At 36.6% G+C, this 72,089-nt stretch overlaps 1 protein-coding gene, 1 long non-coding RNA gene and 1 other non-coding gene across 3 annotated transcripts in view; 1 reads left to right on the forward strand and 2 right to left on the reverse strand.

The window, feature by feature from the left end:
• Positions 1–26,115: 26,115 nt before the first annotated feature.
• On the forward strand, positions 26,116–39,961 carry LOC145669520 (uncharacterized). The gene is made up of 3 exons (XR_014128209.1): positions 26,116–26,275; positions 34,746–34,829; positions 39,577–39,961. It is a non-coding gene; the product is annotated as an uncharacterized LOC145669520 (long non-coding RNA).
• A 10,688-nt stretch (positions 39,962–50,649) lies between these two features.
• LOC145669521 (uncharacterized) overlaps positions 50,650–72,089 on the reverse strand; it is a 307,844-nt gene continuing 286,404 nt past the window's right edge. The window contains exons 11-15 of the mRNA XM_081737700.1: positions 69,170–70,567; positions 64,262–64,502; positions 62,524–62,737; positions 60,161–60,287; positions 50,650–53,168 (exon numbers count right to left, since the gene is read on the reverse strand). Coding sequence (XP_081593826.1) covers positions 52,980–53,168; positions 60,161–60,287; positions 62,524–62,737; positions 64,262–64,502; positions 69,170–70,567 — 2,169 coding nt within the window. The 3' untranslated portion in view covers positions 50,650–52,979. The remainder of the gene's footprint in view (positions 53,169–60,160; positions 60,288–62,523; positions 62,738–64,261; positions 64,503–69,169; positions 70,568–72,089) is intronic.
• TRNAS-GCU (transfer RNA serine (anticodon GCU)) lies at positions 54,672–54,743 on the reverse strand. The gene has a single exon. It is a non-coding gene; the product is annotated as a tRNA-Ser (tRNA).

The raw sequence follows: 72,089 nt of genomic DNA on the forward strand, positions 1-72,089 counted from the left end.
TTTTTGTACGTATTGACACCTGATTGGTCAATTATCTCAAGACACTGGTAATTGAAAATTAAAGTGATATGATAAAAACCATCTAGGGTCCAAATCCTAACAACCCCCCAAAAATGAAAGAAATCGGTTCAGCCGTATTAGCGTGATGAGCGGACAAAGGATTTTGTGCGTTCTCTTTTATATATATAGATTATGAAACATACTATTTTACTTGCGTAAGGACATTAAGGCAGCATATAATTAATTTATCCAAAAATCGGAAGAAAATATTAACAATGATCTTAAAGAACTTTGGAAATATTTTAAAAAATAGAATTAATATTTCCCTGGGTGCACATTGAAGTTTGAAGAGCGGGATCTCCATCATAGCGACGAAATAGCTAATACCGTTGCTCAATATTTAACCTCCTTATTTGTGGCCTCTTCATCGGACCTGAGGGTTATTATGGCTAGTATCTTATCAATGAAATCCTAGAAACGTGTTAATGAAATTTATGTATACGAAATGGAAATAGCAATAAAAAAGAACTGAAAGTCCAGAACAGCTGTAGGATCTGATGGGATACCTTCATATATAATCAAAGGCTGTATTGATATATTTAAATACCCTTTATGGATTGCTTCAACCTCTCCATTAAAGTTTGCACCTTCCCTGATAAATGAAAACCCTTGTTAGCCTGCCCGATACGTAAATTTAATAATAAATGTGAAATTATTAATTTTAGACCGATATCAGTTTTACATACTTTTGCGAAAGTATTTTAACAGATATTGTATAAACGGATTATTGATGGTGTTAAACAAGCAATTTCAAACCTATCATCATGGCTATGTTAATCGTAAATCAACAACTAATCTAGCAATAATCACCGCTTGGTAAACTCGTTAGATGAAGGATGCCAAGTTGACATAATATATATTGACTTTGAGAAGGCTTTCGACTGGCGAAGGATGAAAAAAATGTCAAGACCATTATCATTTTTCCTCAGCCCTCATCAGTTTTTTCATCATCCATGAATGGAAGCACACAGTTATCTATAAAGAATTTATAGGCCTATTAGACAAATATGTTGCATTATCAGGAGTTCCGCAGGGCTCCAACCTAGGTCCCTTACTATTTCTATTATTTATCAACGATCTTCCAGATCAGATACCTAACAGTGAAAAATTATTGTTCGTTGATAATCTCAAAATATACGCCAAGATAAAATCTGTGCACGAAGTATTGTGAACTGGTGTTCAGTAAATAAACTTGGAGTAAACATAGGCAAATGTAATGTATTATCATTTAACAGAAACAAAAGTACTCTTAAATATGATTATAAGCTTAATAATACTGCTATAAGCAGACCTAATACGGTTAAAGATGTAGATGGTACATTTGACCAGAAATTAACGTTCATTAAACACATCGAAAATGTTAATCATGATGCTTTTAAATTATTACGATTCATAGAAATGGTAAGGATTCAGTAATATTGAAACGCTTTTGAAAATGTGTTATTTATATGTTTGCTCTAAGTTAGAATATGTTGTAATTAGGAACCCGCCGCAACAAAAGTATTGCCAACAAGTTAAGAAACTTTTATGAATTTTTTTTTTTTTTTTTTAGGTATTTGATACACAAAGTAACTGTATTTATCCCTCACTTGAGAACTATAGTGCACTGGTGGACAATTACTCATTAGAACAAAGGCGTAATATTGCCGATTTGGTATTCCTCCAAAAAATAGTTCAAAATGAATTCGATTGCTCTAACTCCATATCATATTAAACTTCCATGTTTCTTCAGTTAGAACCAGAACTAATAATGCAGGTCTCTTCTATTGCAAAAAAAAAAAAAAAGTCTAGGACCAACATAATGATGAAGTTACCAATTCGGAGAATATGTTCTGTCTACTACAAATTATTGTATGCCAAAAACATGGTAAAATTGATATATGCACAGTGTCCTGTAAGGGACTAAACTGTTGTAAAAATATATCGTAATATTTCAACACTCTAATTGGGCATCTGCCTGTTGTGATAAATAAATAAATAGGTAGTGATTTCAAATGCTTCATTATGATTCTAATATTTTGGCTTTAAATAAAAATCTCAACTGGCCAATGATAATGAACTTTTTGATTTAATTTGAACTCTGGGTTAGAGTACAGGAATTTTCAAACAGAGGTGGATTTAAAAAAAATATATATAGTACCTCTCTGATTTAATCTTGAGACTAATATGAAGTTCGTTTTTCGGAGCATTAAAATATAGGGGACAGGACTCTGTGATTGAACACTCGTTCTGAGCTGAATCAAACGTCCTGGTTGAATCAAATCCATTTTTGAATCGAATTGAATTGAATTGAATTGAAAAATGCTTTATTCAAGTGGGCGAGGCTCAGCATATTGCTGCTCTACCACCTAACCCTTGTCAAGGAAGTACATTGAGTTATACAAAAAAACATACAATCAATTGATTCAAAAGATACGGTTATATACAACAAAAATACAGATATACATTAAGATGATAAAAAAAAGAAAAGAAAAAAGTGGTACTTTTAACAAAACACACACACATACACAAGTACTACAAGTGCAGAAACAAAAAAAAAAAAAAAAAGCATACAAATACAAACATGAAAACAAACACAAACCGATCAATAACATAGAGACAAAATAAGTTATGGTTGTGATTCACAATATAGGAGGGAGGGTGATGAAGTATTTTTACAATGCATGATTATTTAATAAAGAATATGTACCAAGTCAAGTCTGATTTCATTTACGTGGTTCAAGTGATAGAATACAAATCATGGCTACCTGAACTTAAATTTTGTTGGCTGAGTAAATAAATTTTTAACATTTTCTTGAAAGAATTAAATGTTTTAGCTTCTTTTACTACATTTGGTAGAGCATTCCATGACCTTGGTGCTAATACTGAAAATGCCGCAGTGTTTTGCTTGAGTCTATGGTGTGGAATATCAAACATTTCTTTTGCGTGTTAAGTAAGTGTGAATACTATCAGGGACGGCGCTAGGTAATTTGTCACCTCGTGCGATTGCATCATTTGACGCCTCCTTCTACAGAAAGAACAAATCTTAAAAGCCACGATTGATGTACGCTATTCTATCATGAACACCGAAGGGGAGGTAAAGGCACTCGCACTCAGAAAGGCCTAAACGCTACAATATAATCTCGTACTGTCTGTTTTTTTTCTTTAAATAATAATCTATTATGTTAGTGAAAGATAAAGCAAAGATACCTGCAAAGGAGAAATGGTAATCCTTTCTATGGAATTCAATATCGAGTTTCAATTTCAATATATCAGTTTGCAATTCCAGTGCAACTAGCTCTTTTATCTTTATTTCTTGATTTTCCTTCTACACCTGTTTTTTTTTTTAATGATAAGGAACTTGTTTGTGACCAACACAAGACTAGTTTTCATATCAAAACTATGATAACTAACTAAATGCAACAGATGTTCGCTACTGTTCGAAAATTGAGTTTTTGTATTTGACAACAATCAAGCAATTCATGCATGCTGGGATTTGGGATTTGTTTAACCATTTGCTTTAGCACTGTCCATGTGACCTTAAACTAATGCGACCTAAACATGATTTATGAATATTGTATTCAAATAGAAAGCCTGCTTAGTAAATTTAACTACCATCATCATGAAGTTTGTTTCCCATAATACCTACCTATGATTATTTTTAATGGAAATTATTTTTAAATATTATTTTGAATTTTTTTCTTGCAGACATTTTTATTTTTGTGCATACTGTTAAGAATAACAAAATATAGGTCTATTAAACATTTTCAACAGATGCAGATTTGTTTAAAAAAAAATGAAATGAAATCTTTGAGTTTTATGTCCCACGGTTAGGCTAAAGGAGACGGTGATGATGAGTAATGAATGAAATGGTGGAATGAAGAAAGTGGGAGAACCCCGAGAAAACCCACGCACACGGTGTTTGTCCACCACAAAGTCCACTTGGCGGGGCTGGGATCGAACTCGGGACCCCAAGCACCAGAGATGAACGACCTTCCACTGAGCCACCGCGGCTCCATTTAAAAATCAATTTAAAGGAAAGATACGATATGAAACTAATGAGAACTGCATATTGAAATACCAGAAAAAAAAAACAAATGCAACAAAAATTGCATATTGAAATACAATTAAAATTGAAAGCTAATGAGATATGATTGTGTGTGAGCGAATATTTTTTTTTTCAGCAATCTGGCCACAATGAAGGTAGATTGTTAGTATGGGATTTTATTTGTTTCCTGAATTTTAATTAAGTAAGCAACTTGCTTTTAACAATTTTGGGTGATAATGAACACATACAGAACAGTGTACCAAATTTACAACAATGTGAGGTAACTCCAAAATAAAAGTACTCAATAACTTTTTTCACAATTGTCCAAGCTTTAAAAAAATATAAAATACTTATTTTTTTTATCATATGACCCAAAGTTAAAGGAGTTATTAAGTTTTAAAAATTTCAGACGGCCTCCATTTTGAAACAACATGGTGGATCGGATTCGATATTTGAATGAACTGACCAAATTTGGTTTTAATTCACTCGCTTTTAGGAAGGAACTCTATCCACTAGATACGAGAAATTGATTCTATTATTATAGAAATAGATGGATCTCGTGAGATCTCCATCTATCATGTGGTATATTAAAAATTACAAACCAGAAATTATAAGCGGGGTCACTGGCAAGAGGATGTGATTAAATAGGGGGTCGTGTGATAGAAATTAGGTTGAGAACCACTGTATTAAATAGTATTTGCTTTGGTCAGAATTCGTTTTTTTACTTTATAGCCTATTTACTTTGTTTGTCCGTTCGGAAGATAAAACATATCTGAAGTACTACTTGATGGATAACCATCAATTTTGGCCAGGATGAACAGGAACGAAAGTAAGAAACCAAGTTTGTTGACGTAAATGATTCACTCAGTTGATCTCAGGGTATGGATAATCAAAAATTGGTTCCCCATATACTGCTATGGGAGTAATTATATCATCCTTCATTGATAGACAACCACGCAGTGCTGTTCAGATTAGCGGGTTAGTATAATGTTCAGGATAAAAATACCAATTTGTCCATAGAATACAGCGCTAAAATGAAACTAAATGAAATTTTACTCGACAAATCAAAAGGCTTAAATTTCTTCTACTTTCAAAATATTCATTCAACTTACTAAAGATTTTGGGTCAGGCCCGTAGCCAGCAAGATTTGTTAGGTGGGCAGAACTGAAGACCAAGGGGGCAATAATAAATACATCAAAGAACACTATAAAATTGTATATTTATTTTATTATTTACACAAATTGGGCCTTATGCACAGTCATTCTGATGAGTAATTAGTGTCATACTAAAGTATTCGATTAACATATGCTTCTTGCACTAGTCATGCCTTTAGTATGACGCTAATCATACGTCAAAACGACTCTGCATAAGGCGGTATATGTTTTATTTTTTAATTATCGAAACCGTAAATTTTTGTTTCATTTTCGTATGCTTAATACAGACTCTTTGCGAGGTACTTTGTTTCGTATTAATAATTAAAATTGAAGTATTTATTTTTTAAAAATGAGAACAAAATCATATTACAGCAATTTTAGATTATATCAATACAAAATAGAAGTGTATGTTTTATTCAACGTTTGCAGTCAATTTTCTACCTTCTAAAATAAGCGAGACATTACAGTTTATTAATATTCACAACTAACGTTGTGAACTATGATACTGTTGTTTGGAAGTGCACCTGGTATCATTGGATGCTTCTCATAGTTGCAGTAGTAGTGTACGGTTTGAAATTCTTGAAATGGGTAGAGATAATAGAAAATGTTTGGTGCATCTAGCAAGAAACATACAATTTTACACAGAAATGAGTAGAATTTGCAAAGTTAAATTTAATGTGATAAATGTAATTGCAAGAATTTCACTGGTTTTGAGTTTAGTTTGAAAAATCTCTTTAGCGTAATTTTTTAGAGGGGAAAAAAGATAATTTAGGGGCAGTGTTCCCTTTAACCCCTCCCTGGCTACGAGCCTGTTTTGAGTGAAGAATGGAAGGTGATGGGAAAATGCCAAAATTCAAACTTCAATTTCACGAACCAAATTTCTTTACGTGATGTACACTATGAGACTGATACATGTTTTCAAGTATTTTTCAAGTTATTAACTAAACTCTTAAAAAGGGGGGGAGTAAATTTAGCAAAGAGCCATGACATTCAATTACTGGCGTTCATTTTGTGGTTGTAGATTTTTACTTCACCGACAAAGTAAAAATAATTTTGTCCATGCACTCTGATAAGAATCTTATCTTAGGATAAAGCTTTAATCTAGATTTTACCAAAACAAGTTTTTCCACTTCTTGAATATTTCTTAATAAGGAAAACTCACAGAAATTAGCCGATAACTGTGACTGCGAAAGCAGGCGACAATTTGTCGCGTCGCAGTAAAACAATGGACAAGGTCTAACGTGTAGTATAAACAAGATTTCCTTACAAGTAGACTGTTGTTCTTGAATAATGTTTATCGGGAAGATATTTAACTAGTAAACAACAGAAGAATTTGTACCATGCAATGCAACTAAAACGTATATACTGTGCTTTGTGCATGAGAGAAAACATATAGGAAACGGATGGTGTTGTTCCAGACTTACTAAATAGCTATAGAATGGTCACAGATAGCATTTGTTTACTGATCTCACGTTCATCACCAAGAGATTCTCATGCATTTTGATGACAATACTCATCTTAGACAGATCTTCTAGAACCGTGGTAAAAGTGCTTAGGGTTGCCACCTGTCCCGAATTTGTTGGGACATTTCGATTTTTAAGAAAATTTTCAGCGTCCCAAATTATGCCCAAGAGGGACGCATTCTTTGGTGGAATACCAAATTATCCAAAACTCTTACAAAATATGCAACAGAAATTCTTGAGGGCATTCGTAACTGTGGACCCACGATGTACATCAATGGTTATCGAAATACCGATGGTTCTATCGCTACTTTTTTTTCGGGGGGGGGGGGGAACCAGTGGAATTACCGTTAATGTTATTCCTTGAGCGATTGGTGAAAAAAAAGGGGGGAATATACCGTGAAGACGTCGATAATCCGAACGTCAAAAATCCGAACGCGGTCCCTAGAAGCTAGTGACAGTCAGAGGCGCCCATCAGGGAGAGCAAGGTGGGGCGCTTGCCCCCTTCCCTTGAGGATATTGTACTTCAGAATATCGAAAATCCAATAGAATTTTTACATTAGTTACAGCAAAATTTGGAACTATTTTTGAAACGTCACTTATACTTGCCCCCCTTGGAAACCACAACATGGGAGCCCTTGGTGACAGTACACTAATTCAATTTTCTTCGTGTGAAGTCAGTTTTTACAAAAACTTATTCATATGTAATTATTTGTCATACACATTTTTATTTTCCCTTAGGCCTACCTATACAAGTTAAGTTTTAATTGTGAGTTACAAGATCAGTGTAATTTAGTGTACGAGCAAGTTCTTCAGAAACATTAAAAGTAAGTAGTCTTACGTACGGTATTGTAATTACTGTAGTACTGTATAACCACTGTATCGATAAAAGAGCATACCGTACAGTATATTTAAGCCTAAAATGTCATTTTCTTGGTCATTTTCGAAAATCCGAACTATTTCTGGACCCAATTAGTTCGGATTTTCGACTTCCTACTGTACATTGACCTTTCGTGTGCATTCATGGATCTTTCGTGTGCATTCATGGACCTTTCGTGTGTATTCATGGATCTTTCGTGTGCATTCATGGACCTTTCGTGACGCGGAATGATTCTGATGCATTCTAGACGAAATTAAAAAGAAAATCAGGGAAAAAATATACATAAATTTAAGGGACGATAAAAGCTTTCTCGAGGATCAATGCGCGACTTGTACAAAATTTACAAAGCGAGACAAGAAAACCTTATTTTTAGTCTCAACTCGCCTCTTGGTAACACTACCGGTGGTAGATCACATGGTCTGGATCTCACATTAAGCTGTAGATCCACACAGGTCCATGTCTTGTAGTGTTGCCTCGAGACGAGACAGAACCCTTTGAAGCGAGACACAAGACGAGACAGACTCATCTCGTGTCTCGAAAATGCAAACACAGTTTTCGAATTTGTTTAAAAATTTATTTAGTCGGAATAAATTATTTCCCATCGAAATGTATACCAGCGTTTATTATTTCAAACGAGAACTATCCTACGAAGAACAAGGAATACTTCAAGTTATTTTTATTTTTATTTTTTTTTTTTTAAATCTTACAAAGAACTTTCATTTCCATTTTTCAATCGATTCAAGTTTAGTTATTTCGAGATAGATTCACATACAGTATTAAAACATTCATCGAGATCAGTGTTTCAGAAGATTTCATTCCGGGGACTAGTTAGACTTGCCAACTGGTCGGTTTTTCACCGGCCTGGCCGGAAATATCGCTGTTATTTTGATTAAAGCCGGTGACCGGTGCAAACTTCTTACCAGCCCATTTATGACCGATTTTTTTTAAAAACTTGTATCTAGTTTGAAGTATAGACTTAAAAAGTAGCTTTCATTCTGTAAACACAAACCTGTGACATTTCACCATCTATGAACGATTAATATATTTTGTTCATCTGTTTATATAATTTTAAAGAGTTGACAGGGACTGTCCAAGAAAATTTGAAATTTACTTGTAAGGAATTTTACACATTTATTGAGAGTAAAAAAGGGCTTCTTCAAGCAATTTTCCGTAGTTGAAGTATAAACTTAAAGAATAAATTTCATTTTTCAAGTTCAAAATTGTCACTTAAAGATTATTATTATTATTTTTTTTTTGGATAATTTTAAAGAGGTGGTGATAAATACAATAAAATGATCAATGCCGATTTCAGTTCTTATTTATAGTAGGGATGGCCAATTCCGGAAAGTGAAATTTCCGGAATCTGGATTCCGGAAAATTTTGGCCATCCCTAATTTATAGCATATTGTTTCTATTAAGCTTATTAGTGAATGTACTAAGGATATGCAGAATACAGGTGCTAATGCACTTTTGTTCACGATAGTATTTTCCTTCCCTGGGGGGGGGGGGCGAACAGAGATACTTCACACTTAGACCTATATCTTAGGGAATATTGAGGGGGCGCCGGTTTTTCTATTTTCCATAGTTGGCAACCCTAGGACTAGTGAGGATATCTACGTATAAAAATCCTGTTATAGAAGTACAAGTTCTCTTAATGGCAGTTTTATCAGCAACTAACCATTGTTTCATGGTCTTTTTCGCTTCCAAGACAGAAACGTGTCAGCCTTTTTCGGTATTGAGTTTTAAAAGGATGATAGCTTGACAATAAAATTTATTTTTTTTATTGTTCATGAAGTTATTCGAACCTAAGTCATTTTTAAAATTAGAAAGTCATATAGGCCTCCTTGTTTGTTGAAGTGCCGCCAGAGGTTCTAAAAAAAAAATGGATTTTAGAATAAGTGGGGAAGGCTTGCATTTCGACTGTACCGACAGTATTGACAAATATTCCTGTCGTATTAATTCATTACTGGTTCAGTCGAAACTAAACGGCGTGACAAACATCTTGGCATTTGAAGGAGGCGCACAAAAGTTCCCTTTAAATGCTGCTAGCAAATCAGAGGGCTGCGGCATTGCCACGTTGTATATATTCACTTCAGTCTATTCCCTGCTACCTGATCGCGCTGTAGTTTGTCTGCTTAGCCAAATCATAGCCACACCCCTTTACTACTTGGCAACGTCGAGTCAGAGCTTGCGTTTTATTCGTTTAGCTGAAATGCCAAGATGTTTGTCACAGACAATAAGCAGTCATTGTTGGAAGATTGTAGTCGTGTTGTGTGTTGTGCACTGTTAATCAAACCAAACTTGGTTAAAAGTTGTAATTTAACCACTTGGCATAACAACTCTTTTCTGTGGGCCTCAGCCGCTCTAGTGTTGCCACGAGACGAGACAAGTACGTCTTTTCGAGACAACACATGAGACGAAACATACTTTGCACGAGACGAGACAAGACAACCTGAAATCTCGTCTAGTATCGTCTCGTAGCAACACGATGTAGTGTCTTGTGTAATCCCAGTATTGAAAACAAATTTTTAAGTTCCAAATTAATCTAGCCAGGATTACATAATGTACGCTATACATGTATATGCAAATACACTACATACAAAATTGATTTTTCTGTGATTCTTATGAAGGACGGTGAAATAAACAGAAAACAGTAACAAACACGTGATTCCACTTTTAAACTTCACATTCCAGAAGACGAATGTAGGTCATCCGATGTAAATAGGTGTTTTATAAATACATACTTAAAAAAAATAAGCATAGCAAACACGCCATGCGAGGATGTGTATTTAAAGTTAAACGTAATAGATATATATATTACGCAATCACTCTGCATGACAAAGAAATATGCATTACTCATCCAACCATATACGTGTAAAAGAAGAAGAATAAAAAAGCATGTGAATTATTATATTTAAAAAAAATCATTTACGCTATGCAACACAGGCTTGCCAACCATACGATAATTTTCCGTCATATTCAATAATTTTAAAACTGTTGTGCAGTTTTTGAATGTGTAGATTCAAGTTGTAGGTGTATATTAAAACAATTTTAAAAAACACACACTGGGGTTTTTAATAGTCATTTCCGCTAAAATAAATCAATAACAATTTGAGAATTGAGAAATTGCAATCTTGCATTTATTCTTTAAAGTAATTATGTTCCTATGAGGGGGTGGAAACATTGTAGTTGTTCAAACTAGTGTTAATAAGATTTTTTTTTTTAATGGTGAGGACAGTGATTTTGAGTTCGAAACTGAATATTACTAGTTAAGTTTATTATATATTGCTATTATTAATAGCAGTATACCCTTTTCTACAATTTTTACGTGTGTAACGAATATACAATAAATTTTAGAGCTCCTCCGTGGCTAAGCGGTTAGCGTACGCGCCTTTGGCGCGGGAGACCCGGGTTCGATTCCCGGCGGGAACTCATGTGGTTCGGATTCCACGTTAATCAGTAGGTCCACGTCTCATATAGCCTCGCTGCTGAACGGGACGTTAAACTCAAAATCAACTCAACAATAAATTTTAGAGAAGGCCACAAAGTTCCGATTCCGGCGGAACCGGTTCTTGGAGATCCGGTTTTCAGAACAGGTTCCAAACCTGGATCCTAAAAAACCCGGTTCCGGAACAGATCTTAGGAATCGGTTACAGACCTGGATCCGTAACCCCCCTCCAAAGACCGGTAAATGAGGCAGAAAGTTGACCTTCAAACCGGTGCAAAGAGGACCACGTGCTTGTGCCTTCCCCGCCCAGACCCCCTTGTGCCCTCCAGAAAAAAATTTTTTGGTCCACCAGTGAGTGTTTAGCCAAATAAGTTTGCCAATTTAGAAAATGAATTTTGCCAGTTACCCAGTTTATTTAGCCAAATGAAACAAGCGGCCGCCGACTGCCTGTCGCTTCCACCATTTCATATAGCACACTGTTCACAGCTGCCAGCAGCTCGGATTTAGCGGATAAATCTTCAGAAAGTAACTAGCGATGGCCACGAAGTTCCGGTTCCTCTAGAAACCGGTTCTTGGACATTCGGTTTTCAGAACCGGTTCCAGACCTGAATTCGAAAACCTGGATCTTCTAGAAACGGGTCCATTCAGAGCCAAAAACCGGTTCGGGCCATCCCTAATAATTTTAGGTAATATACGATAATTTTAAAGACGAAAAGCGATAATTTCGTTGTCTGAGGTTGACAACTCTGATGCAACACAAAAATACTCAGAAGATGGCTGCAACTTGAATGAACGTACAATGTCGTTTGATGGCACTGCGTGTGCATGTTTTATAATTTACAAGACATCTTAGATGATCTTATCAACAAATGGTATGTTAACGTTCTTTAACGCACGAAATATTTTTTTTCTTTCATGCAAAAGAAAAAAAGGAATAAAAATATTGTTTAAATATCTGCATATAAATAGATAACGGTATAATTCCACGGTACTTTTACTTTCGAAGTTTTACAGTTGATTTTTCGATTCTTCTTATCTAAGTAAGGAGTCCCCAGCATTATACGGTAGGGAGGTAGAGGGGCGCACCAAGAAATTTTTCTTGGGAGAGAACAAAGTTTGGGAGGTCCCATAGAAGTCACCTACGTCAATGCAGTATCGAAATGATGTTAATCTACACACGAAGAGATGACCCGTAAACATTAAGTACTACCATCTGTATTCTCATAATAATAATAATAATAATATATATGTACATAGAACTGGACTGTTTTCATAAGTCAAGGAAGTTAGAAAAATCAAAAATGGATCAAAAAATTGCAATCTTGGCCAATAATTAGTTTTCAGATCAGGGGCGACAAAATTTTTGAACGACTCTAAATCGACTTTTCGTATTTGTTACGGAATAAGCACATCATACTGAGTTAGGTAGACCTAATAGTTTGGGTTTGAATGGGCTTCTCCAGACATAAGGCCTACAAGAAAATTTTTGCCTGAAATATATTGGAGCTTTTGAAAACGAAATGAAATCTTTGAGTTTTACGTCCCACGATTATGCCGGTTAGGCTAAAGAAGACGGTGATTGAACGAGTTCGATGTGGAAAAAGTTTGCACAAATGTTTGAGCAAACAGTTCATACAGCACCATACACGGTCAAATTGTTTGCACAAACAGCCTTGTTTGCACAAACCGTGGACCGTGTATGGGCCCTATAGGTAGGAGACCTTATGTAGAAACGATTATTTCTCGCGCTGTGGCGTTAATGAATAGGATTCAAGAATTCTGGCAAGAATTTATTGAACTTTATCGAAATTTACCTGAACTGTGGAAGGTAAAGAGTGAAGATTATAAAAACAGGAATCTGAAAAATGCGGCCTCACACGTTTCTATAATAATTTGTCCAAGCGTCTGAGATGCAATGGCTGTTTCAAATTTAAGTCCTCGTACGTGTTTCCGCACGCAAGATAATGCAAAGTGTCAAAGAACCTCTGCTCGCGAGATACTGCATCTTTCATATTTGTATCCTGTTCTCGAATAAGAGGAGTACCCATTTCCAATATTTCACCAAATATAGTTGAATCCATTCGTAAATAAGACCACAGTCGAACTTATCTCAAGCTCGGCAACAACCATGTAGCCAAGGGGGTTTTAGGGGGGTCAGGATCCCTCCTTTGAGTCCAGAAATGAAAAAAAGGGAAGATTAAACAAAATGAAATGAAAAAAAAAAAAGGATCAGCGTTAAAAATAAACTACAGGAAGCTTTTGGTTACTCTTTCTCATGAGGAAATTTGTATTACTTGCAATACATGGTTGCGAGGTGAGCGAGATATCCTGGAAGAGTCAGGGAATTTGAAATTTCTAGAAAAGTTGCGGAATTCCCAGAATTTCTGCCACTAGTCAGGGAGATTTCAAGGTTCCGAAAGCATAGTGCCGTTGTGTAACAGCGTGGACATTTTTTATCATAATATTTCGTCATTGCATCCTTGCAATATCAAACATATTATTTCAAAAACAATTTTCTACTGCTCCTTTAACCTGTCATTTGAAACAGACAGTAGTTGACGGAATAATAAAACCAAAAATATATGTGGAAAGAAAATTCTGTTAACATCTGATTCAACAGAGAAAGAAAAACAGATATTGTAAAATTATTTACAAGACATTATAGAGTATGTACTTTTTATAATAGTGAATATGTACTTTTTATAATAGTTGAGGTCATAATGAAAGGAAAATTGTTATATTTAAATAAACAGAGGAAGGATGTAAATATTGTATAATCTTTTTCAATACTTTTTTTTTTTTTTTTTAATTTTACTCGAGATTTCCTCATAGTTTATTAAAATACTTACCAACATATCCTCACAAACCAATATATGTTGATAGTAAAGTAATTTAGATTGATCGAGCTCCTGGACCTTCAGAATTTCATGTCACTCCGCCTCCGCCCCCCCCCCGTTACTAAATCCTGGCTAAACGAACCAATATATGTTCCAGTAAAATTGTTTAGAATGATCGAGTCCCTGGTGTGATGACCACAGTATTTCATGACACGGATCCCCTTCACGAAATTCTGGCTACGTGCCTGCTAGCAGGCATTAAAAAAAGACTATGGGCAGCACCTCTTCTATAGGCAGGCCACGCCTGTATTTAGGTAAGTGCTATTCTGTGTTCAAAGAAAAAATGAAAAATGAAATCTTTGGGTTTCACGTCTCACGCGTATGCCGGCTAGGCTAAAGGAGACGGTGATGATGAAAAATGAATAAAATGGTGGAATGAAGAAAGTGGAAGGAAACGGGAGAATCCCGAGGAATCCCACGCACACGGTGTTTGTCTACCACAAAGTTCACTTGGCGAAAGCTGGGATTTAACCCGGATCCCCATGCACCAGAGGTAAACGCTCTACCACTGAGCCACCGCGACCTCTATTCTGTGTTCGAACACAGGGCGGCAGAATTTAGGGGGCGCCAAAATTTTGGATTTTTTTAAAAGATTCACAGTAAACTAACAACCCGCAGAGTCCGCGCAAGCGCGAGATAATAATATTGTGTTTAATTCACTCTAATTACAATAGTTACTAATTAGCTTGCTTGTTTGATTATTTTTTTAAAAAAAGTCATCCTCTCCCACCCGACCCCACCCCAAGGGGTGAGGATGAACTTTAACATCATGAAAACTGATACCGTTAAACTCAGCGATCTCCAAAACTGCAACACTAATATCTGTCGTTTTCGATTACTTTTAAAATCTCGCCCCACTTCCCTGGAGAGTGGAGTATGATCTTAAAGTTGAATTGGATTAAAACTGTCACTATTCATCTCAGCGACCCCAAAAACTGTGAATTCAACTCTAATATTGGTCGTTTTCGCAGGGAGGGGCGACAAATTGTTTAGAGCAGAGGGGCGCACAATATATAAATACGGGCCTGCCTAAGGTAACGAAAATGATCCGGGAATCGAACCGGGGCCACCTGTTCCGGAAGCAGAATGCCAATTACTCTCTGAAACCACGTGTAGCTCTTCATTTGAGGAAAACGAATTAATAAATGTTTTCCCCTTGTAATTCCTTGAGCCAATGGAAACTTTTTCGAAAATGTTGTTGTTTAGGCGTACTCTGTTACTGAAACATTTGTGAAGATTTATGTGCATAAAGAGAAATAGAATATCGGACACACACTCATTTCCCTCTTTTTCCTTATTATTATTGTTCATGTCCTGTTAAGGCGGGAAAAAAAGCTGATACGACAGGCAGAAAGCGGAACACGTCAAACAGAGGGACAAAAAGTATTGCAATCACAGTTGACGCACGACCATAAAAACAGGACAGCTTATAATTATTTCTACGGATGTCAACGGTGACCTCGAATTTTCATACAAGTGGACGCTCTGACTTCTTCTTCTTTCCTTTAATATTACTCCAAAAATCTTTACTTCTTAGTTATACTTTCTATATTCTTTCTTTCTAACAGTGGCGGCTCATGAGAAAAGTGGGGAAAAAAGCATACCCAATGTACTAATTTTTGTATTATTATTATTATTATTATTATTATTATTATTATTATTATTATTATTATTATTATTATTATTATATTAATAGCGGTGTCTGTGAACAAAAAACTTCAGATCCAATTTGAAAGTGACTAGGTTTGTGACTCTTAATCTCTTAATTAAGAGATGGATTTTACTATTTCACTTTGACGGAATAACGTAGGGAATGGGAGGAGGGGGAGATATACAAAAATCAATAAATATAAAAATAAAAGTAACCATGTTCGTGAGTTAATAACTCTTGAACACTCGGTCGATCTCAATCAGATTTTCAATATAGATGAGGTTCGAACCTGGGAAGTTTTTTTTATTATTTCATTTTGGTGGTAGAACTTAGGCGAGGGGAGGGAAGGAGGGTAAATTTATGAAAATAAATAAAACTTAATAACTCTCGAACCACCTGGCCGATCTCGATCAAACTTTCAACATAGATAAGGTTCGGATCTGGGATGTTTTCATAATTTTACTTCGACTGTACAATGTAGGGAAGGGGAAGGGAGATATATGTAAAAAAAATAAATAAATAAATAAATAAAAAAATAAAAGTGATTGTCTGTGACTTAATCACGCTTAAACCACCGAACCGATCTTACAACAAATTATCAACATACGTAGATGAGGTTCGGACCTGGGGTGGTTTTTATCATATCCCTTTGATGGTAGAACTTAGGGTAGGAGGAGGGGAGGGGGAGAGATATATAAAAATAAATAAAACTTAATAATTCTTGAACCATCTGACCGATCTCGATCAAATTTTCATCATACATGATATACGGGCCTGGGATATTTTTTTTTTTATCATGCCATGCCCTGGAACATGGGGAGGGGACAAGGATACTTATATAAAAATCATCGAAAATGACCAATAGCAAAGAGCGCTTTAATAATAGTAAAAACAGAACATATTACTAGTTTCCCTTAATTTAACTCAGCAAAATCGGGGGGGCGTCTTAGATCGAGGACGTCTTAAATTCGAGTAATTATCGAGAAATTCTTAATTAAAGATATTATTAACGTGTTATTAACACTAGTTTGCTAGCCATAAATATTTTTAATTTTGTATCATAATCATTCAAATAACAATAGTGTCCTGCGCTTGCACAGGACCTGTGGGTTTACTAGTTATTATTATTATTATTATTATTATTATTATTATTATTAATAATAATAATAATAATAATAATAATAATAATAATAATAATAATAATAATAATAATAAGTATTCTTCCTTTTGCAAGACCCTGGGGCTAATAAGGTTTGTTTCCTTTCTTCTTAATGTTTAGCGTGGATCTGGAAATCTTTTTTTCATGTATCTCGATTTTCAGCTTCCTCTTTTAACTCCAAATATGTTCTTCTCTTTCTCAAATCATCGATCCGTTGTGTTCTTCTTCTTCCTATTCCTCGCTTCCCTTCCATCTTTCCTTCTATGGCGGTATGAAGAAGACAATTTCTTCGGAAGACGTGTCCAATCCAATTGCCCTTCTTACGAAAAATGCTGGCTAGAAGCGTTCTCTTCTCTCCTATCCGTTTTAAAACATCTTCGTTTGTTAATCTCTCTGTCCATTTTATCTTCCCCATCTTCCTCCAACACTACATTTCGAATCACTCTAAATATTTTTTTGTAACTTCCGTAATGTCCAAGTCTCTGAACCATAAAGTCAAATATTCCTTATATACAGGGGTAAAAGTGGATCTGAAAAGGTGGAGGGACGGTAGGTAGCGGCATGACCTCAACCTCACGCCCTTCCGCTGCCTATCTTAGCCCATTGTATTTTTTTTTTAGAAACTGGGGTGACGTCGTAGGGTGTGGGGGTGGCGTCCCGCTGCGTTCCACCTCACTTTTACCGCTGCTTATATAGCAACACTGTCAGGGGTGATAAATAACAACTTTTAAACATTGAAAAAATAAATCTTTAAGCTTTACATCCTACGGTTATGGCAGCTAGGCTAAAGGAGACAGTAATGATGAGAAATGAATGAAAATGATGGAATGAAGAAAGTAGGAGGAAACGAGAGAACCCCGAGAAAACCTACGCATACAGTGTTTATCCACCACAAACCGCACTGCCGGCCAGCTGGGATCGAACCAGGGACCCTACGTACTATAGGTGAATCTCTACCACTGAGCTACCTTGGCTTCTTCTGTGATTCGTATAGAGCCAAGGCTTCATGAGTCTAGCAGGACGCAAATAAATAAATACAATATAGTAAAAACAATGCTCGTAATATACAGGGTGGCCCAAAAGTAGATATACAGTAGTGTACTGATCAACTCGTTGCATTTTATATAGTTTCTTATTGTTATCCATCAGGTAAACTTTTTTTTTGTTCTTAATACCTTTTTACTCATACCTTAAGCTCGGAACAGCTAAAGCAAATAAACCCATAAACTAGAATGTTATACTTGACCAATGTAGGGGTGTACACTTAATTTTGGGCCACCCTATACGTATATAAGAAGTTTCAGTGAGAGCTTACATTTGCTGAGAAAATCCTGTCGGGACGCTTATTACGGTCAATTTGACTCACCTCATGCATTATAGGCTTATAGAAATACATTCTGCCAATAAAAATACATTTTATAGCATATACTGTAGCCTATATAGACTTTGCAGTACGGATTGAAGGTCTCAAAGGCTTTTTTTTTTTTTTTTTTTTTTTTTTTTTGCAAACTACCACTTTTCAAAGAATACTTCCCATTTTCCTACCCTTTTAAGCCTCTGAACATAATCGTTCAACACGAGCAATTAAAAAAAAAAAAAATAGAAAAAATCATGGCCATATTTCTCGAGTGACTCGACGGTATTAGATCACTAGAGCAGTAACAGATTGGCGTCTGTGTGTGCTAACATGGTGATGACGGTTAAAGAAGCTTCGAAATTAAGCACGGATGAAACAAATGAATGTAGTAGTAGTTCTTTAGAAATTCAAGTCACAAGTTCATTGCGTTGGTATTCCATTACTCATCTTTCCACCCGCTAATTGAAGCTTCCAATTTAAGACGATGTGCCTCCAGTCAGACAGACGGTGAATGGAACATTGTGACAAAAAAAAAAAAAAAAAATCACTGGAATCATTTTTAGAATGTGATTTCCCGTGATATCACTTCCAGCGAGAACAGTGATTGGCAGGAGAAAATTTCCAGACAAGAGAAGAGCAATTTTATCTGGAAATATTATTAAAGGGGAAATCACGCTATCTCAGTTTATTGATTACAAATCCTGGAATGACACGTATGATTAATTATTTAAAAATTACGCATATCTTTACATAGCTTTCACTGATTCTTTTAACAGATTTTTTTTTTAATAAGCTACTAGCGTGCTTCATAGGATTGGAATTCAATGTCTTTTTTCAACGTCGAGGTTGTTACAAGACATGCACCTATGGCTTAAGGTTTTTCGCTAATCTCTCCCCAGTAGTGTACGCAGGAATTTATTTCGGGGGGTCCAGATTCAATATGAGAGTATTTTATATTAAAATTCCGAAAATTGTCCTTAAAAATAGGCTAAATTTACACAAAAGTCAAAATTTCGGGGAAGGGGGGGGGGTTCGGACCCCCAGGACCCACCCGCTTGCGTACGTTTCCTGTCTCTCTCCCCTCACTTCTGTAGAAAATGAGTCAAAGTAGTATCTGCAAAATGCTTTTATGTCAACTAAACTAATTGTTTCCGACAATAAAACTGAGTGCTTCCAGGTTTAAAAATGAAATGAAATGAAGTATTTCGGTTTGACGTCATACGATTACGCCTTTTTAGGCTAAGAGAGACGAATGAATAAAGCAAGTGTATGATGATGGAAGAATTGGTGGAATGAGGATGTGGGAGGAAATGAGATTATCCCGAGAACACCGACGGATACGATGTTGTCCACCAGAAACTTCCTTGGACGGGGATTGAACCAGGTACCCCACGCAACATAAGTAAGCACTCTGCAACTGAGCCACTCTGCTCCCTGAGCCTATAAAAGATATAAGTACACGCAAGTTATATGCGAAAAGATGCCTAGAAATATAGCCTACAATGAGTTATTGGCAGGTCCGTATGTATAGGCCTATATTGTGCGCCCCGGTGCTCTAAATAATTTGCTGCCTTCCCCCCCCCCTACACACAAACTTATGTCTCAAACGGTATACGGACAAAATCTCGCGGCCGAAACATCGCCGTCCAAAATCTCGCCGGCTAAAACCTCGCGTGGCCAAAACCTCGCCGCCTAAAACCTCGCGGGACAAAATCTCGCCGGGCCAAAACCTCGCCGCCCAAAACCTCGCGTGGCCAAAACCTCGCCGCCCAAAACCTCGCGGGCCAAAACCTCGCCGCGAATGAAACTTTTCTTTAAAATTTACCCAATGTGTTTCCTAATATGCAATTCCACATTACAAATAATAATAATAATAATAATAATAATAATAATAATAATAATAATAATAATAATAATAATAATAATAATATACAAAACATCGTGTGCGTGAGCTTTCTCGGGTTATTCCCGTTTCCTCCCACTTTCTTTATTCGATCATTTCCTTCATCCTGGTCATCTACGTCTCCTTTAACCTATAGGACATAAGCAAGGGACGTCGTAAAAACTCATATATTGTTTCATATTTTCATAAATATTATTAGATTTTTGTTAAAATTTTAAGTTTTTGGATGTTCCAAACTTCACGAAACTAACCTCGTTAGTTGTCATTACTTTCCTTATGCAGACTTTCTTTCCCTATAACCAGTTTAAAAACATCCTGTCGTCCTACCTTCACATTGAAATCCTCTAATACAGAAGTAGAATTTTCATATGGTATCGCGGGACTTGGTCAAATACCCGTGATACTTCTTCTGAAACAGCGTGTTTTATACCGTCATCCTTATCATCTGTTGAAACATTTACATTTTGGTCAGGCGAGGTTTTGGCCCGGCCAGATTTTGGCAGGCGAGGTTTTGGGTGGCGAGGTTTTGGCCAGGCGAGGTTTTGGCCCCGCGAGATTTTGGCCCGCGACATTTTGGGCGGCGAGGTTTTGGCCAGGCGGGGTTTTGGCCCGGCGAGATTTTGTCCCGCGAGGTTTTGGGCGGCGAGGTTTTGGCCAGGCGAGGTTTCGGCCTGGCGAGATTTTGGGCCGCGAGGTTTTCGGAGGCGAGGTTTTGGCCAGGCGAGGTTTTGGTCCGCGAGGTTCTGGCCGCGAGGTTTTGTACCCAAACCATTCTTATAGGAACTTTGCACCTCCATATCTCAGCTCAGGTGTGACCTAGGGACCTGGAACATGTTATTTTTACCATTTCTCTGAGTGCTTTAAAACATATTAAAATTTCATATTTCTATCTATTATGGTTCATCTATCACCAAACCATAATCATCATTGAGATAATTAGGTCATTTAAAATTACGCTGTAACTTTTGTAACCTGTAATACCTAAACTGGTATTTAATAAAAAAAAAAAAAAAAATGAAATGAAATTTTTGAGTTTTACATCCCACGATTATGCCGGCAAGGCTAAAGGAGACGGTGATGATGACTAATGAATGAAGAAGTGGGAGGGAACGGAAGAACTTCTAGGAAGCACACACGCACACGAAGTTTATCCACCACAAAGTTCACCTTGCGGGAGCAGGGTTTGAACCCAGGACGCCATGTAGCAGAGGTGAACGCTCTACCACTGAGCCACGGCGGCCCCTGCTACTCAATAAGAGCTGGTATGTTTGCAAAATCACTGCTTGTTTCCTTGTTTGAGACGGTTTGGGGCATTTTAAAAATAATCGAAAACGACCAACATTAGAGTTGAATTCATAGTTTTTGGGGTCGCTGATATGAATAGTGACAGTTTTAATCCAATTTAACTTCAAGGTCATATTCCACTCGCCAGGAAGGGGTCCAGATTTTAAAAGTAATCGAAAACGATAGATATTAGTGTTCAATTCATACTTTTTGAGGTCGCTGAGTTTAACGGTATCAGTTTTCATGATGTTCAAGTTCATCCTCACCCCTTGGGGTGGAAGAGGATCTTTTAAAAATAGTCAGATAAGCAAGCTAATTAGTAACTACTATAATTACAACGAATTAAACACATCAACACATTTTTTCGTGCTTGCACGAGACTCTGCAGGCTGCTAGTGTTTTTTTTTAAATATTACTTTATTGTAAATCTTTTTTGAGAAATCCAAAATTTTGCCGCCCCCTAAATTCTGCCGCCCTGTGCTCGAGCACAGAATAGCACTTACCTAAATAGGGCCTGCTTAGTGGTAGCAAAAAGACGCTGATTCAACCACGTCTGAAAGTCTCTCACCCAAACGTTCAATTTGAGGCATCAATTTGTCTCTCAGCATAGCATAAACCTTAGCCAAGAACAGCCTATTTCGTTTTGTCTGAAGTCTTTTGGTTGTCCGGAACGGGGTTTGTCCAATACACTGCCCGTTTCTTTAAACTTGGTGATTAATTTCCCGACGGCAGTAAAACAAATAGGTTGACGATGAGGGTGTCAAAGGTTAAATTCTTCTTCCGCAATTTTACGATACGACCATCCTTCTCGTCCATTTAAGAGTACCAACTCAACTCGTTCTTTAGACAGAGCCAGCATTCAATCTGGAAAAACAAAAGCAAATTATTAGAAATCCCTATGTACCCAGACTTTAATGGACACACTTACAAAAGAACATGTCTGTATGCGTGTCTATTAATCAGATTTTTTTTTTTTTACATAGAAAGGAGTCACTAAATTTTGTATACAGATAGCTCTTCACCAGATCTAATCGTTTACGAAGCTTTTTAAAAAAAAAAACTCCTCGAGAGGAGATTTGGACGGGTCATACGTTTTGGGAGTATAGAGAAGCTCAGAAGCCCCTAAAGTTAGACAACCCAAAACTACTCTACGATGTTACAGGTTGCATACTATTCGGTCATTTACCAAGAACGATTATTCCTGCTAGTGAACGAATGTAAAAATCGCAGGTTTTCTAGCCAAGTAGGACTTGTATTCCGACTCTCGAAAGCATTAGGAAGATTATTAGTGCATATTATTATTATTACTAATACTATTATTAGACCTCCAGATGATGCTTTACATAAGTAAGGGAAATCTAGAACAATTATATCCGATGTCCGACCGTCCATCTGTCGACAGATATTACTGCAAAAACTGGTACACATAGAAAAGAGTTTTTTTTTACGAAATCGATTCATCGTTTCAAGAGTAGGTTATATTTTCCTGTATTCAAACCGGAAGTGGGAGAAATAAACCATTTCCGGTTTCAACGTTCATCGCCATAGAACAAAAACGGTAATAGACAGCGATAGATGGTTTTCTGGAATGGACAGAGCATCCTAAGCAAAAATTCCGTCTCAATGATTCTATGTTTACTCAAACCGGAAGTAGTACAAATTTACTATTGTATATTGTTTTAATATTGATCTTCATATAGCAAAAACGCAAAGGGATATTTATATGCGGATTTTTCCCACGGATTCAGTGTACATAAAATAAGTGTTATATGCACTCATAGCCCTTAATTCATACTGGGAATAGTAGACATTTACGATTTTCGGCTTCAATGCTACTCACCGAAAAAAAAATCTTTAATAGATACCGCGAAGCAGTCTTGCGATATGATCTCGGGGATCTTCTCTCTCAGCGCTCTATTCAAGCCGGAAGTGATAGAAATCAACCATTTCCGGTTTCAACGTTTTTGACAACATAACAAGAACGGTAATAGTAAAAACCGGTGTCTTAAAATTAACTTAGCGTTCCAAAATTAGGTTCCAGTTCTTATTTTATCCTACATTAAAACCGGAAGTGGTAGAAATATACTATTTCCGGTTTTAGTATTCATCCACTTATATCAAAAATGGCGAAAGATTACGAGATAGGGTACTTAAGAAAGTGGATTCACCGTCCCAAGATTAAGTTTTATCTTCAGTTCTTTCCCCCTATTCATACCGGAAGTGGTAGAAATCTACTATTTCCGGTTTTAGTATTCATCCACTTATATCAAAAATGGCGAAAGATTACGAGATAGGGTACTTAAGGGAGTGGATTCACCGTCCCAAGATTAAGTTTTATCTTCAGTTCTTTCCCCCTATTCATACCGGAAGTGGTAGAAATCTACTATTTCCGGTTTTAGTATTCATCCACTTATATCAAAAATGGCGAAAGATTACGAGATAGGGTACTTAAGGGAGTGGATTCACCGTCCCAAGATTAAGTTTTATCTTTAGTTCTTTCCCCCTATTCATACCGGAAGTGGTAGAAATCTACTATTTCCGGTTTTAGTATTCATCCACTTATATCAAAAATGGCGAAAGATTACGAGATAGGGTACTTAAGGGAGTGAATTCACCGTCCCAAGATTAAGTTTTATCTTCAGTTCTTTCCCCCTATTCATACCGGAAGTGGTAGAAATCTACTATTTCCGGTTTTAGTATTCATCCACTTATATCAAAAATGGCGAAAGATTACGAGATACGGTACTTAAGGGAGTGGATTTACCGTCCCAAGATTAAGTTTTATCTTCAGTTCTTTCCCCCTATTCATACCGGAAGTGGCAGATATCGACTATTTCCAGTTTCAATACTAATCGTCATAGTGGAAAAACGGCAATAGATAGCGAGAAGCTATTGGATATATTGTATGGATGCAGTGGCACCGTCTGAAGAGCATGTTGCAACTTGAATTTTACCTCTCGATTGCAGCCGGAAGTGACGGATCTACCACTTAATACCCTAATTGATGGAATGAGACTGTAGGAGGAAACGGAAGAGCACCGAGAAAATTCATAGAGACAATGACGTCCACTAGAATCTCACATGACCTTGTAATCCAAGGATTCTTCACATCAACTGTGAGCGCTCTACCACTGTGTTCTAGTGCCTCTATTTTTATTTCTGAATATTTAGACCCAGAGTAGCCCCGCGAATCGTAGTCGCTAGCGCTCTTGTCTTCAGTACGAGCAGTCTTGGGTTCGATTCTCGGACACTCGGTCGAAAAGATATAACAGCTTTCTCAGGTCAACATCCTGACTGAGATTTACCCTGAATTTTCCTCATTTATACCAGGCAAATGTCGGGATACTACCGGTACCTAACATCCAAGTTGTTTCCTTCCTTCCCCATCCTCTACGTAGTGTGTTCACCGAGGGATGTTATCTCCTATAAGGGCATAGATGCCAGTTATGCCCAGAAATGTATATAAATAAATGAAAGATAAGTTTAGATCTGAAAGTCTCGAGTTTGAGCAATGAAACCCTAATTGTCTTACGATGCTGAGTCAATACCAAATCTTTTTATTCTCCCCGGGGCCGCGGTGGCGCAGTGGTAGCCGGTGGATGTAGCCGAGTGGTCTGAGGCGTTAGGCTGATGATCTTGAGGGGAAGCCCATTGGGAGTTTGAGTCCCGCTGTAGTAGCAAGGGTGAAATTTTAACTGTCCTCGATGTTTCTGTGTTCGTATTCCTGTCGAGTCTAGTAGTCCTGAGAAGTGGTTAAAATAGAAAAAAATAGTCAGGAAGTTTAAAAAAAGTGGTACCCCAAGCGTTCACCTCTGGTGCTTGGGGTCCCGAGTTTGATCCCAGACCCCGCCAAGTGAACTTTGTGGTGGACAAACACCGTGGTTCTCCCGTTTCCTTCCACTTTCTTCATTCCACCATTTTCAATCATTCCTCATCATCACCGTCTCCTTTAGCCAAACCGGCATAACCATGGGACGTAAAACTCAAAAATTTCATTTCATTTTATGCTCCCACTGAGTATCGAATCCTTGAAGATGTGTACAAAACGAACGCATGCTAACCTTGCTGGTACATATAAGCTCAATAATAATAATAATAATAATAATAATAATAATAATAATAATAATAATAATAATAATAATAATAATAATAATAATAATAATAATAATATACAAATTGGAGATAGTTAAAAACGTTTGCAATACACTATACATACAAACAAAAATATCTATGGGAAGTTTCCAATGACTCATTTGTGACAAGTTTTATTTTCTGAACAAAAGTGAAAATGAAATTCAGAGAATTTGATTAAATGTGATCTAATTTTCGAAATGAGAAATCGAAACGTAAATTCTGTTTAAGAAAATGAACCTTATGATTATTAACTGCAGTGTATTGAATGTTCTCTTGTCCTGTCACTGATTCTGAAATCACTGGAACGGTTTTTTCCTCTTGTCATGGAACACGTGATTTGGTAATTACCACATTCCACCGCTAGGAAACACCGCCGGTTACACAACAGTGCACACGACCCTAAACTGAAAAAGAAAGAAGAAAAAGAAATTGTAATGTTTTGCACGCGGAGTAAGGTTTTGCGTACTCTATACACTACCAGTAAGAGTGTGGGTGTAGTCTGGAGTTCTGCATCCGGATTGGCTACTCCGTTCGCGCCTTAGATTTTTAGTGGCTGAGATAGATTCAATGTCGCAACCTGATTGGCTAACGGAGGTTCATTCAATGGATCGATTGTTAAAGTGGATGTTTGACGTTGTACCCCGATTTCACACGAAACGCTATGCCCTGATCTTGCGCAGGAGAAAGCTGGAGCCCGATAAATAGAAGGTTCCACGGAATTGACAGCGTAGTTCAGTGCTTGAATCTCCAAGTGTTGTATCAGCAAGAAACTCAGCGTTTTCTGCAGTTTTGATTGTTTCTGTTTGTCAAAACAAAACCGACAGACCATCATGCCTTCTCCATGCTGTGAAACCTGCAAAGGTATGTTTTATGTTGTTACTTAAAGGCAAAAAGTGTTATCGTACAACGAAAACAGGATCGAAATCGAGTGCTTTAACTAAGTGTGAGTTTTGTTCAATGGGTGTGTTTGCACTTTGCATACGCCGGTACCGGTAAAAAAGAAAGGAAAGACATGTAAATATACATGTTATATGTGAGTAAGGACGTAATAACGTGAGTGCATCGTCGACGAGAATAATTTCTGTAAAGTTTCATATAGGGCCTACTGGAATTTGGACTTTGGTTTTTTAATTAGCTATTCTATTGACAGGTTAAAATCAATATTTCTACTTAAAATTTCGCATTTATCACCAGTAGCCAAATAGAAAAGCTTGAACGTTGTTTTAAGCTAAATTTCATTCAACGCTTTTTAAAAAGCAAAATCATTTGGACGAACTTGAGCTTCGAAAAGGAAAATTTATTTGACGCGCAGATTGAGAATACACGATACCATATTATTGGTACAAATATAACATTTTATCGCAGAAAATCGGTTCCTAAATGTCTTAAAATCCAGTATTATATTAGTGTCTATTCGTTTATTTTCTGATTTTTCCGTACACATTGACTGTAGTTAGGGATAATATTATGACTAAATATCGGTATAATTAATATCCCTACTACAAATATATGTTTATTTTTGAGTTTAGTTTTTTTTTTTTTTAAATGGGGAATTTTAAACTCGAAAACGATTTATTCAAGTAAATGTTTTGCGTTTATAGTGAAGAAACAAAATATTGAGCGTACTTCTCTAAAAATGTTTATTATATTGTTGATATTGGAAATTATTGAATTTGTTTTCAAGCTAAGAGTACTGGTTTCGATTGGTAATGTTGTGCACTCAGAAAAGCAGTTTCGTATGTCGAATATTTTCTTAAAAGAAAATTTACATTCTAGAAACAAGTCAACGAAATTTTGTGTCTTATCATTCAAAACAGTGGTTTGGTATGTTAACTTTGATGACTCTACAATATGTTGCAAATACAAAATTAAGGAATATGCTACATATGTATAGTGTAGAACAGGGTTTCTCAACCTGGGGGTTGCGAAGATAAGAGGAAGAGATAGATATAACTAGAATCTAATACCGGAAAATATTTTTAAATATTATTTTGAATTTTGTTCTGATAGGCATATTTTTATTTTTACACATACTGTATGGTGTAGAACAAGGTTTCTCAACCTGGGGGTTGCGAAGATAAGAGGAAGAGATAAATGTAACTAGAATCTAATACCGGAAAATATTTTTAAATATTATTTTGAATTTTGTTCTGATAGGCATATTTTATTTTTATACAGACTGTTAAGAACAACAAAAATTAGGTGTACTAAACATTTTCAACAGGAGCAGAGTTGTTTATTTAAATGAAAGAGGTACGATATGAAACTAATGAGAACTGCATATTGAAATACCATAAAAATACAAATGAAACAAAACCTGCATATTGAAATACAATTAAAATTGAAAGCTAATAAGATACCTGAGTATTGTGTGATTTCACTAGTGCTGCAATGTCCGGTTCAATCTTCGTGACGCACATTATCAAGTCATTTAAAATACTCAATAACTTTTTTTTTAACAACTGTCCAATTTTTTAAACCAAAATTAGAAAACACTTTATTTATTTTTTATCATATGACCCAAAATTAAGGAGTTATAAAGTTTTAAAATTTTCAAACTGCATCAATTTTGAAACACTATGACGGATTGGATTCGATATTTGTAATATAAATGAACTGACCAAATTTGGGTTTAATCCATTCGCTTTTAGGGAAGTTACTCTATCCATTATATACAAGAATTAGATTCTACTATTATAGAAATAAATGGATATCGTGAAATCTCCGCAATAGGTATATTAAAAGCCCAACAGGAGCTTATTACAAACCAGAAATTATAAGGAGGGTCGCTGGCAAGAGGATATGATAGAATAGGGATCGTAATAAGAATTAGGTGAGAATCACTGGTTTAGAATGTAATTTTTATTGAAGGAGTTTATTGTAGTTAAAAAGATAGCGTTCACACCTTTGGAGTTTTTTTTTTTAATTTGCAGTAAAAGTCTCAAATTTAGACTTGAAATTGTCTCATATAACGTTCCCGCGTTGATGAAATATTTCCTTTAAGAGTCTTCATCCCGGCGAAATTAAAATATTGCTAATTTTACAGTAATTATGTGATATCTTCAAATAGATAAAATATAATCGAAATGTGAAACAAGAGCGCCCTAGACAATATTATTTTACATGAGATACCGTTATCACGACTCACTTATCTGCTTTCGATTTCGTGCCATTTTGAAAATCGGCATTTATTTTCGCGTTTCTAAACAGCTGAAAACGGAAAGCTGCTAGGTGACTCGTGATAACGGTACCTTACGCAAAATAATATTGTCTAGGGCCCTCGTGTTCCATATTTCAATTATCTTTTATCTATTTGAAGATATCGTATAATTACTGTAAAATTAGCGGTATTTTAATTTCGCCGGGATGAAGACTCTTAAGTATCCCATTAGATTTATTCGTATTTTCAGTTGTATTTTTGAAAGTGGGAATTTCTATCAGGTTCAAATATTTATTTCAGCAAAATAATAATTTCGTAGAAGGGACCAAGTGTCTCAGTGGTAGAGTGCTTACATTTGGCGCGAGGGAGTCTTTGGTTCGATCTCAGACAACTTGAGTTCGTGGATTTTCTCGGGGTTCTGCCGTTTCCTCCCATATTTTCATTTCAAGAATTCTTTCACGGTGATTAAGTTTCAATATCCGTCTAGTTTAGCCTTCAGGGTATAATCGTGGAACGTAAAACTAAAAAGAATTCAGATTCATTTAAGCTCCTAGGAGAAAATGCATTCATAAGTACCCTTCTAAATAGGTCAGGATTTTCTTTTTAAAATATGAAATGAAATCTTTTACTTTAACGTCCCACGAATATGCGCTTTTAGGCTAAGGGAGACTGATTTAAAGCAAGTGAATGACGATGGAAGAATTGGTGGAATGTGAGAGTGGAAGGAAACGGAAGTATCCCGAGAAAACCCACTGACACGATGTTGTCCACCACAAACTTGGCGGGCATCGAACCAGGGACCCCACGCACGAGAGTTCAGCGCTCTGCCACTGAGTCACCGTGCCCTTTCTTTTTAAAATAGTGGTTTAGTGCTTCAGCGCTTGCTTCTGATACGAGAGGCCTGTTTGGATCCGGTCATACAGATAATATTGTCGTGTCTGTTGATTTTTTCTAGGTTATGAAATGAAATCGTTGAGTTTTACGTCCCACGATTAAGCCGGTTAGGCTAAAGCAGACGGTGATTATGAGAAATAAATGAAATGAAGAAAGTGGTAGGAAACGGGAGAACCCCGGGAAAACCCACGCACATTGTGTTTGTCTACCACGAAGTTCACTTGGCGGTAGCAGAGTATGAACCCGGGACCCCAAGCACCAGAGGCGAACGCTCTACCACTGAGCCACCGCGGCCACTTTTCCTAGGTTATGTTTATAATCACACTTTCATCTCACAAATCCTTTCATAATTGGTTTGTTTCATTAACGGTCCGTCTCCTTTAGCTTAAATAACGTAACATGTTGGATAGTTAACCTAATAGTTTTATTGCCGTTCATAACATAAAAAGATACGCATCGTTAGTTTTCTGTAAAATTACAGCCAATTACTGACAACTCTACTGCCATTTCACTATTGCTAATTCACAGCGTTCTAATTATGATAATTAATTTTTATTCTATTACTTATTGTAATTGTAAGACTGTGGTGCATAGCATCAAGAATGTGGTTTAGAGTGTAATGTTCCTATTTAGTACTTGGGCTTTTCTCACAGAATCAATGCTGAAAATTGACTTTAATTGCCCCTCCCTGCCCTCCTAAATGACGCCCCTGCGTGTTAGGCCAAGTAGAGAATAATCTTCTGTGAAACTTTCCAGAAATCTCTACGCAGAACCAATTCACATTTTCTAAACAATATTGATTACTAATGGGAAAACAAGGCACACACACAGAAAAAGATACAAAAAAGAGAAAGAAATAAAAACAAAAATACTAGGTTTTTAAAAGTAGAATGGATCAAGAGAAAACGCACAGATACATTATGAAAATTGTACAATGAGAACACGATAAAAACAAAAACAGCTTTTTGTCCTATTGTTAAAATGACCTAACCGCCATAGATAAGAAATCACTTATTTATTCGGCGCCAAACCTTTACCAGTTGCGTGACACAAAAGGTGTCAGATATGTCCAGACAGTTTTTGTGTTTAGTCATTGCGTGCCTTCAAGAAAACCAATCAATATTTATTTTTATGGTCTATTAATGCACGAAGATTCTGCTTATTGTCGAATTCAGCAACGACCGTAAACAGTGTGCGAATTGAAAAATTTTCCCAGGGGGGGATGAATTTCACCCGTATACGCACCGTTCTCCCACACACACACACACACACACACACACACACACACACACACACATATATATATATATATATATATATATATATATATATATATATATATATATATATATATATATATATATATATATATATATATATATATATATATATATATACACTAACAAGTACAAAACAGTTGAGATGTGAGATGTTTCATAAATTTTCACTCAAGCAATATTTAGGTTAGCTACGCAAAGTAAGAATTGTTTCCTTTTTCTATCTTCATGTCCATTTAAAAATACTCCAGACGGGGAAAAGTTATCCCTGCCAGGGATAAAATTTTTCTTCTCCAGGGGGGGAAAGATTTTTGTCAGGGGGGGAAATCCCTGGCATCCCCCCCGCCAATTCGCACCCTGACCGTAAATATTAACATATTTTTAAATACTGTATAGCGGTCGTTAAGAAAATTCATCAGTTTACAAATGTGTGTTGTTTTTACATGATTATCATATTGAGTAAGTAGAAGTAAGAGGGAAGGAACTAGAACAGATGATTAATTTTGAATACCTGCATAATATATTAGTGAAGACCAGTGGCGTATTTAGGGGAGTGGCTTCCGGGCTTAAGCCCCCCGAAATCTTACTTAGTATAGTAAAGTAAATGAAATATCTTGCAGAATTTTCACATTTCCAGGCAAAGTACCCCCCCCCCAAAAGTTAGCAAAGCCCCTCCCGAAACAAAATCGTAAATACGCCACTGGTGAAGACATAAACAGTGGCGGATCTAGAAGGTAAAAATGGGAGGACAACCAGAACCCAGATTATGATTGATATATCGTGAGTTTACTATAAACTTTTCAAAAATATACAAATAATAACTTCAGTTATTTTTGTCACTCAAAAAACTGGGGGGGGGGGAACTAGGCCCCCTAACCCCTGGCTGGATCCGCCACTGGACATAAGATGGGAACGTCCGAAATAAAAGCAAGAACAGAAATGGCGAAAGAAATATTTAGGTGGAAGAAACATTATTTTGTAGGTCTTTGAATAAAAAAAATCTTTGAGTTTTACGTCCCACGGTTATGCCGGTTAGGCTAAAGGAGACGTTGATGATGAGTGAAATGGTGGAATGAGGGAGGAAACGGGAGAACCCCGAGAAAACCCACGAACACGGTGTTTGTCCACCACAAAGTTCACTTGGCGGGGGCTGGGATCGAACCCGGGACCCCAAGCACCAGAGGTGAACGCTCTACCACTGAACCACCGCGGTCCCTCTTTGAATAAAGAGTTTAGAAAATCACTAATGAAGTGTTTCGTATGGAGTATTGTAGTATATGCCGTCATTACGCAAAAGCATTGAAGAAAGACGGGAGGCCTTCGAAATGTGGTTGTGGGGAAGAATGGAGAGAGTTATCTAGGTCGAACGGAATGAACAAGGAAGTGTTACACATAGTAGGAGAGCAAATGGCAATTTTTGATGTAATTGGGAAAAGGAAGAGAAAGTGGTTGGGACATCGGCCGAAAAGGAACTGTATCATGAGGAGCTGCTAGAAGGTACAGTGGCAGGAAAAAGGAGGGGCGAAAGAGGCTACAGTTGATGGACGAGTTTAGAACAGAAAATTCCTGCGTGAAGACGAAGACAGAATGGTGACGCATGGAGGCTTCTCAGTTTGCGTCAAATGACTTGACAATAATGACAGAAGCCTCTTTACAGTTATGCAACAGGAAATACGGATAGGTGTAATGGGTTGCCTAGGTTGACAGGCTTTTTTCCAGTTTTATGTCCGTTTCAGTGTTCGTAGTTTGAGGGAAATTTCCCTAATGTAGGGAAATTTTCTGGTGAAATTTAGCAAAAAGGGAATTTTTCGAAAATCCACGGAAATTCTCGGGCTGACTGATTGACCGTCATAAATGCATTAACTTTTTCTTAATAATAATAATAATAATAATAATAATAAACAAAGCATAGAGTTATAATCAGGATGTCTTCCTTCTACGGGATTTGAACTCGGGCTCTTTCAATCATAAAATTTAAATTTTAGGATGACCAAAATATCTGGAGCATGGATGTCGAAAAATGAAATGAAATCTTTAAGTTTTACGTCCCAAGGTTATGCCGGTTAGGCTAAATGGAGACGGTGATAATGAGAAATGAATGAAATGGTGGAATAAAGAAAGTGGGAGGAAATGGGAAAGCCCACGCACACTGTGTTTGACCACCACAAAGCACACTGCGTGAGCTGGGATCGAACCAGGGACCCCATACACCAGAGCCAAGCGTTCTACTACTGAGCCACCGCGGCCCCGCATGGGTATTGAATGACAGTACTTAAATATCAAATATTATATTGTACTATACTAGTTTTAAATTGCACATAGAAAGACGTTCAACACTTCTCATATCTGTCCCGGGAAATGTAGTCTCGGACAAGAAGCCTTAAAAAAAATAATGGAAAAATTCACGGGATTTCCCGTGGATTTCAAAGGGAAACAAACTTGAAGGATACTGAAATTAACCCACATTATTTCCCTTGGATTTCAATGAGATGTGCGGATGCGGAATGCCCCTGTCGCGAGCGTGGCTGCCAACTGTACGGGTTTAACAATTCAGATACGGGTGTACAGGTTGCTATTCAAAATGCACAGATGAACTAATAATTTTTTAACAATTGTTTTCTCTTATTGGTTAAAAGCAACAATTCAATAAAATAATATAAATAGTCTCATTTGCCTACCCTACTATGATCAGAATCACAAAGTAAGATACGAACAGAGTGGTAACTATTGCGTAAGCCCAATAGTAATAAGTCCCCATGCAACCAGCAATTTTGTTTTCCGGTGTTGAGTTACGTGGCGCCACGGTAGCTACAACATTCCTAACATGACATTCTCCGCGTGCGGCCTACTTGCTCTGTTCTTTTCTGATCAAAATCGTGGGATATTTAAACTGATGCAAGAAACTATAGGCCTTATGCAGAGTCTTTCTGACGCGTGTTTAGTGCCATACTAAAGAGTTCGACTAACATGTTTCCTGCAGTAGTCAGGCCTTTAGTATGACGCTAATCAATCCTCTAAACGACTCTGCATAAGGCCTTATATGTCTGGAAATTTACTGAAATCTGAACTAATGGTAAAAAATTAACTTACACATAACCTGCAAAGTATTTTACTCTTATGTTAAAAAAAAATAAATAATAATAAAAAAAATCTGCATAGTAAAGTGGTAAAAATCAAAATAAGTGTAAATTTAAGTCTGAAAAGAAATTAATGTCAATGACCTCTACAGTATCAAATCAACTTTATTTTGTTTCTGTAACAAACGTTGCTAAGCAGGTTAAAAAAAAAAAAACAAACACACACATGGATAATTTAACGAAATTGAATTTGTACGACTCAAGCTGTGAATGTACGGGTAAGCAGGTTTGAAAAGTTGGCAGCCCTGGTCGCGAGACAATAATTTGTATCCTGAAAATCGTCCTGTGATTATCCCAGAGCTCCTCCGTGGCTAAGCGGTTAGCGTACGCGCCTTTGGCGTAGGAGACCCGGGTTCAATTCCCGGCGGGAGCTCATTTGGTTCGGATCCCACGTTAATCAGTAGGTCCTTCTCTCATATAGCCTCGCTGCTGAAAGGGACGTTAAACCCAACTGAACTCAACTCAATGTGATTATCCCACAGAGAGTACAGAAATTGAGTTGAGTTGATTTTGAGTTTAACGTCTCTTTCAGCAGCGAGGCTATATGAGACTTGGGCCTAGTGATTAACGTGGGATCCGAACCACATGAGCTCCCGCCGAGAATTGAACCCGGGTCTCCTACGCCAAAGGCGTGTACGCTAACCGCTTAGCCACAGAGGAGCTGTAAGAGTACAGAAGTGTCCCACAAGAAGTCCCTTGAGAGGACGTCCACGGAACATCTTGAAATTCGCATATGTATTTAATTTAAATATAAATTATACTAGAAGTAAATTACACTAAAATCAGACTTAACGTGTAATGTGAAATTTGCATACAAAAGATTTTAATGCCGATATATCTAATTATTTTTTTTTTATTTCCAGACACCTGCACCGGTGGAAAGTGTACCGAGGAGTGCAAGTGTGGAGATGACTGCAAGTGCTCCAGTGGCGAGACGGCCCATGGAGGTTGGTATAACTTATTCATTACTTGTTATTTATTATTATTGTTATCAGGTGAACGGTGAGAAAACCAAATGGCGTTCGTTGTGCGTTCACACAGCGTCGTGAAGATAATTCAGAAGCCAGATGAAAAAAAAAAAAAAAAAAAACAGGAATAGCATATTGGTTAAAAATAGAAACAGTAGGGATAAGAAGGGAGAACTATAGCAGAATACTTACTTCTGATGCGAGAACTCATATGTTCGATTCCAGTCACATGAGTGTTATGATGGATACAATTGTGTCCATGGGTTTTCTTGCAGTTTTCCCGTTTCCTCCCACTTTGTAAATGCACCAGTTCTTTAATAATTATTAATTGTTATTAATTATCCGTCACCTTTAGCCTAAAGGCAATAATCGTGGGACGTTAAATCAAACAATAATTAGTTTCTTTTTTGTTTTTCTTCAACGGCAATAGAAGTACGATGTGCTAATCATACATAGCTATCCTAATTTCAAAACGTCTGTTGGTCTGCTTAAGCCTTGTAGAGCTTCAATTATTATCAATTTTATTTGAATGTGAACGCAAGAAAATACAATCTCAAGATATAAAAAAAATTTGTCTTGACTGTTGAACGCCTACGAAAACCTGCCTAAGCTAGAAACTTAAAATTTGTACAGTCCATAGAATGAAAAAATTAATTCGACGTGGAAGGTAAAATAAAGGTTATGGTTGTTATATGACCATATCTTGGAATTCCTTCATGTTAAATACGTGAAATTTATTATTTGGATTTTTTATTTAAAATAATTGAACATGTAATTAAGTGTTTTTAGAAGTTTGACCTAGAACTTTAAAAAAATGCTCATATACGAGGCGTTCGAATTTCATTTAAGACTTTCGAAAAAAAATCAGCTTAACGTCCCACTCTTGTGCCCGTTAGGCTGAGAGAGACAATGATTACATCAAGTGAATGCTGATAGAAGAATTGGTGGAATGAGAATGTGAAAGGAAACGGGAGTATCTCGAAGAAAACTCACGGACACGTTGTCCACAACAAACTTACTTAGCCAGGAATCGAACCAAGAACCTTACGCACTAGAGGTAAGTGCTCTACTAGTGAGATCCCATGCGTGTCCCCGTATATTTAAACTATATTAATTTTTGGAGTATATCGTGTAATGACTTGCTTATCTGTAAAACATTGATAAATACTCCTCATTGTCTTCGTACAATCCCTTTCTCAATTTACAGTTTTTATACTATTAATAATGTAACATTAAAACCAGTGTGTGGGATTTAAGATTTGGGTGAACTAATGTTGTCCACGACACTCGAGAAAGATCTCGTCTCGAAAAATGAGACGAGGATTGTCACGTGTCTTACCTCATCTCGAAATTAAAAATTGTCATCTAGTCTCATTTTCGAGGTGAAAAGCGAGACGAGACGTCTTGTCTCGTGAGCAACACTTAATGTAAGTAATATAAAATGTACAGTGGCGTATTTAGGGGGGTGGCTTCCGGGCTTAAGCCCCCCCGAAATCTTGCTTAGTATAGTAAAGTAAATGAAATATCTTGCAGAATTTTCACATTGCCAGGCAAAGCCCCCCCTGAAAGTTAGCAAAGCCCCTCCCGAAACAAAATCGTAAATACGCCACTGAAAATGTATTTATAATACTTTAAAAATAATAATAATAAGGTTGTTGAAATAGACTTAAAGAAGCAAATACTAAAATGAAACAATTAAGGTTAGTGTAAAGGGACAAGTTTTGCCGATAGATGTCACTACAGTCTTCCTCTCTCTCCCATGCATTTTTTTTTTTTTTTTTTTACCTTTTACGAGAATTTACAATTTCTTTTATAAATTTCAACCTAGAGACTTCAAATTTGTAGAGAAGGAACTTCATAACTTATTAAAGGAAACAATCCGTGCCGATTTTTTATTTAGAATTTTCTTCATTGTTGAAACAGCTTCATTGTTAAAGATTTGGATATCCATTTACAAACAATCAAGCTATTTCAACAATGAAGAAAATTCTAAATAAAAAGTCGGTACGGATTATTGCCTTTCATAGATTATGAAGGTCCTTTTCTAAAAATTTGAAGTCTGTAGGTTGAAATTTGTAAGACTTTTGTAAGGTAGAAGTAACTTTTGTAAGGTACTTTTATAAGAAATTTGTAAGGTAGGAATTTTCATGAAAGATAAAAAAAATACGTGGGGGAGATACGAAGACTGTAGTGCCATCTATCGGCAAAACTTGTCCCTTTAAACCAACCTTAAAATCCTTGATCATTAAAAAAATATATGTATGAAAGGTTATTTGCTTTGGTCAGATTTTACTTGCGGCAATCAGTCCAAAGCTAGAATAAACGACATTTAAAAAATCCTTACAAATAAATGGGCTGAAAAACTAAGATGGTGTAGGCAGGCTACTGAGAAGTCTAGAGTACCACGTACACTATATTTAGGCCCTACTTTTCAGTCCATTGATGTATATGAGAATATATTTTGCTGTTTTCTTAGAAATTAACTGGAATTTTGATAATCTGGCTAAAGTGAATCTTCTTCAAGTCTAACTAAATGGTCTGTTGTTTTCTTAAAATGAATTTGCATTATATGTGTATACATTTAATATTACTTAAATTATATCTGGATTATTAAATCTTAAGGCCATATACCGTAGTTACTCGACTATAAAACAACTCCTGTATTTTGAAAAGGTTTCTTGGAAATTTTATTTTTAACCAATTCTGAATAATGAACCAGCTGTGAACCGCGAACTCGTGGATGAATTCATTTAATTCAAGCTGTACAAATAATGTGGTTTAAAGATAAGAGTCGCAGCACTTTGGCTAAGTCGACCATTACATTGTTATTGTCATAGAGTTGAGAAATTGTATTAGATTAAATTGCAGTAAATATTCATAAGTCACAGCACAAGTCGCAACCAAAATGGTGCGGACATAAGCCTGAATTCGCCCGCACTTATTGATAAATTGCTATGTAAATAAATTGAATACGTTGACACCAGCCCTATGTTCACACTATAAAATTAAATGCAAAAGAAAATGGATCTAAAATATCACTTGTAAGAAGTAAAATAATAATTGCACGAAATGGGTGTTCGAAACGCCATCGAACCCTGACGCCATCTTGTCTGGAACTCCCAATTCGTAGATTCACGTATTTCGACAAAGTCATGGGCTGTGACTCGCGTCCATTATTGATCGCAGTAAAATTTCCGTCCGTACAGGCTTTCACAACAAAACTGAATAGTGCAGTTACTTTCAAGAATGTTGTCTCAAAATTCAAACGCGATATACCGTAACAATGACTGCAAGTATAACTATTTAGAATCAAAACAATGACTACACCAGTGCTTCTTCCAGACATGTTTTTGGGGTCATTCTCCCCCCGCCCCCTCCCCGGAGCTCTGAGAGTGCCTCAGAGGAGACCAAAATAGTACGTCTATAATATAAATAGAATAGTACCACCTGAAAATAATATTTGCCCCTCCAAATACTAAGCGTGCCTCCCCCGGAACATTTTTTCTGAAAGAAACACTGGACTACACCAATGGAGGAAAGGGTATGATGTAACATTTCGTATAAGCTGTTACAGAAAGTAATATACCTCAGCTACCAAAGCTTAATCTACGAATGATGACCCTGTATTTTTCGAATGAAAAATTTGGGAAGAAATCTCGTCTTATAGTCGGGTAAAGAACAGTGGTGGATCCAGAAGACAAAAACTAAAGAAGGGGGTGGGGAGATAACCAGACTATGATAAGTATATCATGAATTTACAATTTTTCGTTACTCCTATAGAAGTTTGCAACTTAACTTTCTGCCGATAGATATTATGGCTGGATTGGATGTTGACATTGTGGACCTCAAATATTATTTTGCACATTGCATAACAGAAGAACTGCAACTGAAAATATATTTAATGTTTCAAAAAAAATCCAGTAAAGAATAAAAGGCAACACTCACTATAAAATTTCAAAAATATATAAATAATGGTTCCATTATTTTTGTTACTCTAAAACCTGTGGGCCTACGCTCTCCCCTCCCCCCAGCCCCGGGCTAAATTTGCCTCTATATAACAAAATTTAATTTTCAGGAAGTAAGAGATATTTACCTAAATAGGTTTGAAAAATAAATCAGTTATATCAAAATATTAAAAATTCCTGTTCATTTGAAAGAAAACAAGAATAATTCACTTTAGAAATCAGTAGGTTAAAAGACAAAGATGGTGTACGCAGTGACGATTTCAGAGGGTGACCCGAGGGCTAGGAAATCCCCCCTTCCCGGGACCATATATTCATCCTATCCTGCTCAATGTTCCCAGCAGTGGCAGATTTAGCTTGGGAAGGATACACCCCGGTTTTTTTCAGTGACAAAAATAATTGAAGTATTATTTATACATTTTTGAAAGTTTGTAAGCGTTGCCTTTTATGCTTTATTGGAAAATTTTTGAAACATTAGATATTCCTAGTTTCTGTTAAAGCGCGTAAACGGATTTCAAATTAAGATGATAAAGATAACTTATGATATATCTACCATAGTTTGGGTTCTGCCTCCTCCCATTTTTCTAGATCCGCCACTGCTTGCCAGTATTTTCGTAATATACTTTTAACGCCCCCGGAGAAAATCCTCTGAAATCATCACTTGTGTGTGGTAATCAACACTGTTAACAGTCTTAACGTTAAATTATTATTATTATTGACTATAATATATTAATTATTTTGTTTTCTTTCTTTTTTGTCCACAGACAAATGTCAGTGTAAGGATGGTGGAGAATGTTCCTGTCCCGAGAACTCTTGCGCCTGCAAGTAAAAACAAAACCTTTTGATGTAAATAATGATTTTTTGTATGTATCCGCGTGTGGTGATTGTTCGCTAAATCTTCTGCAGGGCAGATTTTAAATAATAATAATAATAATAATTTTAAAAAAATAATAAATTAGTTCCTGAAAAGACAAATAAAGAGAGAAGAAAAGAAAAAAGGTTATATATGTTTTAGTTTCTTGAAGAAAAAAAATCTGCCCTTTTGTTCACGTGTGTAAAAGACTGAGCTTATAATTGTATGAATGTGTATACTTGATTTTACCAAACGCTTCGTAATTATATATAAATAAATGAATTAATACAAACAAATGTATTTTTTGTTTTTATTTTACTATGAATCACCTTGAATTGTTCCTTGGCCCACTGATGTATATTGTAAAAGTGAAGGATAAAAATGGACGTGAGCAAGGGCGCCCATCAGGGCGGGAAGCAAGGTGGGGCGCCCGCCCCCTAGAGGAAATTGTACTTCGGAATACCGAAAACCCAATAGTTTTTACATTAGTTACAGCAAAATTTGCAACTATATTTGAAATGTCGCTTATACTTGCCCCACCCTTGGAAACCACAATATGGGCGCCCTTGGACGTGAGAGCCCAAAACTGCGATCTTACCATCGAATGATATGATCGCAGTTTTAGGCTCTCACGCCCATTTTTATCTTGCACTTTTTTATTCGTTAGTATGACTTCGCAAAATTTCGTGAACTTTTTATTCCCTGATTGTTTTTGCCTCGTGAATTTTGTAGAAGTACCATCTCGTCTCGATTCTTGAAAAGGCGTGTCTCGTCTCGATTTGTAAATGTATGTCCCAAATTAATCCTCTGATTATTTTCTTATTATTTCATTTAAAAGTTATCAGAATTCTTCTGCTTCACGAGAGGTCCACGAAGGGTGTGGTATAACAATGTTCAAACCATATTTACCATGGAAGTATATGGTATAATGAGTTACGTTATCTTTAAACGTTGATAAGTACTGTTTGTTGTGTTCGTACAATGAGTTTATCAATTTATAGTTTTTATACCCTAAATTATGTAACACTAAAACAATGTTTGAGATCTAAGAATTCGGTGAACTAATACTTTAATAGCATGTTGGTTTGCAGCAAGTCTTTCACTATATTTAACTTGCTAGACTTTCCGTGCTCTGTACACCTGCTGCAGGCTTTTGGAAAGTGTTATCCGCAAATGTCATAACTTGATTTTCACTTGCTAGATTTTACTTACCTCGGAGGCTTGCTGCAACTTTGTAACAAGTGTGGCAGTTCCAGTTTCTACCAACAGGTGGCACAAAATTCTAATCTTAAAAATCTCCCCGCCAGGCCGCCATTTGTATTAGGCGCGAAGTGTGTGAAGCATTAACAGAAGTGGATAATTAAGATAATTACGTAAGTATCCAGTATGTAGAGATAATTTATATTTTAAACGTGTATTGTTTGACAAAGTTGTTGAGAAAAATATACTGTGTGTATGTTCGTAAACAGTAAATGTTCGGTTTGTAAAAGGCATACGAAAGCATGCAAGTATATACCTGCAGAAGACTTACTACACTCACTTGATGAAGACCTCCTGTAGCCTTGCAATACAAGTATATACTTGCAGAAGACTTACTACAAACTTGCTGTAGATTTGCTAGGGTCTTGCCGTGCAAGTGGTATCCTTGGAGAGAGTTGCTTTCAACCTACACAAACTTGCTGTCGACTTCTTGTGCACTTGCAGTAGGCTTGCTATGCAAGTAAATCACTTGCAGAAACTTCTTTGCAAACTTACCATACACTTGCACTGCAGGCGTGCTGTAAGTTCGAAGAGTGTCAACTGGAAGTTTGCATTAAACTTGAATCAAACTTCCAGACTTGCATCACAAGTCTGCTGCAAGTTTGCCAGACTTGATTTGCAAATCTTCTGCAAGTTTGTTGCAATTCATTTTTGCTATCTGGGTACTGTTCACAAGACTCGAGAAATGTATCGTCTCGTTTCGATTTTTTAAAAAGTACTTTTTGATTTTCGTCTCATTTTCAACATAAGACATCTCTCGTCTCATGAACAATACTAGTCTCTGCTATGTTTTCATTTCGACAATTTCTTTGTATCGATAACAAATAACAAGTAAAATGTATCGAAGTGGAAACACTGACGTTATTTTGCTAGTTTGCTCATAACAACCTCTGGCTTTTTGCGTGAGCAGATCGACTCAGCAGCTTTTGACGGACGAGCGGAATTCTGAAGGAGCATGCCTTAGAACAATTATTATAATTGCATGACAATTTCATAGAACTGTAGTCATCAAATGGTCGTTCTTTCTAGAAAAAGCCATGCTGTATTTGTTGTTGTTCCTCCAATATTTTATTAAGGTGACACACTATTTAATTCATTAACCCTATAATACCCAGAGTGTGATATCATAGAATCAAAAAAATATGCTTTCAAGTGCTTCTGGGAGGAAAAAATGACAAGAAGTTCAGCAATAATCCAGTAGGTGGTGTTGAGCGTACTGTTACAGATGTGTCACAGTGGGCATTAGCAGCAAAACACCATTGTATTCAATATAAAGAAGTAAAATCCCAATGTTACATATATGTAACGCGGGGTATTATAGGGTTAAATCTCTCAGAATAAATTATGCTTTATACATAAATATTATTACATAACATAGAATCTTGCTTCATTAGACACTTTGTGAAATAAATTTATATTATTTCTTAGATACGCACAGAATTCTTGTATGAATCGTAACATGCAGTGGCGTATTTACGATTTTGTTTCGGGAGGGGCTTTGCCTGGAAATGTGAAAATTCTGCAAGATATTTCATTTACTTTACTATACTAAGTAAGATTTCGGGGGAGCTTAAGCCCGGAAGCCAGCCCCCTAAATACGCCACTGGTAACATGTATTGACCGCAAAGAATTAAGTAAACCAATTTTGACTTATACTGCAAAGATTGAAGTTTCGATTTTGCGCTCTTTCGAAAGCTCTTTGCATAATTCCAGAAACCTTTCAAAATTTTGAATCTTATCGGCCACATTGCGATACCAAGATTTGGCCGCAAGATCTAAACGCTCAGAAACAATAAACAACTAGTCCTTCTCTTTTTAATTTGTACACCTCTATGGTCTGGAAGTTCTGGAGAAAAATCTAGACGACATTTTAATATCGAAATGAAAAAAAATCTCGGATATAGGCTCGTTCGAATCTGAATCCGGGGGGAGAAAACAGCTGAGTTAATTCCTGGTGTGGCTGATTTACACAGTTCTTTGTGAATATTGTGATTTAATTCCTGATGTGGCTCATTTACACAGTTCTTTGTGAGCACTAAATTGTGATTAACAGATTTACCGTTTATTTATTATTAGCTGCTTTCCGATGGGAATGTTTTTTCACAAGAACATTGATTTACTACAAGATTAGTCCGCCTATGACTCCTGTTCTAACGACTAAAATGTGCCGTTTTGGAATTCCCGAACCTTACGATAAGCTCAATTTTATTTTGTCTCGACTGGATTTCCACACAAGACTCATCACGATTCGGTTTCTGAATCAATATTTCTTGGCGGGTTTTCTTTCGGTTTCCTTATCCTATGAGGACTTGGTATTCGCTACACGATTGACAACTTTAAAAGTTCTGTCTCAAGTGTCTTCTTCGGATTTTAAATTGTTGACTTCGGTTCGAGTCAAAACTCGTCAAATTTTGTTCCCAGAAATTATGAACTTTGCTCAATTTACGAAGATATCGCTAAGCTGAGATAACGGCATAGGTGATATGGTCGGAGATATTTTTTTTTCAAAACTAGATATGTCGAAAGAAGAAAAACGTAGACGAAAGATAAAATAAGTCTAGTATAGAACTTTTCAAGAGCTTGCATATGACATGCAATTTGTTTCAAGGAAACTTTGGGAACAGGGGAAACTAGTGAGAGATCGTTCTTCAAAACTGCTACCAGAAAGTTCACCTATGCCAATATCTCTAGCGCTATCTTCTATGGATGTTTCTCACATATGCTAAATGCGGTTGCATATTGATCATATTCCTATATTGATTTCATTCCTAAAAACTCTCAGTTTCTCTAAATTACCAAGGACTCCCTTACCTTTACTGCCCTTTTTGACCAACTTCCTGTGGATTTAGGGCCAAAATAACTGTACCTTTTGATAGGGCTTGACGAGTACTTCCTATTATACCTATTGGTCAACGTCTACTTTTCTGGGGACCTTCGCAATGAAACTGTGAATAAACCCCTTTATAGAATTACATGTAGTTGTTTAAAAAGCAAACCAATAATTGACTTGTTATAATAATGTCAAATATTTCAGCACTTATTTTCTTTAAATAGCTTAGAATGTCTTTAAACGTAGTATATTTAAATTTTTCCTATCAAAGAGAAAGGTTTCTTAAGGCTTAATCGCAATCGCATCAATAAATTATTCTACCACATGCACGCAGGGCCGTAAATTGTGGGAGGGCAGGAGAGGCAACTTGCCCCCAAGGAAGCTCCCCGTCGTTCGAAGGGGATCCACTTTGACAAAATTTTTACTCCATATACTATACGAACATGAAATTATAAATGAAGCATCAAACATGTTCACTACATTACATAAACAAAACAGAACACAAAAGGTAAATAAAAATGAACCTTGGGCCTATTTTAGTAAAAAATGTCTACTATTAGGGGCCCTAGAAATATGTATTAGTATGGCTTTGAAAGTTGTCAATATTGCCCCCTTAATTAATTCATGTATCGAACGGGCCCAGGGGCGTAAGTAACGGCTCCGCAGATCTTGCCGTGCGGAAGGACCCACAGGCAGGGCCGGATTTAGAATTTGGCGCCCCTACGCCCAATAATTTTTCCGCCCCCTAGTCTGGTTAAAGTTACTTTCCTAAAAGCCTTTATTAAAAAATTATATCAGGCCTATATGTTAATTGCTTAAACACCACTCCACGATGCAATTTTATCATTGCAAGTTTTTTGAGGAATTTACTTTGTTCTGGGCTTAACAAAATACCGTTAATATATTAACAAAAGATTGGTGAACTTTACCAACAATTATTTGTTCCAATGGACTTCAAAATCAGAATGCTTAATTAGCCTGATTTTTTTAAAAATCAATTCAAAAAATATGTTAAGTTATGGCTATTTATTTTTATTTCTGGGTATTTTTTTATTTTTTTCTCTCGGCCGTGCGCCCCCTGGGAGTTTGCGCCCATAGGCCCGGGCCTACCGGGCCTATTGGGAAATCCGGCCCTGCCCACAGGCTCCGGGGGGCCCATAAAGAGTAAGAGAAAGATGGAAAGAGGGGCTCAAGAATTAGAAAAATAACTTTTTCTAGGGGCCCAAATACGCGTATTAATGCTTACCCCTCCAGAAAAAAATCTAAGTTACGGCGCTGCATGCACTCCTGCAGGTTGAAATTGACCTATCTTATTACAACACGAACAATTCGTACAGCTTTAAAAGAAAACATTTCAAGAGAAAACCAAGTAATAACGTAATAATATAAAGAACAGACAAATTAGGATACCGCATAGATCGATAATACATAAGCACACGTATTGTGCAGATTAGGAATGTAAAAAAGTGTAAATTGTCTTCACGTGCGCTCAGTACCGTGTGCAGAAAAGAATAACCTGCGCAGATTACTTTTACGTACGCTTAATCCAACAACTTCAACAAACACACAAATTCTTCTTAAAAATGTTACAATTTCTGTTCATATTAGGTTAGGTTAGTTTATGTTACATTATGTTAGTGTAGGGGCCCAGAATAATTTTCAAAAAAAAGATAGAATTTCTCTTATTTCTACTAATATTAGGTTAGTTTAGGTTAGATTTGGTTACGTTATGTTAGGTCTAAGTACTTGGATCATCCATTTCTCCTGGAAATTTTATGTTTTTTACGTGCTTTTGGACCCCTTCTGCTAAACATAACCCGTTTGTTAGTTCATAGGTATTTTTACTCATGTTATGGATGGTGTAAAATCGGTTGGTAACAGTGTCAATTTATATTAAATCTGAATACAGCACAAGTAGCAACTAAATGGCTTGAACTCAAGTTTGAATCTGCCTGTATTAAATTGTAAATTAAATCAAATTAATTTGATTTGATTTTAGTTTAGCGTTCCTTTCAGCAGCGAGACTATGAGACGTAGGGGATCCGAGCCACATAAGCTCCCGCCAGGAATCGAACCCGAGTCTCCCACACCAAAAGGCGCATACGCTAACCGCTTAGCCACGAGGGAGCCCTAAAATCAAATTAAATTGTACTAATGCATTGCCTATGTTCCATTCCTGCTACAAATTGTTAACTTTAACTTAAAAATATAAAAGTTATTAAATATGAGTTTCAAAACTCCTGTGCTTGTTCTGGCGCCATTTTGTTCCTCCGTCCTACTAATATACTTTATGGCGAACAACCATAGACTCCACATTCAGCAAGAATCTAGCCCTTCACATTAGATTGGAGTTCAACGTCCCGTTCAGTAGAGGCTATATGAGACATGGACCTATTGATTAACGAGGAATCCGAACCATGAGCTCCCGCCGGGAATCGAACCCGGGTCTCCCACGCCAAAGGCGAGGACGCTAACCGTTTAGCCACGAAGGAGCTCTCCCTTAACATTAGAGTCTACGTCGATTTCGACCAATCCAAATCAAGTAACTACCGGTAATTAACTTTCTTCAATAGCTAAGCATATAGTGGGCCATCCATAATAATAGGAAAAAACGGGACAATCCCCCTAAATCCGCGACAGATTAATAAACTGCAAGCACTGTTAATAAACAAAATTATTTATTTTAAAAAAATTTGAATTATCGTAACAAATAACGATTTTAAATTACGGTTTTGTCTAGATATTCTTTTTTTCCCCTCGTTTTAACGTAACTTACTACATCAGATCGTCCACATGTTCAATATCAAATTCTGACCTGTTGTTCAAATATTTTGGCCAACCACTTTACTTTAGAACATATTCTAGTAAAAGTACGTAGAAATTTCTAATACTTGAGCTCTAATCACAAAAAAATCTCAAATTTATATTTCATTCAATTGTAGAAAAGAGTACAGGGATTTTCAAAAACAGTGGCCAGGTTTCCTTGAACACGATTGTCCATTCTACAGCTTCTTCACTTCCAGTAACATTTTAACACACATTTTTAATTTGTAGTTAAAACTACATTTTCGTTCGAGCATGACTATAAATGCTGATTGCACCGATAAAATAAATAAATAAATATTTTCCAAGGTAGCTTCACCAGATCATACATTATAATCACATTCATCAATTTGATGAGCAGGAAGTCGGAAATAGATGTTATTCACATTACTGGCAATGATCGAAAAGTGCAGCACTATCAATGAATGGGGCAATAAAATACAGTTCATGTTCTTGTTTCCTTGTTTATACAGTCACCCACCTAAGTCTATGGTCTCCCTGAGCTTTATAAGTACGAGGGAGGATCAAAAACTAAGGTTACAAGGCAATATTTCTGGAGCTTCATCTGTTGTCGAGGAATGAGGAGTGTGCGGTAATTTTAATACATGGAGTTGGCAACTATGCAGAGTTTCAGCCACCCGTCACCTATGGCGCTAGCTGTACGTCAACATAAATGTTGACTCGTTTGGAAAACTGGTCTCACGAAGAAGCCAGCTTAATTATTCGATTTCTGTGGGCGAAACATGTAACCGCAGCTGAAATTTACCGGCAGCTGCTGGTCGAGTTTTATGGAGAGACTGTAATGTCTCGTCATTAAGTCGCAGAATGCTATTGAAAGTTTGTGGCTGGTAGAGAAAACGTCACCGATGAGGAGCTGGGACATCGTCGACCACCCTGCCTACAGCCCGGATCTCGCTCCAAGCGACCCGCACTTAAAGGAGCACCTAGGATGCCATCGCTTCGCTTCAGACGAGGAGGCTTCGTGACAAGATGGCTTAACACACAAGGACAGGATGTTTACCAGGAGGGAATCTTCAAACTCCTCCCACGATGCATCAAATGCCTGAACCGATATGAAGACTATGTCGAAAAATAATATAATATATATACTATCTGTTGGTTGTATAAAATAATATATACACGTTACACTGCAGGCTTTGTAACCTTACCGTACATTAGTCGAGGTCCATCTTATTTTTCTTTCAAACGCCAGGACAGACAAGCAACCACCGCACACAGAACAGTTATTTGCAAAGAAAGCGGTTGGTGGCCCTGAAAACGGCTCTCCCTGTAGAGGAATGCTGCACGAATCATGTGTTCTCCAATGAACACCATAATCAATGACATTATAACTCGTAATAATGTATTATTTCAACATATGCAACATGTGAGAAAGAAAAAAAAAAAAAGAAAGAAAGAAAGCAAACACTGACCATACCTGAATTAGAAGATGGTGTAAAAAAACTGAAAATATCAAATTAGAACAATTCACGGAAATAAATTTCAAAATCCTTGGCTTCATTCTCGGATGGGATAGCCTTGAAATTTTGCTTTGGATTGCACCTTGAGCTGCGGGTCCACATTTTAGTCTTACCATAAAAAACTGTCCCAACTTTTGAGGGTGGCTGTACTTCCGACCGTACAAGCGAGCCATGTCAAGAGTGGTAGCGTGAAGTCTGAGTTACTGCTGGATGAGCTGAAGAAATCTAATATTCAAGATGGAATGGGGCGACTATGAAAATCGTGTGGCCGTAATAGTGTTGAAAAAGGTAGGCAAATCACCAAGGTAGAATTTCAAAACCCTCCAGAAGCTGAAAATTAATAAAAGTATTCGTTTACCACACTACCCAGTGCTTTGTTGAGACTGGAACTGTAAAAGATTGCCAGCGGCAAGGAAGACCACGCATAGTACGACCATTAGAAATTGTGGAAGCCATGGACGGCGCGTGTCCCACAAAATCCAATAAGGAAACAGGTCAGTTATGGCTCGTGAGCTAAAGATATCGAAAATGTCAATGTCTCGCACGTTAAGCAGTAACCTGGGGATCCATGCTTACAAACAACGCAAAGGAGATCTCCTGACAAATGAACTGAAGAGCTAGAGGCTCTCTAAAGCAAAGCGATTACTTAAGCGTTACGCAGCAAATGGGCACCCTCGAATCTTTTTCATTGATGAAAAGATTTTTCGTGTTGCGGAGACTTTTAATTACCAAAATGACAGTATATATAGCACATCTTCTGGAGAAGGAGGTGAAAAGGCTCCAAGGATCCACAGGGGTCAGCATCCTGCCTCAGACATGGTGGGTAGGGTATGAGATACAAGTGCACAACGGAACTCTATTTCTGTGGAAAGAGGGTCAAAACTTCAGACAAAGTGTACACGGAGACAGTGCTTGAGAGACTAGTCAAGAATCTCACCAACACCCTGTTCTATGGACATAACTGGAGCTTCCAGCAGAACGCAGTCCCAGCATACAAGGCACGAACAACCTAGCAGTGACTGGACGCAAATGTTCCGGACTTCATTTCCATCTCAGATTGGCCTTCTGCAAGTCCGGACCTAAACCCTTTAGACTAGAAATTGTGGTCCAAGCTTCAGGAGATGGCTTGCAAGACGAGACATCCCAATACTGGAAGCGGTCTCTTCGAAAGGCAGCTTCAGATTTTCCAGTTTATGTGTTGCGTAATACAGGGTTTTCATAAAGTCTGGACGGATTTAATTTGCTTATAATTTTCATAAAAATGCTCATAATGAAATCAAATAAAGTGCAAAATAAACGGTAGCGGAAGGATTAAAGTTTTAGTTGGCAACACTGTTAGATAAGCGGCAACTCTGAACACGTTGAGAGAGGGAGAGGGAGGGCAAGGGTCAGTTTCTTACCAAATTCCATCCATTGTTGTTTTCATTGTTGTTTCAGTGTTGACTGTTAAAAGTAAGTTGTAAGCTGTATTGGTGTGTGTGTCTTTTAAAGAAATAAATAAATGAAAAACTCCTCTGAGAAGACATTTTGTTTTACCGTATCAAAGATGGCGTCGGTGAAAGAGAAAGCGCAATGTGTTCTGTGGTACGCAGAGCTAAAATCACCAATTCTGGTGTGTCGAAAGTTCACCAAAGAGTTCAAAAAGCCGGCACCGACTGAGAGTGCAATCCGAAAGTGGCATGCTAAGTTCTTGGAGACAGGAAGCGTTCTGGACCGTCCTCGAAGTGAGAGGCCGCCAACATCGCCTGCAACAGTAAGCAGGGTAAGGGAAAGCATCATCAACAACCCACAGAAGTCGATTCCTAGACGGTCCATGGAACTCGGAATTCCACAGACAACCGTGTTTAAGATAGCCAAGAAGACGATCAAGGCCAAAGGTTACAAAATCAAGATTTCGGATCAAACACGGCGGAACGCTGTGAATGGATTCCAGCGCCGCCTACGCGAATGTGTGGACGTAAATGGCGCCCAGTTGGAGGTGTGGCGCTGAATGAACTGAGCTGGTACAGATTACAGGTAAAAATTTAATCCTTCCGCTACCGTTTGCACTTTATTTGATTTCAATATGAGCATTTTTATGTAAATTATAAGCGAATTAAATCCGTCTATACTTTATGAAAACCCTGTACAACTGATGAGTAGCCACAAAGACTTAAGGACTGAGTGGGTGCTAATGGTGGCCATTTTGAATAATTATTTGTGATTTTGATTCATAATACATCCATGTAACTCACGTTATTGAGATATTAAAATATCTCTAACCATTTTGTGACAATGAACTTAAAACTTTGGGACTATTTATGGTACGACTAGGTATAGCCTCGGTGGTGAATAAACGATAACAACCAAGTCAATGAATTGAACTTACCTAACTTTCAAAGTACCAATACTGTAATAATTCACACACTGAATTATTTTAAGGTATATACAGTTTTTTTTATTTCTTTACAATTTGTTTAGAATGACTTTTAACAATCTATATATCATTTCAGTACTCTTGGAGCAAAATATACATTAGTAATAAACATTCTGCAAACAGCATATCTTGTATGTACATGCTAATCATTTTAACCTATATATGGATCTATAATTTTTTAACATCTACATTCTGACAGTTTATTGGATAATTGACGCACGTTGACTTACAATAAAAAAACTCACTTATGTTGTGTTCGATGACAAAAAAACTCTTGAAGTTCATTTGACATCATGTAAACTCTTAATATGAATCATACACATAGTTCATCACTGTAACATTTTCATAATTATCAAAGAACTGGAACAATTTTCGTGAGTATTGTGGGATGAGACATGATTTCATTACACTATATGATGCTACGCATGCTTGGTGAATTAAAAAAAAATATATAAATGGCAAAGTAAAAAAAAAAAAAAAAAAAAGAAAATTAAAGAAATGAAAGTATGTATATACAGAGTGTCTCAAAACTCCTCTGACATAGGGTAACTCTGTTATTATCAGGGTTACAACAAAATGTAAGAGGGGAAACTGCCTCCAAATATGATGTTTTCAATCCAAAGTGAAGGATTTCTTTTTAAATCGGACGAGCTGTTTGGGCTGTACACTTTTTATGCGCCCAATGTTAAATGAAAATGCAACGTTGCCATTTACCTGGACCCACAATATAAGTGAATGAAGTTACTATGTTTTAAGCTAATGTGTCGATGGCCAACTTCCACTTCAAACATGACCCTATTCACCATACTCTTACAAAATTCCTTCACCTCCCGTTCCGCCCTGCTCTCCCCCAGCCTCTCTATTAATTTCATGCCCGGGAAGTAGAAATGAATAAGTCATTAAAAATAAGGGAGGAGCAAGGTGGGATATGGATAAATTTTGTGACCATATGACAAATACTAGTATGTAGTTTTACATGTGTAGTTATAAATAGGATCCGAGGAGTAATTTCAAGAAATGAACCTCATGAAATTAATAGAGGGGGCTGGGGGAGGGCAGGGTGGGGGCGAGATGTAGATAAATTTTGGTGAATGGGGGATTCTGAATGGGGGAAGAGTATGATGAATGGAGCATGTTTGAAATGGGGGCTGGTCATCGACACATCAGTGTAAAAGACAGTCATTTCATTCACTTACGTTGTGGCTCCAGGTAATTGGGAGCGTTGCATTTTCATTTAATATTCGGCGTATAAAGAGTAATGCCCAAACGCCCTGTCCGGTTTAAAAAATTCCTTCACTTTAGATTGAAATTATCATATTTGGAGACTGTTTTCCTCTTACATTTTGTTGTAACTGTGATAATAACAAGTTACCCTTTGTCAGGGACTTTTGAGACACCCTGTATGCACATGTGGAAAACAAGACTTGCCCTTGTTTCACAAGTACTGGATGAATGGTAATGACTAGTTCATATAACTTTTTGAAGTTTTTTTTCTTATTTTTTTAACACACTTAAACGTAGTGATCAAAAATAGACACTACAAAAGTAACAGTACAAAATGTTACAACATACAGAAAAAAAAACTTTTTCAGAGGGCCCATCACAGCGAAATTAAAGTACCACTAATTTTACAGTAATTATGTGATATCTTCAAATGGATAAAAAGATAATCGAAAAGTGGAGCAAGAGCTCGTTAGACAATATTATTTTACCTGAGATACCGTTTATCACGATTCACTTATCTGCTTTCGATTTCCAGTCATTTAGAAAATCGGCATTTATTTTCGCGTTTCTAAATGGCTGCAAACGAAAAGCTACTATGTGACTCGTGATAACGGTACCTCATGCAAAATAATATTATCTAGCGAGCTCTTGTTCCACTTTTCGATTATCTTTTATGTATTTGAAAATATCACATAATTACTGTAAAATTAGCGGTATTTTAATTTCGCAGTGATTAAGCCTCTTAATGACATTTGTAACAAAGGAACCTTTCCGACGAAAAAAAAAAAAAAGACCACTTCATCTTGTTGTTTCTTAATTTAAATTTCTCACTGCATTGTTGAAAAAACTTTTTTTTAAAAAATGTCATTACAAAAAAGGGCAACAATAAAATAAAAAAGTGAGCATTTTTTGTATATAACGAACAACACTAGCTCCTTTGTTAAGTTCTCAGTATGAAATATGTATATATGGTCCACGTTCTCGACCACTCATTTCATTTCAAAGTTTTTTTCTTTAACTTTAAAAAAAAAAGAGAAAGCAGCTTCTTTCTATTCTTGCAACAATCAACACACTTGGCACATAATAGAATTAAAAAAAAAAAACTCAATCAATCAATCAATCAGAAATCTTTTAGAAAGCACACCTGCTTCCTTTATTTCTTTTCCACCATTTTATGTACAAGGCACTTCATAAGCAAACACACACACACACACACACATACGCACAAAAAAAGTTATACACAACAGTAACAAGTGACAATTTTTTGTTTCATTCCATTTTTACACTGGTTCCTCATCGGTGTCTGAATCGAACTGCACCTTTTGAGCTCTCTGTCGGGAGAACAGCTTGCTTTCGATCCCCGTGTGTCTTATACTGAGTAACGGATGCATGGCAGATCTCAGGCTCAAATAAAGGCGGGGGAAAATTATTTCTTGTTGAGCGAGAAGTTGCTTCATTCTATGACGTTCCTATAAAAAGAAAAGAAAAAACAAAGAATAAACTTTAGAATATATGTATTATCTATCATATGCCAGAATGATTAATAAATACAAGCTATTTTGAACAAGCTCAACTTTGGGGTGGGTGGACTGCAGCCTGCCTTCAAGGTGGACAGGAGCCTCCACTCTGGCCAAAATCTCAACTGGCTATCTAAAAAGAATCATAAAGATACTGTGATATAATTTGAACTATTAAAATATATATATACAGGGTGGTAGGTAACTCCACCGACAACCTTTGGGAGGCGATTCCTTATACGAAATGAAAGAAAAAAGTTCTAATAAACATGGGCCGAAAAATGCCTCCTTTCAGAGTTATGATCCATTGAAAATTCGGAAAATCATTTTTCAAAACTTCTTAACTTAGAAACTATAGGACCTATCCCAAGCGGTTTAAGGAATTACACAGGAAATTGTACACGCTCTATCTAAATATCGATGTTTCAGAATTCACCGGTACCAGCGAAACGAACGCACCACTAGTACTTAAAGGAGTATCCCTATACTTCAACTTCCTTTTCACAGTTCCTTTCACCGATAACGGAAGATGGTAAAACATGGATATTTAGATAGAGAACATACTAGTTCTTGTGTAATTCCTTAAACCGCTTGGGATAGGTCCTATAGTTTCTAAGTTAGGGAGTTTTGAAAAATGATTTTTCGAATTTTCAATGGATCATAACTCTTGAAAGGAGGCATTTTTCAACCCAGTTTATTAGAACTTTTTTCTTTCATTTCGTATAAGGAATCGCCTCCCAAAGTTTGCCGGTGGAGTTACCTACCACCCTGTATATATATATATATATATATATATATAGCCTATATATAAAATGAAAAAAGGGGAGAGAGAATTTAATATATTATTGTAAAAATAGGATTAAGTAATACTTCCTGAAAAATAGGAAGTTTTCACTTTCTAGGAAGCAAAGACTTCTAAGATTAGAGAAAGTCAAAAACAAAAACAAACAAATACGAGTACAACAGGTGAAAGGAAAAACTATATATAAACTGGGTGCAAGACAAACAAAGGAAGGTGAGATAGAGAGACTTGTTCATACTGAATTGTTGTTGAGTATTCATAATCATAGTAATTCTCTATTCAAGAGCGAAGATGGATAAGGCTGTACTATCTTCTAATCTCTTTCCGTAAGTTGAACCTTAGTTTTGGTTATAGAAAAGAGAACAAATTTACAACGAGTTCATATGGCAGGAGGTCTCCCTCCGTGCAGGTTTTTAATTTAAAATTAAAATGTAAATATCTACTAAAAATTTCTTGAATGTTAGCATAAAGAAAATAGAAAAGATGCATCTCACTTTTTTCTTTTATTTCTACCAATAAATACAATCTATTTCGGTATTTGGTAATTATCCATTCGCTACTTAAATTATCTAGATATTTATTTGTCTCAAAAATTAACTAAATTTAATTCACAAAAACAAAACAACTAAAAATAAAAAAGTACCGAAACATGGCTCCCCAGCGGGGAATCGAACCCCGGTCTCCCGCGTAGCAGGCGGGGATACTAACCACTATGCTACCGAGGAACATTGTTCAGAAGTATGCGGCAAATGTCCTAAGTCGTATATTCAATCGTACCCAGGATTATCCTTTAACGTGGCAAAAATCCAGAATCCCATTCTTTGTTTAAGGAGAACGTCATGAGATCAAAAACAGGTATTTCTGTCTTTCATTAAATTTACTAAGGTGACTGTAGTTGTTAAAACTTTGCAAAAACTGTACAATTGTTTTTCACCAACCTCAAGAATAAAGAAAGAAAAAAACAAATCACGATGTATACATTCAAATGGAAAAATGAATCATTGCCACTTACACTCAACACACATTTCAACATGAAGTGTGATAAGCATGCGTACCTTTATGGAAATTTCCCTCAACCTTTTTAAACAAGCTTACAACAAGCTTACATTAAATTGTCATTATTTTGTATATTTATATATATATATTTTTTTTTTTTTTTACTATCATTAAGGGAAAAAAGGACGAGAGTCAAAGAATTAACTGTACATAAATGAAATACTATAGACAGAATAATAACTAATTATTACTGTTATTATTACTCAGTTCCAGCTGAAGAAAATATTAATTAAATATTAAAACATGTCGCAAGTACGTACTTTATTGATTAACAGAAAACAATCTTCTGTGGAATGTTATGTGCAAATTTTAGCTTTGTTCTTGTTTTAAATGTGATAAAAAAAAGAGAATCTACTTTGTGAATATATTTTCTTTTTAACAATAACTGTCTTATAATTAGCAATTATTACAACTGAAATACATTAGACGAAGTCAACAGAGGCCACATATTTCTTCTAGTCTCGGGCCTCCAGAGAGGTTAATCCAGCCGTCGGCTAGGGTATATCTAGTGTTGGAAGTGGTTCTAAAAAAAAAACTCGACATACTGGCTATCTAAATGTTAAAATACAATACCGGTATGTTGCCGAAACACGGGCGTCTCTGGCGGGGGGACGAGGGGACGCGTCTCCCCAATATTTTGAAGTACAAAGTATGAAATATTTTATTCTAATTTAATTTATTTACTAACGACAGAATAACATATAAATAATAATAATAATAATAATAATAATAATAATTATTATTATTATTATTATTATTATTATTATTATTATTATTAATTATTTATTTGGAATATATTATTCAGGTTGTGAAACGATTATATCAGAGTTCTTGATATACCTTAGGTGGTCGCGAAGGCAAGCACAAAGGTAACAAATAAAATCGAAGATAATAAATAGGTTGGGCTAGGTAGCACCATTTAAATTCATTTTCTTGGATGTCCCCTCCAAATTTTACATGCTAGAGACACCAGTGTGCCCAAAGATTACATTTCTATTTGCAGAATGACTAAAAACCATTTGAGAGTTTCTCTGTAGTTATGAGGGAGACAGAGAGACTTTGACTCCCCGCCAACAAATCTAAAAATAAATAAATAAATAAATAAATAAATAAAAATAAAAAATAGAGAATTACAGAAGAAAATGCTCAAAGAAACGAGTTTTTATGTTAACAATTTCCTGCGGGAAAACCGCCGTACCCCCCCCCACTTGACTAAGGGATATTTCAAACTCCCGGAAGATCCGACCCCTACAGCTGACAACCGCTAACTCCTCCCATGCTCAAAACAGGACATTTATATGCATTAAGGCAAGAAGACACACATACATAAGAAAGAAACAATTCAATATGGCATATCAAAACATAAACTAGATGAACTTCTTTGAAGACACCTCATTTTAAAAACAAAAGGTGGAGAGAAGATAACGAAAATGTCGGTGTTCTCAAATTACCTCTACATAAGAAATAAAATCTTTTTGCGTGCAAAGCTATTCGTGAATTACTGTGTATAAAAATGGATTTATTAAAGGTATTTAGCATCTACTCTCAAGTGACGGTATATCTTGCTCACTCAAAAACCAGAGGCGGAGAACCAAAAGCGGTACGGCATACCACCGCATACCGTCTCATTTCGACCACTGGATATATCATCAGGATGAAAGACGGAAGGTTTCCAAAACAAATGTGGATAGCAATATCAGGAGAGTTAGGGAAGAAAAAACCAAGGGGGCGGCCAAGACAAACTTCGAAGAAAAGCTATAGAAGAGATTCCTAAGAGATACGACATTCCATGGGAAAAAGTGGAGGATCTGGTGCAGGACAGAAGCAAGTGGCAAGCTCTCTGGAAAACTTCGACACCCAGGTGGTAGAAGAGGACCGAATTAATTAAGTAAGTAACATTTCTGAAGGAACATAAAGGTGATAAGGATGTGGTATTTTGTTCTCCCTTTTGAAGATACTTTCTGAGATGTCTCTCACGACAATAGGCTAACGATGGTTCGTTTTCTTCTGCTTAAAGGCTAACAACAGGAAGAGTACGGAAAGCACAAACAACTAATCGAAAGTCCAGTTACTTCAGCAGAGTGGAACGAGCAGAAGAATAAGCTATACAACGTTATCTAACTTGCTCCGAATTAGATTACGATACAATCGCAGTTGAACAATACGATCAGCACTCCAGGTGCGGTGTAAAAGCACGCAAAGCAAGTTCATAGCTCGGAGACAAGGGTACATAAAGTTCAGAGTGTATAGTGCCCACGTTCAGAAATGATCAAAAGTCGAATTCAAAAACTGGACCGTGTTAACAAATGGGTGCAATTAAATGTCGACTTAATGCAGGGAATTTGTGTTATATACAGTTCAAAATCTTTTGTCATGGCGAATTCTGCTGAGGAATTTGAAACTTAAAATATACAAAACGATAATCATGCCTGTTGTGCTGTACGGTTGCGAAACGTGGTCGCTTACTCTGAGGGAAGAACACAGACTGAAAGTATCTGAGAACAAGATCCTGAAACGAATATTCGGATCCAACTGGAACGGGAATGGGGAATGGCGGAAACTTCATAACGAACATTGTTAGGGTCATGGAATCTAGGAGGCTTCAATGGACAGATCATGTTACCAAAATGGAAGAAAGAAGGAGCGCTTTTAAAGTTTTAACTGGAAATCCAATCGGAAAACGACCATTAGGAAGACCTAGGTGCAGATGGGAGGACAATATTAAGATGGATCTCCCACAAACAGGAATACAAAGTCGAAACTGGATCCAGTTGCCTAAGGATAGAAATCAATGGAGAGCTTTTGTGAACGCAGCATTGATCCTCCGGGTTCCATTGGCCATAGAGTTAGTTACTTATACAGACACAGACACCTGGAGGAAAACTTTACCTCCCGTATGCTATCACCGGTAACCGGCTAAGTCCGGATTAACAAGGCAAGTTCGTTGGCAGCAGAAGCCATTGTGCTTTTGACCAGGGAACTGAAAGCTTGTCTCATTCTACAGTGAACAAGTTGAAGGTGTTGAGTAAAACTGCAAAGGTATCTAGAGCGGCAAAGATCGTCAATATATGGCGAATCATAGACGGGCTTGGATCTGAGATAGAACACTGCTGATGATGACAGTAAACAGTGACATTAACAATACAAGACTAAGTATAAACTAGTGGTGGACACAAAAACAGGTTTTTCGGTTTTTGAAAATTTTCAAATAAACGGTTTCGGTTTTCTCCAAAACCGGTTCGGTTTTTCACCGAAACCGGTTTCGGTTTTCTCTAAAAAAACGGTTCGTTTTTCACCGAAAACAGTTTCGGTGAAAAAGGAACCGGTTTTGAAGAAAACTGAAACCGGTTTCGGTGAAAAACGAACCGTTTTTTTTAGAGAAAACCGAAACCGGTTTCGGTGAAAACGAACCGGTTTTGAAGAAAACCAAAATGTCGGTTTTTCGGGTTTCCGGTTTTTATTTAAAAAAACGGTTTTGTCCATCCCTAGTATAAACCCCACAAAGTCAGTGAGGAAACGTATTAACTTAGGAAGGAAAACCAGGCCAGGTTAGAAAATGTCTACGACAAATTTAGAACAGCACAGAAAAAGCAAATCACACGGAAGCAATCAGACAATGACAGAGACCAGTGAACATATTTAGTATTTAGGGCTTGGGTTCTCCCCAATTCCATTTCGATTAAACTACCTGAAGAGTACATTTACTAACAAAGTGAAATAAAATAGGAGAGACTTGGTGTAAAAATCTTAACGAACTTCAACTGAAAGCCATGTTTTATTCATTATTAATCAGCTGTTTTATACGATATCGGGTAGCGCAAAGAGAGGAAAGTACATAAGTACGCACATATTACCATATGCATAAAATAATAATAAAATAGGTGCAAGAGAAATTTCGTTAACAGGCTACACAAATTACATGAGTGCTGATATATAGATAAAGGTAATCAATAGGACAGTTTCAGAAAAAAATTTAGTTTTCTGAAAGGATCTGTGCTGAAGATGGTAATATTTTTTTTATCGAAACGTTCACAGTTGAATTATAATTTGGGTGCTTTAGGGTAAGTAGTTTTAATAAATCCTATAAAATCAAACAGCAAATCATCTGAACCAATTCGTGTGATGACGAACAAGGAATTCAATTCCGTTAAACACATTACAGGGCTCATAGTGGTCTGGTCTCTTGTAAATAGTTGAAAAGTGACCAAAAGCACACGAAAAAGTGATGAAAAAGTGACCAAAATCACATGCCCCCTTTTTTTTTCCTTTGTCAATTTCTCCATCTTTCTCTCTGTTTGTTGTTTTGTTTTATCTTTTCTTCTTTACTTCTTCTTTTTGAGCTTCCTACTTTCTTATGTTTTCTAAGTATGCTTTGTAGTTACGGTAAGCAGACTTTGCAGATGTAAGAAGCTTCTGAGTAAGTGGAACCAGTTCTGGCCTATTACCAAATTTCTTCATCCCAGACATTATATTTAACTTAGCATTGCGAGTTCTCAAAGCCATGAAATATTCAAATTCATCACCTACTCTTAAGAAGAATATACAAGAATCATAACACAAGACGAACATGATGAACCACACACACACACAGCGTTGAGCGGAGCGTTAACTATTACGAGAGAAAACAAAGACTATTATGATAGAAAAGAAAATAGGCACAGAAAGGTTCTTAACCCCACCTTGAGAGTTTAAGCATCCACTGTGCTTTAGAAAGAATAAAAGCTGACTGTTTCACACGTGGCAGCAAGTACAGAAGCTTTCAGAAAGCTAATGAGTAACAAGTTTCTGCCTTTTTCCATTTCTTTTTATATTTTTCTTAGAAAACTGCCAATAAAAAACATAAATCAAACGAAAAAGGCAATCTACTTCCCAAAAAAGTAACTTTAAGAAGAAATTTGAAAAAAAAAAAAAACTTTTAGTGACCAACTTGAAAAAAGTAACTTTTAGTTAAAAAAAAAAAAAAAAAGTGACTCGCTATGAGCCCTGACATTACAGTTATTTAGGTTCATATATTAAAAGCACTACGACACTGAACTGAAATTATAAATTTGTTTATATAATGATTTTAAAAGGCTGCTGTACTCACCTTTGGAGCTTCAAAGCACGCTGGACAATTTTCTGGGATAACTGGAAGCTTTCTACTTTCTGCAAATTGCCTCAATGCCTTTTCCCTCACATAAACAAAAGGTCTGATCACTCGCAAATCACGTTCTCTGCAACAAAGTAAAGAGAAAAAGATCCGTAAATATACCGCATTACAACAATAAAATCTCTCACAAAAGATAATATACATAAAAATTTCAGGCATTGATTTTGAAAGAATTTATTAAAATTTACGATTAAGGCAAAAGTGTTGTTAAATTCACCCTTTCGGGACGACTTCGTTTCTTCAGACACGAAAAGGGTAGCAGTGTCATGTGTACGCCACGTGAAGGAGTTTGGTTTGTATGGCGTGATATTTTCTGTTAATATTGAAACTGGAGGTGGTAGTGTATTTCTGCCACTTCCGAATTTAGTAGAGAGATTAGAGTGCAGGTTGGAACACTTGATTGATTGCAGAAAACAGTTTTTCGCTATCTATTACATTTTCACTTTAAAGCTTACCTCTGGTGCTTGGGATCCCTGGTTTGAACTCCAGCCAGGCAAACTTGCAGTGGACAAAATAGTGTCCGTGGATTTTTTTCGGGTTACTCCCGTTTTCTCCCGCATTATCATTCCAACCAATTCTTCCATCATCATTCACTTGTTTTAATAATCCGTCTCCCGTAGACTAAAGGGTATAATAATGGGATATTAAATTAAAAATTTCATTTTAGTTTACAGCTATCAACGTTAAAACTGGAAGCGATTCATTCCTGCCACTTCTAGTTTGAATAGAGGGCTAAGAAAGAAAATTGCCTAATTTTAGTAGGCTAATTCGATTAAAAAAAAAAAAAAAAACTCTTATCACTCTCTTATCGATTTCACTCTACTTAGATCAATACTGAAACCGGAAGTTGTAGTAGGTTCCTATCCCTTCCGGTTTTAGTAAAGTTAAGGATACAGATGAAATGTCCTCTTGTGACGCTTGATCAATTTCGGGTCAATCCATACGAAGTGGTTCACAGCTGGTTGCTCGTACATCTCCGAAAATTATAGAAATTGGAGTGTGATGAACCTTGTGTATGAGAAGGTTAATAACACTATTCAACTATTCACGTTGTCGTATGTACAAGTGTTCCTGAATGGCGGCCATCTTTGTTGTCGGTGGAGTGCCATTTTATGCATTTGCAAGCGTGTACGGAGACTACACTTGCCCAGGACTTACGAATCAGACGAACACCAAACATAAACAAATGTTTACAGGAGAGACTGAGGTATTACACGGAGAATATATATATATATTCTTATTTCTAAATAAATATGCAGGGTTGCAAACCAATACATGAAATTACCAGAAAATGGCACTTTTAAAGGGGCTGAATGTTGGAATGAAATAAAATGGATTGGGGGTTCATAAGTTTTGTGCTGAATACTATTACATGTAAAGAGTGTACGGAAATATCCACAGCTATGATACTACTGGCACTGTAGATTTATGGGCGTCCGAAAGTTGTAGTTGTAATTTTGATGGCATTTTTGGGGGCGTAATATCTCAGGAGGGAAAAGTGCCAAAAATTGTTGCTTAGGTCACGAAGTAGATCTATATGTGAATAAACTATTGAAAAAAAAAATCAGGACTGATATTATATGGAGAAAAAAGTGAGGACATGATAAAAAAAAAAAAAAAAAAAACAAACGCGAAAAAAGCACGTGCGTGACGATGGTCATAGGGTGGAAAAATTTAAATGTTAGGATACGTTTCATGGTAGATCTCAAAAACTACGCACGGTTCAGCAATTAGGGTCGCTTTCGTATATGCTCAGTTGTGCAAAAGCTTCCGAGTGGCGTTTATTCCGTCTTTTCAGCTCCATGGTCATTGCAACGTCTATATGGGAGAGGCGATTAGCTCCCCCTTGCACCCACGGTACCCATCGTCGAACTGGACCGTGGTATTAAGGCACTCAATGCATCAGAAAGTGTCACTGAAATCCAATCCCAGTTACAGAAGTTAATATGTTTACAAGGTTGCGTTATATAGCATAGACAGATGTATTTAAAGAACAGAAAAATGGTAAATTTTGTATTATTTTTAGTATGTTAGACTCTTAAGAAGTAAGAGAAAAATCAGGACAAAATAGTTTCAACTTGGCAAGCAGTGTTTCAATTATGTTATTCTTTTTTATTTTATTTATTTATTTTATTTTATTTTATTTTTTATTTATTTATTTTTGCTAAATTTTGTAAGAACAGTATTCAGAAAATCTGTAGAATAAAACAGCAGAAAATCTGTAGAAAGTGAACAACCGTTTCAAAAGTTGTTTACTTTCTTTCTCCTGCAACTCTCACATATAATCCAATATTTATTACCTGATGTAATAGTGTGCCTTCATAGTTCTCAGGCGTCCATTGTGGAACACTGACATAAGAAAACTCTCTGCCAAATCGTCTAAATGTTGGCCCAGCGCAAGCACGTTGTAGTTTTCTCTTCTTGCTGCAGCGTAGAGTCTTCCGCGTTTCATTCGACTGCAGAAACTACAGATGGAGGTACACTCTGGGATGGAAGCTGCTTGATCTAATATCCCTGAAAGTAGGAAAAAATTATTTTATTTCAATGAAAGATTAGAAAAACTTAACGAAATCTTGAGATACATGTTATAGTTTAAATTTGAAGATGGTTATCTTATTGTTTTCACGGAGCATATGGGCTATAATGCTATGCTCTAAGTCTAAGACTTACGGCAAAAAGTTCAATTACACATTTCTGATACTGATTTCAGTTTATCAACCCTTATAAGATCCATGGTATGTTTTCGTACCATGGAACAGTGTTGTCTTTAATAGCTTATTTAGGTCTTATAACAGGCATTTAAGCCGGTTTCTTTTTTTCTGTTTTTGGTCAAACCAGACATGGACCACAGATGAGTTTTGGAACCAGATGGTCAACTTGATGGCGTCAAATGGGGGTGAGCGTGACATCACATTTTTTTCTTGAAACAATTTTCAAAAATTTTCCCCACCCTTAGCTTTAAAAATTTCACATTGAAATTTTGCACACGTATTGTGTACGTAACTACGTATTTTTTCAGGGATTTTGAGATCCGTATATCAAACCAGGCCCGGGCCAGAGGGGTGCAAAATTTTTGAAAATAATAATAATAATAATAATAATAATAATAATAATAATAATAATAATAATAATAATAATAATAATAATAATAATAATAATAATTTCCGAAAAAAAAAACTCCCGCTTTTCCAGTTTCAGGTGATTATATTGACAAGCCAGTGATACCGTTAGAAAGGGTGCTCTATTGTGAGAAAAAAAAAAAAAGAGAGAAATGAATCGTGATACAACGATAAACAGCAATGACGCAGTACCTGCTTGACTGAAAGTCTAAAATTTACCTAAAAAAAGAGAGGATTCTAAAAGGGTTAATAGACAACATTATATCTTTTGAGTTCTTATTGCTAAAGTTTGATTTTTTTTTTTTTTTTCATTTTGTCAATACCCAGGAAACAACATTTCGAACAATCAATCCAAAAAACCAAGTCTACTTCGGTCTAGTCTCACACATAGATTACAAAAACTGGACAAAAAATCCGGCATATTTCTAACAAACATCATGAGAAATATGTGTTAAAACTGCAACAGTGTCCCCTTCTATATCTTACTTAAGGTCTTCCAAAACCTAGTAATATAAAACATACGTATGATTTATAAACCACTACGTGTACACCCAGCGACAAAAGTTCTTTTCGTTTGATGTAATTAGTTTCGTAAATAACTTCAGAATGGAAGGACATTTTGATTACAGTTTTCAGTAAATTAAAAAGAATATAATTTTCTGTACGTTCCAACCTTGAAACTCAGTGAAAATGTGTACGTTCTGCACGTTATTTTCAAAATAAATTCCACCAAACGAAAATAACTTTTGTCGCTGACTGTATATAATGTGACCAACGAATTTCATCAAATTTTACAGCTTAATTGTACAGAAAACTACTTCTGATTTTGATAAATTCATTTTCCGAGACTCTGTATCAGAATTCACGTAACTAATTCTGTCGAAATTATCATATAAAACTTAACCAGTTACAGACTTACTTTGCTCCTCAAACAAGTAATGAACTCCGAGAGCTTTTAAGTAAGGAATAAGTGGTCGTGGGTCGTAGGCAGTGCTTCCAGGATCCACAGTGGCCGCACCAAGTACAAAGTGGATTCCCTTGGACTGTGCGTAGTATTGATACTGATGGAGAGTATGTAGAAGGCTGAGAGAGTCCTTCCCTCCTGACAAACATACCAGGACCTTGTCTCCATTACGGATCATGTCGAATTCCTGAAGAGCCTGCAACAAAATAATGGTATGCTCAAATACATGTTAGTAAAAGCATTGATTAACAAGTACGACATACAGGGTGATTTTTTAAAAATTCACCGATTTCATTTGGGTCTAGAATTTCTAACTGAAGTCCAAGATTCATGCGATTTGAGGCAAATGATCAAGGAAGAATGGGAGATTTATGGAACTATGTTTACTGGTTTAAATCCATCCGGAATAATATCGCCCACCCCTCAAGAACAAAAGTAAATATTTGCAGAATATAAATTAAGTGTTAGTGGTAACACCCATAAATCACATGTTGAATAGCTATAGTCGGTTTCTTGCGGCAAACGACGGCGAGATTTCTTGGGCGACTTAAGGAGTCGATAATTGATATCTTCCACAACACCTGCCTGTGGAATCCGATGCTTCCTTGTCTCACTCAGAAGCGACCCTGTTTCTTCCAATTTATTCACTAGCGACCATATTATGTAGCCGTTTGGGGCAGAACGTGAGGTAAATTTGTTTCTAAATGCTCTATGAGCAGCAAATAAACTCATGTTGATCCAAAGACTACACTAGTCTCAGTGTGTCCTGATCATACACAGTAGCACAGAACTGTACAGCACAATTCCCAATACGACGGTCCAGTTTGCTGTTTCTTATTGACCTTGGCGAGGTTGCATTCTAACGAAACAAACTCAAATCTTCACACCGCACCACACTTTATTCCAATTGTAAGGTGCACTGGTGAATATTTGCGGTTTTTCTTGAGGCGTGGCCGATATTACCCCGGCTGGATTTAAACAGTAAACATCTCCCATTCTTCTTTAATCATCTGCCAAAAACCGAATAAAAATCGGACTTGTTAGAAATTCTAGACCCAAATGAGATCCGTGAGTTAAAAAACACCCTGTAGATCTACAAAAGTAACTAAAGAGGTATCCTCGAGAGTCAATCGAAGATGGACTCCGATGAAACTTCCCACGTTTCCAAAACAAAATGTTTTCTTTATCGTCAGAATTAGTACATATTGACATTCCTGAAACATCCTCCACGTGGACAGACAAGAGGAATTCCTTAGGAAGGCGTAGAGAGAGAGTCGGAATTATATAACAACAAGAAATAAGCTTTTTGAATACAAGGTTAGTGCCTCCAAGTGGATATACAGGGTGTTAAAAAATGTGTCCCAATACTTTGGGAACAGATTTCTGTGATCAAAATAAGAAGAAAAGTTTATATGGACCTGTGCTCAAACGTGGATAGTTTCGGAGTTATAGGGTACCGAAAACGTGAAACAAGTTAAATTTGAAAGTTCATAGCTCCACTACTATGGGACTTATCATAGTCGGGTCAAGACATCACTGAGGAACTGGTATATGAACGATCCAAATATCCATGTTTAAGAACGCTCCAGTACTTGCACACCAATTTTAGGTGGAGAGTGTGATAAGTATTCCCAAACAGCCAATCTAAAAATGATTGTGCAAGTATCGGAGGTTCTGAAAGATCGATATTTGGATACTTCACACACTCGTTCCTCACAAGTAAACCTTACGTTTGGGTGAATCGAGTTGCTGACTGAGACATATATGAGAAAATAGTACTAAATGTAGTCAGTATTTCAGTGAAGTTGTAGGTGCGAAACTCCAGGGGTTTAGGAGATACAGCTACCAGAACATCACATGGAAGTACAGAATAGTCTTCATACAGTTGGAGGTAAAAGCCCTGTAAGACCTCTTGTAACGACAAAAGATGAATAACAAATATATGGGTACATATTAGGACTAGGGAGAAGTCATATAGTAAGGGTATACCTGACGGCGGCCATCTTGAAATCCGCCATTTTGAATTAAGGTTAAGTTTTTAAAATAGGAATAGGGTCATGTGATACATGATTTAAGGCGCAAATTTAATCAGAAGAACAATGGTGACGTTAATTTTGATTTACGCGCAATTGGTAAAAAGTTACAGGGAAATTAAATATTGTTGCAGCATATGTATTAGTCCTTAAGGTGTCACTGTTATGCGTTTTGTTTAAAACTTTTGTCTGATTCAAAATGGCGGACTTGAACATGGCCGCCATCAAGGCAACTCTTACCATAGACCTAATATTTATCCACTTGCTTTTTATTTAATTATTATCATTAACACAAATTTACAAGGTGGGGTAAAGGACTAATACATATGCTGCAAAAATATTTAATTTCCCTGTAACTTTTTACCAATTGCGCGTAAATCAAAATTAACGTCACCATTGTTCTGATTAAATCTGCGCCTTAAAACATGTATCACATGACCCTATTCCTATTTTAAAAACTTAACCTTAATTCAAAATGGCGGATTTCAAGATGGCCGCCGTCAGGTATACCCTTACTATATGACTTCTTCCTAGTCCTAATATGTACCCATATATTTGTTATTCACCTTTTGTCGTTACAAGAGGTCTTACAGGGCTTTTACCTCCAACTGTATGAAGACTATTCTGTACTTCCATGTGATGTTCTGGTAGCTGTATCTCCTAAACCCCTGGAGTTTCGCACCTACAACTTCACTGAAATACTGACCACATTTAGTACTACTTTCTCATATGTGTCTCAATCAGCAACTCGATTCACCCAAACGTAACGTTTACTTGTCAGTAATGTCTTGATCCGACTACAATCGGGCTTATAGTAGTGAAACTATGGACTTTTAAAGTTAATTTTTTCACCTTTCCGGCACCATATAACTAAGAAACTACGTACTTCCGATCATAGGTCCATAAGATTTTTTTTCCTCCTTATTTTGATGTGAGGAGTCTATCCCAAAATACTGCGACAATTTTTGTAACACCCTGTATAATTAAGAAAAAAATAGCAACAAAAGAGGAATTACTTAGGAAGGCCTCAGAGAACGTCAAAATATAACAAGAAGAAATAATCTTTCGGGATACAAGTCAGTGCTTATTTTTAATATATAAATATGTACCATATAGCGTCCATTAGTAAAGTACACACTAAATCCTTGCACCAGAATTTAGTCACGTCAGTGAAAGCATCTTTAGCAATAATCTGACAAAATATCAGTAACATGCAGTTTCAGTATGCATTCTGTCACGTAACAATAATAATAATTACGAAAATAATTATTAATAATTATAAAAAGATCACAAAAAGAACTGTGTCTTTTGTGGGCCATTTTTAAAATTATCGGACTGAAATGAGTTTTTCCCGAGAGTAATGTTTTGTAGGTTGGAACAATTTTGTGAATTGGGAGTTGAAGAACAAATAACTTCACAAAATCACGTCTAACTGAAGGCCATCTTAATGTACAGTTTAGCATCTTTAAATGCCATCAATAAAAGTATCATAGAATATTGAAACTGTTTGAGAGAAGCAAAAAAATTCGTTATACAAAGTAAAACTTTTAATTTTGTGTCAACTTAGTTCCTCACACATTTAAACCCGAATATCTCTATCCTCCTACCAAAAAAACAGTAACTATACAATATCATTAGTTTATTTATTAGTATTTATAACGCTGATCATGTAGTTATGAGTCATCACAGAACTAATCCAAAACTTAACAAATCCTAGCCCATTCCTAGATAACATGCTCGGACGAAAGTAGCAATTCAGATATCCAAAAACAAGTACTTTTAAATGGACACCTGAAACGGCAAATTATAACATAATAGCTTAAAGGGTGAATAAAGGACAACATATACTTAGCCATTAAAGTTAGAACTGATACTGAAGCAGGGTGTCTACTAAAATTCCAAAATGAAATTTCATGACTTTATCGTGACCTTTTCTTTACCAAATCATAAAATTTTCTAACATTTTGAAGAGCAAATTTGGGTGCGAATTAGGCAGAATTTTCATCCATGCGATAGAAGCGTACTTTGCTTGCGATTTGGTAGCGTCTAAAGCCGACCATAGACATTTTTGGTAGTGAATTTTGACGTTTTATAGAACAAAATTTTCCAATCTGTACTTACATTTGTACAGTATATATCTAAATTTCGTCACTTTCATGACCGTTTTCTGATTTCGTGACCGATAGACACCCTGTGAAGGGAATGGAAATTATTTTAATACTCTTCAGAAAACCGAAATTCGATAGCAATCTACAGAAAAAAACTAGCCTATACGTAATGGCTAACTGATACAGTGGAATGTATCTTTATTAACAGTAAATAAAAATTCTTCTACGTTGAAGTACTCCAGTTTCCTCCAACATCCTCATACCACCAATTATTCTATCATCATTCACTTGTCTTAAGTATCCGCCTGCTTAGTCTAAAAGGCATAAGCGCGGGACGTTAAACTGAAAGATTTCATTTCATTTACAAAATCTGCGACGAACTGTTTCGACGTACGTTTCATCTCTTCCTTAGCGCATCTACAGAAAACCTGCCGCTAAATAAAAGACAATCTATGGAATTATAATACATTTGTTTGTCCTGTAGAATAAGTGATGTAGCAAATTTTTAGTTTGAAAATAAGATTTCTTCCTCTTTCTAAGTTACAGGCTATGAAAAGTGTTTCTTATGTACTTCTACATAAAACGATAAATAGAAAAAGATGACGAGTGCCTCAAAACCGTTCACAGATTTTGTATCTAGGATAACTTTAACATATGTAAATTACTAGCCTAAGCTGTTTTATTTGAAACAAACATACATACCGGTGCCAATGAGATCTTACCTCTACTGCAGGTTTCCATATGTTCTTTGGAGGACAGTGCCATCTAACCTCGACGCCAGGGTCTTTGGAAGATGAACCAACTTGTTTGCTTAGAGCACTTCCTGCAGAGTTCTCCTGAACTTCCTCTTTTTGTTGCACAGACGAACAACCACACTGAGCAGAAGATTCTTGGACTTTAGGGCAAGATTGGGTTTCAGTTAATTCTAACCGTGTGCTACCGAAATTCGGTTCACTCTCCTGAAACGACAAGTTGATTCCACTATCTTGAGAACTCACACTATTAACACCGCACCGCATCGGTCGGGAAACAGGTGGTTCCATCACGCGATTTGACGCTAACGTTTCGATCTCATCATAATCCTGCTTCTGACGATTATCTTTCGATACATCTGTTTTTTGTACGCGATCACTGCACTCTAGCGACATCTGGTGAACTGAACACAAGTCCTTAGGACTCACAGCTGATTCTTTATCCTCTGGACTTTCTGCAATAAGAACATCGACTACATTAATCACTTCATGAAGTTCAGATTTCACCTCACCAACAAGTTCTTTAGAAACTTCCACAAGATATTCGGCCACTTCCTGAATTTTAAGAGATCCAGAATCGTCCTTTTGTTTGTTGTTGACTGATGCGTAATCTAAACTATCCTGATCTACACTTTCCGACAGCACATCTTCAACTTGAGAAATAACTTCACGAATTTCAGACTTTATTTCTGTCGCCAGTTCTTGTGTCTTCTCTTTAACGTACGCGTGGAGATCTTCTGGATTTTGTGGGTTCAACAACGATGGTGACATACGTCCCATGTCGCTGTTGAGCAACGAGTTCTGTAGGAAGCTTGGAACTGGTGATTGAGCTCGGGCTAGGTCAAGTTCAAGAGATCGAGTGGTGCCATCGGTCTGCATGCTACACGAACACTGCTTCTGCTGGTCGTCCGAAGTTGGAATTCCGTTACCGCTCGAAGGACTCCCTACAGGGGGAGAATACGCGTTTCTAGGCGCTCTCGGACTACCGCAGGGGGATATTCTCTGGGGTAATTGGAAGAACAAGTTGGCAGGGTTCACTTTGTCACCTATGGAAAAGTTCACAGGGCTATTTCTCATTTCATTCGTTGGCGGAGATCCACTGTCCTGAATAACGTTAACCGCTGGCGGGGTCATACAGTCAGCGCTTCGCCTGCAGATTCCATTTATTTGCTCTGGGCTTAAAGGAACTTCTTCGATGCCTCTTGAGCCGAGATACTTGACGGGATCGAAAGGAACGTCATGTTTTACATTCTGAGAATTCCCTAACAAAAGGTCCTGAGCTTCACTGGGCAACATAAACCAGCGCAATTTTTCCGTTTCTTCATCGAACATAGCAGAATGATCCGCCATTGAACATCTTTGAGCCATCTGCAAGAAAATGCGAAAAAAGTAAAAATCTTGAGTAAACAAATATATGAAATACAAGACTATAGAATTCATACGACTGAAGTTGGCAAACACACTGAAATTCCTCTAGCTGGACACTTCCTTAACGGACTGAAGAATAATTTATTTAAATACATATAAAGCTCTAAAGCTTCCACACCCACAACCATTTCCACGGACAATAAACAGCTATTTCAGCGTTTCTTACAGCGACATATCACCAACAAACTCTCCTCAATTGAGGAAATATTAAAGATAGGTAAAGATAGTCCTCTATTCAGGACATGCCAACAAGAGCTATTGGTGATGAAGAGGACTCCACATTTACCCGGATTCGACACAGTCTTCAATTACCCTTCTTATATTGGTCATACTATACATTACAAAGTTATCTGCCTAGCTAGAGGTGATCATTTTATAAAAAACAATCTTTAAATTCAGTATGGGCTTAATAAAGATTAGATGTTAAGTGTTCTGTATAGGTGTGTCTATATTACCCTTAAACGTGACAAATAGTAGGTTGAAATGTTTATGGGCAGGAATAAAACTTAAATGCTCTCCACTATACCAGCTTCGTCTATTATATATTTTGATTAGATAATAAACTAATTCCTAATAAAAATAATCGAGCAGAGCAAACTAATTTTTATTAGAAAACTAATATCGTGTAACAGTTTGGACAACTTAACAAAATATATTACATTTCAAGCGATTTATGTTTTACAACTTGTTCAAGTTTTTGGAGTTTCGCAGTTTTTGTCGATCGGGCGAAGGAAACGCATTTTTTTTAATATACAAAATGTTTCAAAACAACACTGACAACGTCTGGGAAGTGATTCCTGATACCAAGATAAGACGAAAGACTATTTAGCAACTAATATGTGCCCTATCCAAATATCCATGTTTCAGAATCCTGCGATATTTCCGCAACAATTTTTATAGAGATAGTTGGTGGGTACTTCAAATTATATGCCCGTAGCCAAATTCCCTCTATAAAAATTGTTGCGTGTGTATCTTAGGATACTGAAACTTGTATTTTTGAATAGCACACATATTAGTTCCTAAGTGAAGTCTTGACCTGACTATGGTAGGTCCCATAGTATTGGAGCTATGGACTTTTAAAGTTCATTTTTTCATGTTTTCGGCGGCCTGTAACTCCGAAAGGAAGTATTTTTACACCCAGGTTGGTCTATACTTTTTGTCTTATCTTGATGTCAGAATTCACCTGCCAAACGTTGTCGGTGTTGTTTTGAAACACCCTGTATACATATAATGTAAGAATTCAGGAAAAAGACAGCAAGCATCTCTACCTGGTCAGAAAAAAAATTCTGAAGTATTAGTTACTGAGTTCTAACTAAGTGAAATAGCTTCAAAAGGGAAAAGGACAACCAAAAATTTTTCTTTATGCTTGTTCTAAAAGATAAGCTCTACTATATGCAAAAATAAAATTAATCCTTTTTTTTCACTCCTTCATAATTCTTTCTCACTTCAAAGATAGGAATCA

The sequence above is a fragment of the Thermobia domestica genome, chromosome 14 (genome assembly GCF_964235325.1).
Source record: "Thermobia domestica chromosome 14, izTheDome1.hap1.1, whole genome shotgun sequence".
NCBI lineage: Eukaryota > Metazoa > Arthropoda > Insecta > Zygentoma > Lepismatidae > Thermobia > Thermobia domestica.